This window comes from Curcuma longa, chromosome 10 (genome assembly GCF_044706935.1).
Source record: "Curcuma longa cultivar G26 ecotype Majalengka, Jawa Barat chromosome 10, ITB_CL_G26_1.1, whole genome shotgun sequence".
NCBI lineage: Eukaryota > Viridiplantae > Streptophyta > Magnoliopsida > Zingiberales > Zingiberaceae > Curcuma > Curcuma longa.
This window is the reverse complement of record NC_133870.1, coordinates 880,690-932,105: the sequence shown is the minus strand read 5'-3', so window position 1 is coordinate 932,105 and position 51,416 is coordinate 880,690. Positions and strand designations below refer to the sequence as shown.

Here is a 51,416-nt window from a genome sequence, read left to right as displayed (position 1 = left end):
TTGTCTTCCTACTAGAGAAATGTAGACAACCTCTTTAGGTTTGTATCCTATTCCGACCTTATTGTAAATCGTTCTTTGACTATTAAGGATCATATCAAGATTTTTAGATCCATTTAAAAAATTTTCTAAGCATTTCCTTAGATTAATGGCTTCATCCTTCAACTTGGCATTTTCCTTATTAATTACACTTGAATCGCTAGATTCACATGCATTGTCCCTAATGGTCCTAAGTTCCTCTTTTAATGTCTTAACCTTAGACTTCGACTTAACCAAAGCATTTTTAAGATATGCAATAGTTTTATAAAAAAAAAATTTCTTTAGCAGAATTCATTACCTCATCTTCACTTGATAAAGATTCATTACTACTTGATGCTTCCTCCTCACTTAAAGTCTCTTGGTCACTTTCACGTGTCATAAGTGTCATGTGTCTAGTGATGTTGCATAGCTCTTCTTTGTCTTCCAATGAATTGCTACTTGATGTATCCCATATGGCTTGGGCCACTATAACTTTCTTCTTTTTCTCCTTCTTTTTCCTTTCCTTCTCCTCTTGCTTCTTCAACTTCGAATAATTTGTCTTGATGTGCCCCTTCTTGTTGCACTCATCATCGTGACATTAGGATTAAAATTTAAACTTTGACTATTTTTACCTCTTGATGATGTAAACATCTTCTTTACATTCCTTCTTGTAAATTTTCTTGTTCTTTCCATCATTTTTTTGACATAATGAGCAACCTCCTTTGCCGACATTTCCGCATCGCTATCCGAAGATTCTTGGTCGGACTAAGATGAAGACTCATCCTTTTTTTCCTTCTTCTTCTTCTTCTCCTTCTTTTCTACAACCAAAGCTATACCTTTCTCTTTGGAAAAATATTAGCTTGTTCATGTAGCTTAAACTTACAAAACAACTCATCAAGTTTTATAATTGAAAGATCCCTAAAGACTTTATACGCATCAACCATTGATGCCCATAAGGTGGTTCTAGGAAAAGCTTGAAGAACATACCTCATTAAATCTCGGTTGTCTATCTTCTCACCTATCACATGAAGTCCATTTACTATTTTTTTTTAACCTTCCATGCATTTGGCTTACGGTCTCATTTACTTCATGTTGAAGGTTTTAAGTTGTCCAACCAAGAGATCCCTCTTGGCTCTTCTAAATTCACTTGACCCTTCATCTAATTCAATGAGCTTCTCCCAAAGTTCTTTGGCTGAATTGAAGGGTCCAACCTTACTCAATTGCTCTTTAGAGAGTCTATAATGCAAGGTGGTTGTGGCTTTGACATTTGCTTGAGCCTTCTTACAAATTTCCTTTGACCAATCCTTGGTAGGAAGAGGTGCTTTGATGGAACTCCGTAAGTATACGGAATGTCATCAAGTAATAAAAGATATCGAACCACAGGGACCGAGGAATCTATCACTAAACAATGACAAGAAAAGTGGAGAGATCACGTAAATTTTGTTAAGATTGGGGAAAGTGAGAGTGTAGTTGAGCACCTAAACCTCAATCGAAGTAAATCAACTAGTGACATGATTTGGAAAAACGATCCTAGGATTTTGGATTCCTCGAGGTTATGTTTGATTGACTATGGACTCCTTACCATTCCTCAAAATTCATACATTTGTAGAGATTCTAACCAAAATATCCAATTAGACCTCGTCAGGTTTCCTCGGAATAAATCAATAATCCTCTAACATTACGATTGTTAGTTTGAGATGACCCCAGATAGCCTGAGTTATAGCTCTTCCGCTGTTACCGGGCACTCCAACATACTACTAGTGTCCTACCCCCTGTCACCGGGTATCCAATTAAGGACCTCTCCCTAACAATCAATAACCATTAGCTATCTCTCACAAAGATTCATTACAATTTAAGAATTTCCTCAGAAAGTCCGGTTAAAGGTTCACCTTCTGTTACAAGGCACCCCGGTCATACGATTCTAAGATTTTCTTAAACCACAACTCATCCTCATCCTCATAGATTCACACCATTATGGGAAAGTCTTGAAAAACCGTTCCGGTAGATTCTTGCAGAACAAAAATTTTCCCGAAAACGATCTCAAGTTGCCCTAATAGTCGATCAAACGAAGTTTGATCGACTCATTTAGATCATTGGGCTATTGTGTTTGGTTTACAGGATCCAATATAAAAGGAATAATTTAACTTATGCGGAAACATTAAATTATACCTTATGAAGTTTGTACCCGAAGATCTCTTGATCTTCTGCTGTATTCCTCTCCTTTTCTCGAACGTTGTGTGGGCAACGATCCTTCAAGAATTTCTCCACCAGAATTCTCCTCCGATGGCCAGCAAACTATCCTTCTTTCTCTTTGTGAGAAGAGAAGAAGAAAGAAGAGGGATTGGCTGCCGAGAGTCTCGGCTACCAAAGGATTAACTTCGTGTGTTCTCAACCCTTGGCAACCCCCTTCTTTTATAGCATAGCCATCACATAAATTTGGTATGATTTGAATCACAAACTTGGTATGACAATCAATCGGAGAATTTGGTATGATTTCGGAAGTTTCCAATTCGAACCAAGGAACTTAATCGATTAGGGAATCGATTAAACATCGTAACTTTTCCTCATTAAGCCTGGTAATCGATCAGGTGATCGATTACCAGCATGGTAATCGATCAAGCGATCGATTACCAGTCGATCTCCCACGGAGATTGGTAATCAACTATCAATCGATCAACTGATCGATTACACCTCCTAGTATGAGTTCGAATGCCTGGTTTCTTCACGAATTCTTCCAAGGTGTGTTTGAGGGTTTCTAGAGGCTACAGCAGGGACCTAGAGGAGGAATTGGTTTTGGTCTCCCGATAGGTTTAAGCTTCCCATGCTCTTCACCGAACACACAGCTTAAGTCTATCAATAATAACTCATTCCACTAGAGAGTTATTATTGCACTACCGCACCAATCCCATATTATAATATGAGCTCCTTCTTACTACAAGCACATTAGTCTCCCTGTGTTTAAGATATCGTATGTCCGTCAATTAAATGAGTTACTGACAACTCGAATTTAATCAACATCTAATCCAAGAGTAGTACCACTCAACCTTATTATCATGCGGACAAGGTCCACCTGCAGGGTTTACATGATAATCTTTATGAGCTCCTCAAGGGGACATCATCAGCCTAGATTATAGGACACAGTTTCCTTCTATAATCAACAACACACCATGTACATAATACTACTTCCCAACTCATCGGGCCTATTGATCTAAATCTCACCCTTTGATGAATTAAAGAAGTACATACTAAGCACATGTGTTTGTTATTATATCGGGATTAAGAGCATGTACATCTATAGTAACAGAGGTTTAGTTCGATTATATAGTCAGTATAAATCGAATAATCCTCAGATGATCTTGTTCAATACACACTTAGTGTACTAGTGTAATTCTATAGTCAAGACAGACTAAGACCAAATTACACTACAACCAATCCAATGGTTTGTCCAATCCATCTTGGTTGTGAACACTGTTTATAATCTATAAGGAACTGACAACATGGTCTTCTGTGTGTGACTCCGCACACCATGTTTATCTACAATATAGATTAATTGGACACTTGCATAAAAACTAAATGCAAATATTGACCAAATGTGATTCTTATTTCAGAATGTTTATTTACATAGCTATGATTCTGGTATACATCCCAACACGTGTTTAAGATATCGTATGTCCGTCAATTATCTGAGTTCACTGACAACTCAATAATCGACATCTAGGACCTTGAATAGTACCACTCAACCTTATTGTCAGTCGGACCAAGTCCACTTGCAAGATTTGACTTGACAATCCTTATGAGCTCTCCAAGGGGACATCATCAACCCTACTGGGACACGGATTCCTTCTGTAATTAATGGCACACCGTATAGATAGCAACATCACCCAACTTATCGAGAATATTTGATCTGACGCAAAGATCTTACCCTTTGGTAAATCAAAGCAATAATTACTAATTATAGGTGCCCATTTATTACATCGGGATTAAGAGTGCATAATTATAATAACAAAGGTCTTGTTCAATTTGTGAGTCAGAGTAAATCGAACAACCTCAATGGTCCTACTCAATACACACAAAGTGCACTAGTGTAATTCTACAGTCAAGACAGACAGTCACCGAATTACACTACAACCGTCCCGATGGGTTGTCCAAAACCATCTTGGTTGTGAGCCTTAGTTTATAATTCACAGGGGACCGATAATCATGATCTTCTGTGTCTCACAGACACCAAGTTATCTACAGTGTGAACTAAGAGGACTTTATTGCAAATTTACCTATTGCAATCATTTGACCAAAACATGATTTCTTTATTTCAAAATGTTTATTACAAAAGACAAGTCTTTTCAGTATACTTCCTAACATACTTCTCCGCATCCATCCACCGTCAACGAGGAGATTGCAAGACCAAGAAGACCATACTTATTGATAAGTCTTATTCCCTTTTTATCTCAGATTTAGTGTAGGATCGAAAGAACACGCTAGAGGGGGTGAATAGCGTGTTTCGCTTTTTCAATCGATTTTCGATATAACGATAAAGAAATAATGCGGAAGCGATTACAAGTATAAAAAAGTAAAGCGAAAGTAAAAAGCATATAGACACAGGCGTTTTATTTGATTCACAACCCAAGGCTGTTATTCTAAGGCCCACGATTGTTGACTATTTCCGACGGGCAATCCACTAATAGGACTTATTCCTTACGGATTCAAGTCGGTTGATTACAAAAGCTGATAATAATAACTTGATTAAACTTTACAAGAAATACTTGTTACCAAAAACACCGAAGCTTGCTTGATGGTCATTTCCTTGTGAATTCGACGTAGCGGCGGCCTTAGGGTTGCACGAATATGCTTAGGGCACTGTCGTCTCGACAGAGTGCTCGTGTAGATCATTAGAATTGATGTTTTGAACCTCTGGTTGAAGGGCTCTCTTTTATATAGTGCTCAAGTCGACTCAAGCAGATCTCAAGTCGACTGCAGCTCAGCTTGATCCTCCATCTTCGCGACGACTTCGTCCTCAGGTCGACTTGAGTCCACTCTCAAGTCGACTCTAGTTCGACGTGGCACCTCCCGATAACCTTCTCTCTCTACATCGTTATCTGATGCTCAAGTCGACTCTAGTCCTTGCTCCAGTCGACTTGAGTCCGACGTGGAAGAACAGAACACGCAGACTTTCGTTTGCAGGTGACAAGACTTCAGGTCGACTTGAATTTCACTCAAGTCGACTCCAACACTGAAAAATCCAATTTTTTCACCCGGAGTCTACTTGTTCATTCTCTCCAACCCTGCATAACAAGTTAGCCAAATAACATGCAAAATAAAGGTATTGGAGAGTCAGTTCCTAGAACTATCTCTTGGTCTTAACTTCAGGTCTCTAGTGAGACCCTGGATTAGACCGACGCCTACTGTTCTCCTTGGAAACGCGTCCTGATCCACTCCACTCAGGAGAATTTTACCTTTGTCAACCAAGTTCTCTTGACTCGTTGGACTTTTGCTCAGCTCTGTCCTCAACCCCAAGGATTTGTGCTGCGGCTCGATCCTCTCTGACCAAACTAGACTTCTGCTACGACTCGATCCTCTAGATCAGCCCAGACTTCTGCTGCGATTCAGTCCTCCATACCAGCCCAGACTTCTGCTGCGACTCGGTCCTCTAGACCAGCCCAGACTTCACCTGGTGCTTCGACTCTGCCAAGGCTTCCACTTGATCCTCTGGATCATGGCTTGCTCGTGCCTAGCCGCAACTAAGGCTTAGTCTTTTGCCTAGCCTCAACTAGGACTTTGCTCAAACCTATGCTTCCTGCACACTTGGATTAACAACATTAGCTCACCAACACACTTAACTTGAACCTAGTGCCATTATCAAAACTAAGGTTCGATCGTCTGGTGCTCCCTGCACTAACAATCTCCCCTTTTTGATTATGACAACTAAAGTTTCAAGTTAAGTTAAACGCATATAACTTAAAACAGTAAGTTGAGTACATAAACAAAATATGTATGATGCGTATCACTGACAACTCCTCCTCCGTTTTTAGTTCTCCCCTGATTTTATGCTTTAATTAAAAAATAAGCAGGTTTTGTAAATTTTAGTTCTCTCCCCCTGAACTTGATACTACTTGGTTTGTACAATCTTAGCAAAAGTTTCAAGTTCTTTAAAAAATTGTAAAAAAAAATTTTATCTTGAAAATAACTTGAATTTTGACTTGAAAATAACTTGAAAACTCATAAACTCTCCTCCTTTGACATAATCAAAATAATCCTAAGGGATTGAGTCCAAGCCTAATATTAAGTAACATAGTTAGACAAAAAAATTTATCCATGGGACAAGTGTCCAATTTGAGTTTTAGTTAATTACTAGAAAGTAGTAGCTTGACTCCCTTAGGGGCCTAAGCTGAAAACTCACTTTTCCAGCTTCTTCTTCATCCCTTAGCCTTGACACAAGTCTTCAAATGCCTTCCACAAGCCTCGTGCACTTCCTTGCACTTGCTTGAGACGTTTCCCTCAACTTTGTCGTGCTAAGACTTCTCTTGCCAAGAGGCCTCGCCTCCGGGACTTCACCTTTGCCAAGAGGCCGCGCCTCCGGGACTTCACCAAGTGCCAAGACTTCATTCTTGGACTTTCCTGTGAACTCAAGTCACACATGTTAGATCAACAAACATTGCCTAACTTAACCTGATTTAGCCAAACATTAAAATTCAAATCGCTTAGGGCAAAATTACCTCAACATATAGCAATTAAACTAAATATTGCATTTCTTAAAGGAACAAACAGTTCTAACTTGATAAACTCGAAAATAAAGAAGCTAAACTTGCTGAATTGAACTTCAATGATACTTGCTTCGTTAGTTCAAATACGTATAGTTTAATATTTCAAAATAATAATAATCTTCTCTTGGGCCCAAGCTTAGTACCAAAGCGCGCTCCCTAATAGAAACTGAGGTAGCTAGCCACCAGTCCTACGAGGGTAAAGACCTTTGTATCCACTACAACAAAAAAAGGATTTCCCGGCGGTTTTAAAATCGTTTAGCGGCGGTTTGGAACCGCCGCAAAATCATTTCCCGGCGGTTTGGTAAATCGCCGCTGATATCGGTGTCGTTAAACCATTTAGCGGCGGTTTTAGAGAACCGCTGGTATAACCGCCACTAAAGTAGATTTCCCGGCGGTTGTTTTTGCGGCGGTTCGAAATATTTCCCGGCGGTTTGTTTAGTGGCGGTTAGAAATGATTTTTCGGCGGTTGTTTTTGCGGCGGTTCGAGATAATTTCCTGGCGGTTCTTTTAACGGCGGTTAGAAATGATTTCCCGGCGGTTTATTTTTTACGGCGGTTCGAATTGATTTCCCGGCGGTTTGCTAAAACTGCCGCAAAATGGTTTCCCGGCGGTTTGCTAAAACTGCCGCAAAATGGTTTTCCCGGCGGTTTGCTAAAACTGCCGCAAAATAGTTTCCCCGACAGTTTTAGCTTTTAGTGTGCAATTACATAATTTTCAACCTGCGATAGTTTTTACAATAGAAAAATTAAACCAAAAATTATAAAAAATTAAAAATTTTACTTGCATTAATTTCTTGCAAAACTAGTGAACAAATATTCATTACACATGGATATCAAATTTGTCAAATATCAAATCACATACAGTTATCATTTATCAATAGGTATAATACATTGTTATCATTTATCAAGTTGCAGCCAACAGAATTACAGTACTGTGGAGTCCTTCCCAGAAATTTGCTATGATGGGATCCTTTGAAGTTGTATGTGGAGTCCTTCCCAGAAATTTGCTATGATGGGATCCTTTGAAGAAATTTGTCTAATTCACCAACAGAAAATAAGTTTACCTCCTCCTTGAAATTGAGATCATAAGTCTTATCATTCTCACTATAGAATTCAGAAGCAGCAACATCCATGCCAATCAGAACCTGCAGCAATTCCCAAACACAATGAGATAATAGAACTTTAAGCACCCTCAATAGATAAATATACAAATGGCAGCAACATACTTTTCCAGTGTAACCAGCTTTAGCTATAGCCGTCTTCAGAAGTTCAAGACCTTCCTTGTTCTCCTGAAATTTCAAAGGAATATCACACTCCATAGGGAGTAAAGAGTAAAGACAAGGTAGTTTAAGGTTTTATTTAAAATCTCCAATATATACCTTAGTTAGACATTGTCCAACTCAAGCAGGCTACAAGTTCCAATATATTCAATGGTAAAAAACTTATATCATGGACTAAAGAAAAACCCAAAGGAAGACCACACAAATGCAGCATGACTGTAGATTTTGATAAGTTTGATGTATATTGATTCTAAGAAAGTGATTGATATAGATACAAAAACCAAAAAAGAAGTAGTTCCAAATTTAAAAAGTGGGGAAATTAGAATCCGTTGTAACCAGATTCCCTCATAAATGCCCAACGTCAAAGCTTGAAATTCAACCTCGGCATTACTTCGAGCAACTATTGTTTGCTTTTTACAACGCTAAGTAACCAAATTTCCCTAAACGAATGTACAATATCTAGAAGTAGATCTTCGCTCACTAGGTGAACCTGCCCCAGTCAACATCAATGTAAACCTCCAAGGTTCGTCCTTTTCCTGGGTCCCTTTTTAGATATCTCAATATTCAAATAACAACATCCATGTGATCAACTAAAGGATTTCCCAGAAATTGGCTAACGTAGCTGACAGCAAAACTTATATCTAGACAAGTGTAAGTTAGGTAGATAAATTTGCCTACCAATCATTGATATCGTCGTTCATCAGCTTCCATTTCATCAGTCCAAGACCTTAACTTGGTATTAGGATTCATAGGTGTATTAACTAGCTTACATCCACTCAACCCAGTTTCTTGTAGTAGGTCAAGAACATACTTTCTTTGAGATACAAAGATTCCTTTGTGACTTCTAGCAACCTCCATTCCCAAGAAGTATATGAGTTGTCCCAGATCCTTGATTTCAAACTCCTTAGATAGAAGGGACTTGAGCCTTTTGATTTCTAATTCATGGTTTCCTGTCAGGACAATATCATCAACATATACAGTTAGTACTGAGATTTTCCCACCTGGAAAATGTTTCACAAATAGCCTATGATCAGCTTGAGACTGGGATTAGCTATCTCTTTTAAGGACTCTAGCAAATATGTCAAACCAAGCTTTGGGTGATTGTTTGAGCCCATACAAGGCTCTCCTTAGTTTGCAAACTTTTCCTTTTGTACTATCTGTCTAAAATCTTATAGGGACATCTATGTAAACTTCTTCCACTAGATCTCCATTTAAAAAGGTGTTCTTCACATCTAGTTGAATCAAAGGTCAATGTAAGTTAGCAACAATAGACAGTAATACCCGGATGGTATTGAGTTTTGCAACCGGTGCAAAGGTCTCCTAATAGTCAATCCCATAAGATTGGGTGTAACCTTTTGCCACCAGTCAAGTCTTGTATCTATTTATGCTTCCATCTGAGTTCTACTTGATTGAAAAAATTCACTTATATCCCATAGTTCTCTTTCCTTGAGGTAGCTCAGATAGTGTCCAAGTCACATTCTTTTCAAGGGTTGTGTATTCCTTTAGGATTGTCTTGCACCATTCAAGAACTTTTAAAGCTTCATATACATAACTAGGAATCCTAATCTTGTCAAGTGATGTCACAAATGCTTGGTATCTTAGAGATACACGAGAGGACATATAATTGTTCATTGGATGAAGAGTACAAGATCTAATACCTTTTCTGTATACAATAGGTTGGTCCAATGTGGGATCTGTCTATGGAACTAGTTCTATTAGATCCTGCTACTTTTCAAATTCAACTTGGCCTAGAGTTGACTTATGATACAACTGAGTTTTGTGCAAAGACGCAAGATGTTTTCTCCTCGCATAGACCTTCACTATGTCATGGGAAGGTGGTGTGTTCTTTTGTGGTTCCGAGATAGATGGCGCATATGATTGTGATGATGATGGAGTTGATGGAGGGTTAAGTGATGATGATGGTAAGATTGAGGAAGGACTCAGTTCAAGAAGGGACTCCCAATCCCAATACTGAAATTCAATTTTGTTCTCCCCTTAATTGTAGTATTGTAGTATGAAATGTGTTCAAAGAAGGTGACATCCATAGAGTGATAAAATTTATAGGTGACAAGAGAGAAGCACTTATAACCCTTTTTGTCGATTGAATATCCCAAGAAAATGCACGTAAGTGTGCATGAGTCAAACTTTCCCTAATACTAAGAGTAGATGTGGACAAATGGAGTACATCCAAAGAGTTTGAGAGGGATGTTGGAGACAAGTCTGAGTGTAGGATACAAGTTTTGTAGAACTTGAAATAGAGTGTTGAACTTACAAACCCTGGAAGGGAGACAATTAATAAGATAGGTAGTAGTTAGGACTGCATCCCCCCAAAATTTGGTTAAAGCGTGAGCTTGGAAGAGTAAGGAACAGGCAACCTCAAGTATATGATGGATTTTTCGTTCAACTATTCCATTTTGTTGGAGTGTATCAACACATGAACTTTGTTGGACTATGCCATTGGATTGGAGATAGGAGCTAAGGATGGAATTAAAGAAGTCTTTGGCATTATCTGTTTTGAGAATCTGTATGCCAGCTTGGAACTGGGTCTTGATCATGGCATGAATATTCTGAAAGATTTGTGTGATCTCAAATTTTTCTTTCATAAGAAAAGTCAAACACAACGTCGTGTGATCATCAACGACAAGTAAGAACCATCTAGAGCCAATAAGACTTGGATTTTTGAATGGTCCCCAAATGCCCCCATGAATGAGAGAAAAGGTTGTGTTGGTTGATATTGATGAGGTGCATAAGTGTGTCTGGTATATTTAACAACTGACATACATCACACTAAAAGAAATTAGGACTTCTATTGATAAATAATGAAGGGAAAAGATGTTTCAAGTACATTAAATTTGGATGTCCTAATCGATAGTGTCACATCATAATTTCACTTTCATTATTAGATAGACTACTAGACCTAAAATTTTGGATTAGCTGACAGTTGGGTTTAACAGACTGGAAGAGGCTTCAAGAAGGTAAAGTCTTGCACAAAGTTTAGCACTGTCAATCATCTTCTCGGTGCTAAAGTCCTAAAAACACAACAATCACCAAAGAACTTAGTTTCACAGTTAAGGTCTAAGTTAAGTCTACCAACCGACACAAGATTCCAAGCAAATCTAAGCACATAAAGCACAGAATTGAGATTGATATTGCTAGAAATTTTAATTGTTCCCGTTCCAACCACTTCGATATAGGTGTCATTTGCTATACGCACCATTAGATGTTTGTCACATAATGTAAATGTTGAGAATAACATTCTGTCACTTGTCATATGTCCAAATGCTACTGAATTGATGATCCAAAAGGACTTGCTTGTGTGCATTGCTATAGGTTTGCTCATCGACGAGTTGGAATTTGAACTCTTAAACAGATTGTTCTGCTGAAATAACTTTTGGAGCATATGCAGCTTGCTCTTTAGAGAAAGGAGAACTCATAGATTTTCAATTTTCAACAGACACATGATGTGCTTTTGCCTCTCGGCTAGGAAGCTTCCAATTGACTGACTTTCCATGGAGTTGTCACCATTGTTCTTTGAGATGGCTTGGCTTTCGATAGTGATTGGCCCAAGGCCTGTTCTTACATGGTCAACTGTCATATGCATTTCGAGGCTCACTAGCGCTGCAGTTTTTGGACTAACTTCGAGCTACTAATGCACTGAAATTAGCAGCAGAGTCCTTGCCCAGATTCGGGACCACGTCTACCCATTATTATTTGCTTGCGACTCTCCTCTCAGCGCACTTCTACAAATGCTTCCCTAAGGCTAGGTAGCAACTTAGTGCCATGAATTCTGTCCCGCACTTCGTCAAGTGACTTATTAAACCCACTTAAGAACTTGAAGACACGCTTGTCTCCACAATCTTCCGATAGCAATTTATGTCCTCTGTACACTTCCATTCTGGAGTTTTGAACATGTCTAGTTGTTGCCAATACCGATTGAGCATAGTAAGCTATCACTGTGGACTCCCCTTGTTGAATACTTTACAGAGTGCTCTCCACATGAAATAACTCTATAATGTTGTCACAGCTTGAGTAAGTTTCCTGGATAGCCTCCCAAATATCGATGGCAGAGGTTGATGTTGTTGTTACTGGAAGAACTAGCAATCATGCGGCTTTGTCTTACGGCTGGAGGAAGAACCAACTGCTAGGGGTTTTTTCCCAGCTAGGGTTTCTGCTCTGATACCATAAAGTTCATCAGAAAATTATAGTGGAAAATTATTTTTTTCATTGATAGGATATTCTTCTTATATACAAATATAAATATCTTAAAATCAGGGATGCGATAAGTATAAGCTAATTATAATCCATCTGGGAAATATATTACAAAAATAAATCCCTACAAAATAGGGATAAAATTAAGTTGCCTAGTTTGAATTTCAACAGATTATACTTAAAGCTATCAATTACAGTAATTCATCATCTTCTATTTTAACAATTATCTTACTACGTCTAATATTATTAAATTTAAATTTTATATATTATATCTTTACTTTACTAAGCTTAAAATCTTTTACTTTTAGTGTTTCCCGTCAAGATTCGAGCTTTGCATTTACTCCTCCACGTGTCTCATTATCAAAACAATATCATTTGCAAATAACATGTACACCATAGTAATATGTCTTAGATGTATCTAATGAGTTCATCCAAGATTAGTGTAAAAAGATAGAGTTTTAATGTTGATCCTTGATGTAATATTATCTTTATAGGAAACGCTTTGATTAATCCGTTGGAGTCTTCACTCTCATCATTACATTCTCATATATATATCCTTAATTATTTCAATATACACTATGCTAACACCTTTCTTTTCTAGAATTCTTCACATAATTTCCCTCTGAACTCTGTCATAAGTTTTTTCTAAGTTAATGAATATCACATAATAATTTTCAATCAAATGTCTGAGAAGATGTATAGATTCAATCATTGATCTTTTAAGTATAAATCCAAATTGGCTTTCAATCACCTTAATCTACTCTCTTAATCTTTTTTGAATCACTTTATCCTAAAGTTTCATAGTAAGGTTCATTAGCTTAATGCCCCTATAATTCACACAATTTTATACCTCTCTTTTATTTTTATACAAGAGACTAAAGTACTTATCCTCCATTAATTAGATATTTTCTTCGTTTTCAATATTAGACTGAATAACTTCGTAAGTCATTCAATATCCTACTTACCTAGGCACTTCCATAATTGAAATATCATCTGAACCAATAGCTTTGCCATTTTGCATCCCATTTAACACCTATTCACTTCTGAAAAAAAAAAATTCTTTGATAAAAATTTAAATTTCTATACTCCTCTCACCTACTTAAATTTTCTAAGCTAAGTTGGTACCTAAATTTTTATTAAAAAGTTGATAAAAATGTCTCTTTCATTACTCCTTTATTTTCTCATTCTTCACTAATACCCTATTAAATTCATCTTTAATACATATTATTTGGATAAAATCTCTTATTTTCCTCTCTCTCGCTTTAGCTATTCTATAGATGTCTCTTTCTCCTTTTATATCAAATTGTCGAATAAGTGTCCAAAAGCTTAATTCTTGACTTCACTCACTGCTTTCTTAGCATTTTTCTTGGCTACTAGTTTTCTTCATTTTTACAACTCTACAATAACTTATAGATGGTTTGTTTTTCCGTCACTTTCTCTTATTCTTCCTCATTCCACCACCAAGATTTTTTACAATGGAATATGAAAAAAATGGATTTTACATTCATACATTCCATGAAGATAAATGAAGATATAAAAGATGGGGGAAAACACCTAAATAGATTCCTTAAAAGCTTTATCTGGGGAGGACCATTGAACAAATGAGGATGCAACAAACTCTACATGGTTTGTAATATAGTGCACGCCAACTCTCCATTAGTTGTTGACGGACAAGGGGGGATTTCAATGAGGGTTTTTAAGTCAAGGGTAAAATGGTAACTTTGAAAGTGTGAGGGGCAAATAAAATTTCCTCCAACAAGAATTTACTAATTGACAAGATTTCATTACAAGATGGAACTTTGTTACATGGTTAGCCTTAAATTTCCTAAGTTGGTACATAAACTTTCATTTAAAAGTTAATAAAAATGTCTCTTTTATCGCTCCTTTATTTTCTCATTCTTCACTAATACTCTATTGAATTCATCTTTAATACATCTTATCTGAGTAAAATCTCTTATTTTCCTTTCTCGCTTTAGCTATTCTATAGATATCTCTTTCCCCTTCTTTTATATCAAGTTGTCAATACAAGTGTCCGAAACCTTCATTCTTGGCTTCACTCACTGCTTTCTTTTTTCTTGGCTACTAGTTTTCTTCATTTTTACAACTCTTGTAAACTTATAGATCGTTTGTTTTTCAATCACTTTCTCTTTTCTTCCTCATTCCATCATCAAGATTTTTTACAATGGAATATGAAAAAAAAATGGGTTTTACATTCATACATACCATGAAGATAAATGAAGATATAAAAGAAGATGGGGACAAACACCTAAATAGATTTATTAGAAGCTTTATATGGGGAGGACCATTGGCAAAACTTCACTGTCAACAAATGAGGATGCAACGAACTCTACGTGGTTTGTTTCCAACAACAAAAATAAACTTGATCCCTGAAAAGGGCTTTCTCACCCACCTATTTACCTCCCTATTGTATACGGTGCACGCCAACTCTCCGTTAGTTGTTGATGAACAAGGGGCATTTCAATGAGGGTTTTAAAGTTAAGGGTAAAATGGTTACTTTGAAAGTGTGAGGGGCAAATGAAATTTCCTCTAACAAGAATTTACTAATTGACAAGATTTCATCACAAGATGGAACTTTATTGACATGGTTAGCCTTAAATTTAACCATCTATCTCAACTTTCAAGAAAGTGCAACCATCTAGAGAGCACCCAAGGTAAGCTATTTTTTTATGGTTGCCAGAGTTAAGGACAAAAGGAGCAAGGTCAGGAATAGGCGAAATTTACTTACATAATTTGCATTGTTCCCACAATTGACTAATGAAATAACAAGGCATGTAATTGCATATAAGAGAACTTGAAATTAAACTACTCTTGCTGGATAACAACAGGCAGTTAGTGCATGAAATGACACACCTAGAAAACGTAGGAACCTAGGCATATTCAATAGGCCCAGTAGCTCATTGACAATATCATTAGTATTGAAGCTATCCGCCTCCCTCACAAATCACCACATGTAGTCTAAACCTCCTCTACCCATCTCACAAATCACTACACAAACCATCACATGACACATTCCTCAATTTGGTTGATTTTTTTTTATTTATTAATGTACATTGACATTTCACCATAGTAAACTTGATTACTCAAGATTTGATGAAATTTCACCATAGTAAATTGATGGATTCTTTAAAGGATATTTGTGAAATCACTAGGAATCATATTGGTTGACATTGCCTAGATACGACTTGAACAATTCACATTAGAGTTTTGATCTTTGACTGGAATGATATTGTGCCATTCCAACATGTAGTGTCGATGGAAATTGGAGATGAAAAAGGGAAAAAAATGAAAAGAACAAAAAAAAGAAATAATTATATACCTAAATTTGAACTTTGTGTTTCATCTAAAATAACAAAGTTTTGACATTGTGTTCGAATTAAAAAATAATACATAATTTTCAATTCATTTTGACATGTGTAGCATGCCAAGGGGTGTCACATGTACTATGACACAATATTCATCAACATAATTAACATAGCAACATAGGACACATTCCTTGTGCCAAAGTTTATGTAATTTATTAGAACAATATATATCGACAATGCTGTATAGCATGGTATGAGATTTCAAACCAACATCAAGATCGTCCAAATTTGCCAATCATGGAATAAATGACGGCAGCACTTACTGGGCTAATAGCATGTGAGTGAACTGCAAAAGAATGTGTTGACCTTTTGAGATATACATTTGACTGTTCATGAACTGATTCCTCAAAGGCAGTCAAATAACGAACTGTGGATGAGGAAATACAAGCATGTGGTATGCATTCCACTTAGAAATCTTAACATGCATTATCCAGCTTAGTAATCTTGATCATCAATCAAAATAGGAGATATAGTTGCAAAGATAAAGTATTCTTAAAGGTACAGATATTAGATAATTCACATACCGTCATGCGCTTTATCAGCTGTATCCAGAACTTTTCCAGTCTCAGCACATAACCATTGCAAAGTAGATCCACTTGTCGTTGCCAAAATTATTCCATCAGGTGAGACACTGATATGGTCATAGTTAGAAACTAATCCTTTAGAATCATGAAGTGGAATTGGAAACACCGTCAGGGTCTTTGGATCCTCATCAAGATGATAACGGACTGAAGAATGTACCCATCAGATGCAAAAGACAGTTAGAAGAATAAATCCATGTAAATCATTAAACCATGACAAATGAAACCCAAGATACGTACATACAGCCTATCCAAGGAATACAACAAACAGAAGTATATGAGCTAATCTAAGCCCAATGATACATGTTTGCATAAGGAGTACCACCTAAGCTTCTAGTTTAGCTGATAAAAAAATAACTAAATTTTGCATGAGGATGTTAAGTACAATGACATGGATGTTCTCAAGAAAAACAAATATCCAAAATTGAAAAACAAAGAAAATTAAGAAAATTAAGTGTCTAGAACAAAACAAAAAGGTTTTCTTATTTTTTAAAAAAACTACAGAGTAGGGAGATCAGATGTAACAATGCTTCAGAATAGAAAGCGAAGGTATTGAGCAATTTGTTAAGACACAATGTTGTTGTGAATCCATTTTTTGAATGAAAATTTACAAAAAAGAATCTTTGATACACATACCATTAATATTCCAAATTCGTATGGAACCGTCTTTAGAAGCTGTAATTATCTTCTCCGAATCAGGTGTGAAACACAAGCAAGTTACTGCACTCTGGAAATGAGTTATGACAATTAATGTAGAATACATGAAGAATATCATATATTGTCAACTTAGATTGCCATAGCAAAGAAGCCCATCTATATTTTTTTTAAACAAGCTAGACATGGAATTGAAAATTGAATAACGCCAAAGAACAGTGATTGTCCTAAGAAACCATCAATTTCAAGCGAAAATGTGCTTGGATGGCTGATGAATATATAGTGCACCAGAAAACTGAAATCCCATTGCCATCAATTAAACAGTTAATATTAAGAGCTGAGTATATTGAAATAAACAAAGCAAATACGATAAGTATAGTTTGCAGATCGAACATGAAAATTTTCAATTGTAAATTTGAAAGAACTTGAGTTTAAGCAGCAAACAAAAATATTGAGAAGAAGATAGTATTACAGAGGAAAAGAGATGTGAACAAAGAGGAAAGAATTAATTAACATAGAAAAGAGTAGTTCCTTGTCCAACTATTCTCCCTGAAAAGAATGTTCATCTAAATTAGTTAGAGAACATAGAAGCATTGCAGATGCAACATTAAAAGATCAAGCACAACACCATGAACCATGGACTAAATTTCATACAGGTGCCAAATATGTATTATTCTGATCAGGGACAAAACCTGAACCTAGGTCGACATGAACAAGCTAAACCTGTACTGTATGTCATCCAAAACCATCATCTCACACACAAAACAACCAACTATCCTCGGTCCATATTGGCAAGACCACTCCAATGGCTAGCTGCTATTGGAAAAATTGATGATCGACCATTAATATTCTATCAGATGTGCAAGCTTTCTACCAAAATTGTAAAACACTTAGATAATCACATCAAAGCAAGAAAGTCCACAATTGATCCTCCCAAATTAAGTTACATTGCAAGGTTGTGATACTGTGCTAATACTATTTTGAAATTTTAATTTAATTAATTAATAATAATTAACTTTTATTATAATTAATTATTTTACTTAATAATTAATTAGATTGCTAATATATATTTATTCTTCTATTTATATTTGATAATTAATTTAAGCACCTATGTTTACAACCAATTATTTTAATTTTTAACTTACACATTTATGCATTTATAAATTGTATATTTCTTTCTTTTCATAATGATTTACACATAACATAGAATGTTGCAATGAGAAGTGAGAGAAAATAAGTCTTTCCCTAGTCCTTTATAAACTGAGGGCCATATTTTTCTTTGAAATTCTACAATATTGGAGTTTGGCAACGCAAGAGACTTTCATTATTAAAGATGTAAATGTTGATGCAATCTGCCCTTAGGTGACTAGAATTGACCATAGGTTTTGAATTTAAGTTAAGTTGATATGTATATTTGAGTCATGCAAGACATAGAGAAATATACATAGAAATGGCTTGGTGCGGCCAAGGTCGATGGATTCGTGATGGCTTAAGGTCCGTGGAGATTAGCAAAGGATCACATGGGGCATCCAAAGGACCGCCGGATGAAAGTATCAGAGTGCATCTATGCTTGGGAGGTGAACTATGTAGATGAAGCATGAAGGATGACACGTGAAACCGAAGGCTCGGGTGCATCCGAAGGATAAGAAATCTAATGGGAGATGACCTTGTGGTGGAGAAGTTGCATAGGTAAACTCTTTGTATATTGAATGTTGAGAGACTTGTACTCAAGAGAAGAAGGTAGATCTCAACCTAGGCGGAATGAAAATGATATAGTCGACTGAGACTGGAGGGGTTCTTTAGTCAATTTATAAAACTTGAAACCCCAAAAGGCAATTCAAGGAAGCTCGAGGTTTATGGTTTGGTTTAGCCAACTAATAATTGACATCTGATGTCAACTAATGGTGGCTAAGTTAACTGGGCAGCCAACTCAGGCTGATTAATCCTACAATATAAAAGCAAGAGTAATTGAACTACACGTTTACGGTAAGATTTGATAACTACATAACATCAGTCAACTAACAACACAATATAATAGTAAAGTCTAGCAGCTTAGATTGGATGGCTATAAGAAGGGTGAAGAGGATTTGTAAACTAATGGTTACAGATATACTCTTGTAATCAACTAAGCTCATTGAAATTCTCTCTCTTCTTCATTTGTAAGTCTCCTTGTACTCCATTGAAGTTCTCCACCTCCATAATTTGACCGAGGAGGAAATATAAATGGCTTTCAAGAGTGATCTACCAAAGAATCATAAGTTGTGGAGTAGGAGCCTTGGGGGTTGTTAAACAACGTAAATGCACGTGTTAGCTTGGTAATTTTTTTTAGCTTTCATTTTCATTGCATATTTAGTTTGCAAGCTAACCTCATAGAGAAAAGGTATCCACCCCTACCTTCCTGCCATCTCACCCGCATCAAATCTTAATAGTTGGTATCAAAGCCAGGTCTCTCTTCTACAAACTAACCGCCGAGAAAGCATGATGAGACGATGACCGGCTCAAGCATCCATCCACTGAAATTTGAAAGCAAATTCTATGTGGAAGCGAAGAATGGAGGTATTCTTTAAATTTGATTTTGATATGATGCTTATTATAAAAAATGACTTTGAGATACCTAGGGGTGCAGAAGGAAAAGAATTGGAGAGTAAATTGGATGAAAAAACAAAAGACTCAATGCATTTTATATGAGCTAGGGGCAATTTGTATAAACTGGGTTATACTTTGTATAAATTGGAAGCAGTTTGCATGAACTATGAACACTTCATATGAGCAAGCAAAGGTGACATTACTTCTTGATGTTACTAACTAAAATGAAACTTGAATTCAGGTGAGGCTTATAAGATGAAAGTGTGAAGACAATTCATAGAATAAAAGGTGGATATGAGTTCCTTAAATGTTCTTCCTTATAAGGAGAAGAGACCTTCCTTATAAGTTGAGTAGGTTCGCTTATAAGGTGAAGAGACCTTCCTTATAAGTTGAGTAGGTTCCCTTAAGGTGAGAAGGTTCCTTATAGGTGAAGGTGTCTCCCCTAGGAGTTGAAAGTTTTCCTCATAGAGGGAGTCTGTCCTTACAGTGTATGTCACCCTTATAAGGTAAATTTCCCTTATGAGATGAGGAGGCTTTATTTATGAGGTGAAGAAGTCTTTAATTTTTTCACTTAGGAGATTGGTTTCCCTCATAATTATAAGTAAAAGAGGTTTTCTTAATTGGATTAGGGAAAATCCCTTTGAAGGTGAAGAGGTAGAGATGTGCTTGGCTGATATCAATTTTACGGACAAGTTGAGATTTATAAATGAGGTAGTCATAAGGATGAGGTTAGTTTCAAGAACTCAAAAGTCATGACGGAGAGGAAGAATTAAGGTTCTCTTTGCTAGACAAATCACCTCTTAAAGTGGCACACAAACTTATTTGTGGGCATATAACGTTCACACTTGAGGCAGAATTATTAGTGTTTAGTGTGGGACTAGCTGTTGCATGGGAATGGTGAAGTAAGAGCTTATAGTAGCCACAAACTGCATGCAAGTCTGGGAATTCTAAACAATGATGACCGTGTGACCATTTATGTAGCAAAGTGGTAGCTGAAATAAAGAACTAAAGTAAGGACCTGGGAACTGCAGTTTGTTCGGACCAAAGGAGAGATGTATGTCAAAGCAGACAGGTTAGCCAAGGAAGCATGAAGAACCTGGTGTAGCATTATGGAGCACAGCCACCCACTCATGGGTACAAGACTGTCAGAATGTGAATGAGAGCATGAACACTGATGTACTAGATATGAGAAATAAAATTCTTTGCCTTTTATCAAAAACAAAATTAAGAACTTATTTACAAGCTTTTACAACAGGTAATGGTTATTTGTCAGATTGTAATGCCTACTATACTATAGTATGGCACATGCCATGGTATGGTTAGATATGTGAATGGGTTAGTTACAAATTACTCCTAATGCCCAATCTTTTACCTTGTTCAGGAGATATGTCAGATTCTTGTTGGTGGATATACCTAGTAAATATTTAGTTCTTAATAAATGCATGAGGTCACTATGTAGGGCATAGGTAGCCTAATGTGCAAATGATAGAAATTCATTAATACAATGATAAAATGTTGCTTCCAGAAAAGAGGAGATACATTAAAAGAGTTAAATATCCCAAATTAGCACTTTGGACAAAAAATACAGGGATATGCCTAGAGAAGTAGAAAATACAGTAGATCAGCAGAGTCGAAATTGTGCCAACCTATATTAAGCATTGATATAAGTCATAGATAGAGTTTCATTCTAGCCTAAGATCAAAATAAGGACAGAAATCTCTTCCATTATAACAAACATAGAAGTGCAAATTTCATAAAATATGAAAATTTAGGTTTGGATTGATATATAATTGAATTGCTCTAATTTTTGTAGCTATTGCTAGGCTGGCATTAGAGAAGCTGAAATAATGTTACTTGAGTTCTTAATGACACTACGCTATGTGATTAGAAGAATATATGACAAAAGAAAACTATGCAATTACATTCATGAAGCTGCTATATAGGACGGGCATAGGTGATTGAACGTGTGAATGAGAGAAATTAATTATATAGCAATGACGAAATGTTGCTGTGGTTTTACAAAATATAACTAAGCAGTTAAACGCTGTGAGTAAATGATAGGCTAGACAGACCCTAGAAAAATAGGGGAAACATCTAGAGAAGTAATACGATAGGTTGGCATAATCTATCATGCATCAACCTATCTCCTGAGTAAAGATACACTACATCAGGACCAATACCAAAAAATTAAATCCTTTCTCTGAACCATCTAATACATTTTTAGGAGCCTGCTAAAAATAAACTCATTAGTCATAATCAGTGATCTTATATTTCAGAAGATAAGTGTAAATTGCAAAAGAATATCTGACCACAGAGAATTTTTGCCTGGCTCATACTACAAGTTGGAGGCTGCCATAAAATTAGCTAAATTTGAAGGCTTAAACAACTCGACAGCTAGTGCAGTTTTGAATGATTCAAACTAATATCTCTTACCTTATGACCCTTGAGCTGCATAACTTTGGAAACTTCCTTCACTGAAGCATCTTTAGAGTAAACAATCTCCCAAACCTAAAATAAATTTACAGCATAAAAAATAGAAAAATCTAAATTTCCAGTGTTATTGATGTGACTACAATGCATATACTCTTTACTGATTCGAATCTTCATCAAAAGCATTTGAAGTTCTGAGAACATTTAAGCAACTATTTTTTTTATTAGTTTATATAAACTTCCATGTATATATTAGCTCAACTATTTCAAACGAAAGAGAAATAATTAAGACAAACAAACCTTCACATCAGCGGTAAAAGCTGCAGCAGCTAGAAACCGTCCATTTGGTGATAATGCAGCCATGTTGTTTTTAAGTTGGTTTGTATCTGCAGCTCCCAGCTCCTTCCCACTTTTCCCATGCCAAAGTTTGATGCTAGTATCTAAAATTAAATAAACAGAACACTATTTAACATAGTTTCTTCAAATAATAAAGGATGGTATCATATATCATGAACAATACTTTCATATAGGTTCTATTTCACCCAATAGTTAAAGATACTTTATAATCAACCCTGGAATGTTGTAAAACCAAAACAATCCCTTGAAAACTGTCACTCCCCTGCTAAGGATATTTCTTTATGAAAGATCATTGTGTAGGCACAATGACTTAGGAATTAAATCTTCAAAATGGGTCCCACTTCAAATACTAAATAATACTACTCCACCTTCAATGCCAAGCTTATCCCCATTTCAAATTTATCCTTGTCAAGCAAGCAGGAACATCATAACCAACATGTCCCACGATTATACCATGTTAGTTGTATTGGTCCCAATTATTTGGGTAAACTGCAAGTTAGATGGAGCTTCTCTCCATTGAACTCAACATAAGACTACATCACCATGGTTTAAAATTTCAACCCATGCGGGAGTTTCGGTCCAAGACCGGAACAATATGGTTTCGGTATCATATCGTGCCTGTCGATACAATTTCAGCACTTTTTTAATTTTTAAATACAAGTGTATATTAATTTTATTAATATTTGATTATTAAATATGCTCATTGAAGTTATATTTTGAAGTGTTGAGTTCATATTTCAATATTTTCTCATAAGATAATGCCTATTATTTTTTAAAAAAAATATTAAAATTAGTAATTCTCAAAATTCAAAATTAAATTTAAAATTAAAAAATTATTTGAAAGGCTCAAAGATAATTATAAAATTATTTAAAAGTCTTAAATTATTTTTTGAATGTATATATAAATTTTTAATTTTTTTAAATTTATTTGTAATGTTTAAGAATTATATTTTGAAAAAATTAAATTATTTTAAATTCAAATTTAATTTTCAATATATATTAAAATTTTTAAATTATTTTATTAATTTTTAAAATTATTTAAAATAATTCTTAATATTTTATAACTATTATTAATAATATATTATAATTATATATATAAGTAAAAATTATATAATAATTACTACTTATTTAAAAAAATCGCAATTGAATTGCAGCAATAGCCGCGAGTGTCACAACCCCGCAAAAGCTGCACGGAGAGCCACAACACCCTCCGTGCCCCCCATAGGGCCACCGTGAGGAGGTGGCACCTCGATACAAGTATGTTTATATAGTTTATATTATACACATCTCATTTTCTATACTTGTGCTTGCACTTAATCTTGTAAACGGTTTCTCCATCTCCAAAAGGTTTCTGGAAAAGAGAAAAATATAGTGGGCTCACGCCGAGTACACAAGCCTTGGAGTAATACTTTAGGGGTGTGAACTAAGTAAAACCCTATTGTGTTCCTTACCTTTAGTTTTTATTATATTCCATTTTGCATACTAACTCTGATATATAAGAAAGCAAAGAAGCGACGAATGCTATTCACCCCCCCCCCCCTCGACTCTAGTGCACTTTCTGGACCTATACCTTAAACATGGAATTCACAAAGAAAAGCATGGTTTGGTTGTGCTGATCAACACGACCTATCCATGTTCTTCTCTGGTGACATCTACTCTCATCACGGGACTCACAAAATGGGGCATAGTCTGGCCGTTGTGTTCAACACAGTCTGGTGGTGGTGTTCAACACGACTTGCCCGTGTTCCCTGATAACCAATAATTTGACATATTTTTTTGCCTCTATCACTTAACGTTTTAATCCTTTCGTATGGTTAATTTCGCACTTCATATAATGTTTTACGAGTAAAGAATTATTTTGAGTTTTAATTCAAATACCTTCTAATAGATAACCTTCTCACTAAAATTAGAACATATCTTGTTTTGTAGGGCCTCAAGAGAGAATCAACTAAGCTCCAAAAATGATGTACATCACTGATAATATTCAACACTTAAATCACTTTTTATTTATTAGCTAGAGTGGTCTTCGATCTCCCTCCATCGCACCTTCAACTCTAATTGATTTGCCTAACTAAAGAATCAATTTGGCATTTTTGAACACATAGATATCATCTTAAGTCTTAACATAGTTCTTTTCTTCCTTTTTATTATTTGTTGAAGCTACACTAAATTGCTTTGAGATAACTTTTTAAAATATTTTTAGCATTTCCACACATCCATCTTAAGCTTCTCATCTTTGCTATATTGACTTTTTTGGTTGTCTTCTAATTGCTCAACAGCTTGATTTACAAAATAGAGCAAGACCTGCCAATCTTATGAAATTTTGTTTACAATTTAAGGGGCACATGATTATCACACAAGATTCCACTAACATCTCTCCATTTCAACTAACACATCTCATAAGTGGCACAAGTGGGAGGAAAACTACACTGATCTATTTCCAGAATGAGAGCTTAAATTAGTTCCCAATGCACTAAAAGATGTTGAACTAGCAATCAGCCTAGACTACTAATCTCTAGTGTAGATTAAACGAACCTTAAGAGATTGCATCATGTCAATGATGTTTATTATGAATCCTTATGGACCTAAGGTATCTCAAACGTAACATAATGTTACGGATTATAAATATACATATCCAAATTAAATGCATATTCATAGTCAAAAATATATACATATATGCATGTTGACCATACATATCCACGTGAGTGCATGAACTATAATCATATATGTGCAAACGCATGCTGACTACACATATCTACTATATACACATGCTAAGTGCACCAGTAAAAAGGTTCAAGTTTCAAATCCATGGAACTTAGCACTATAAGGATCCATGTACAAGCTCTTTTGCATGCAACTTAGCACTACACACATGCAGTATATTGTAAAATTTGATTTGCTAGCCCAGAAGAACTTTAGAAGTCATTGTACATGGTATGTAATGTTATGGAATTGTAATTGAGGGGATAGCCACAAATTCCATCTGAAAACTATTTAGTAAACAACTTAAATGTTGCCATTTCCTGGTAGACTGTCTATTGCTTTTAATTTCTTGTTGACGCTCTTGTTCTTTAATTTAGTTTGCCTCACTTTCAATAAACAATAAATTTATAATGAGTTAATTGCTATATACCTTCAAGAACATGATAATAATATTCATCAACTTTTAGAAAATGTAACAAATATTAGCCGATGTCAAAATTTGTAATACTTTTATGCATCAACAATTAGAAATGAAGCAATTATATCAAAAACTTTTAGAAATATAACAAATATACTAAAATCAATATTAGCAATCGTAGACATCAACTTTTAGAAAACAATTATATTCATCAGTTAGTGTGTTGTCCAGAGTAGAAATTAATTTATTTTATTTAATTACATGTCCATGTCAATGTTTTAAAAAGTGTATAGAGATAATAACCAGTCAACCACACATGCAGTATGTGGGCACATATGAAATCAATAATAAAACACATTATATTAACAAAAGTTTGCAACACTATGAATAATTAAGATAAGCAATGCATATAAAAGAAAAAATTTAGAACTAAGAGACGTATAAGAGATCTATAGAAGAGAATACTCAACCTAGTGATCTATAGAAGAGAATACTTTACTATCTGCCGCGTTAGAACACAAAATGTTTAATGCTTAGAATTATGCAAGCTTAACAATTAACCAATATATAAATTGCTTATACAAAAAGCTTCACAAGAATGTTTCCTAAGAGACTTATAAGAGATTATCTAACAAAAATTTATAATTATACACATCCTTAATGTCCTTGTAAACACCCTCACTCTTTTCTCATTATTTCTCAATTATATTAGGTTTGTAGACTAGTTCAAACAACCCATTTTTTTAATCAATTTGATCAATTTATTTGGACTTATCTAAGGACTCAGCTACATAAGCAACTCAAATAATGGCTTGCACAAATTGCATATTGAACTGTTTGGCCCTAAATCACCTCTTGGCCATATAAACCATATATCTGTATTTGGACAGAATATATGTGATATGTGATGTGGTCCTTTTGACATAACTCAAGCAGACTTACGTAACTCAATTGGCAACCTCACAAGAGAATGTATTATGATATCAGCCTGGGTTTGGGATTTAGTTACGTGTTTGATGTTGTATTTGCTGCTAATAATCGCACTCTTCAGTTGGGGAATCAGGGGTGTGATGTTTCTTCCTGCCTATGATGCAGGCCAGAAGGTATGCTCATTGATGGGGCAAGAGAGCTCACAAAATATCCACTAAAGAATTATATAATTCCGTTATGTTTTCAACACCCATTGTAGTTGATTCTAGTAATCACATATGTGCCTCATGCCCCACCATCGCTGCTGCTTGAATGCTGCAGGCATAGTAATGAAAATCGGTTTTGAGATCAGGATTAGGACTGCATACTTAAAGAATCCAAATATCAGTTGCATCGAATTGATCATAATGGACAAAGATTTTAAAAAAAAAAATGAGAAAGAATAAAATTATTCACATATCTACAGATATTCTAAATCTTAAGAAAAATATCTATTATATATCATTATATAGTAAATTATTAAATAACCCAATATAAAAATAATATAGCAATTATTAATATAAGATTAATGAATAATAAAAATAGAATATAACCAATAATAAAATTATATTTTTAGTATACTTTACTCAATAACACTAGATTGTTAATATATTTTTTTTAGTAATAAATAACACTAGTGGTTAATATTAATAACCTTATTTTAATAACCTTGATCAATCAAGAGCAAAAGATAGATGGCGAGGCATTGAATCAATCAAGTCATAATAAAATTGAATAAGTGATCTTTGATCTTGTGGTGAATCTCAAACTATGAAATGTTAATGACTAATTTCGATGGATTGTATCAATTTGCTAATGTTATCTAATTAATTTCTAACTAATTTATTTGAATCTTCACTATTTTCTAAACTTCTAAATTCTGGAGGATTTAAGCCTCTAAATCTAGTCAATTGTCAATATTGATCTAAAAAATCAAATCAAGTCATTGTTGATACTGATCTAACACGATTTTGTATCGATATTGGTCGATTTGCCAAATATGGCTGAGACACAATATCACATCAATGCATTACAACTACATATACATTACATGATCACATCAATGCATTACAACTACACATACATTACATGATTCCTGTACTGTGAATGCTCTTTCACTTCTACCGCTATGAACTAGTTACATGCTAGACTCTATAATAATCACAGCTGAAGATTTTTTAGGAGAATGATCTTATTTCTCATTGCTTCAATTGGAGAATAATACCTCCTAATAAATGCATGGCTAAACATAGTAATAAATTCCCTAAAAACAAGGAAGAAAATTACCATTAATTATCATTCTAAGCTTATGGTATCCCATATCGGAAGATCTAGATTATAAGATAAAATCCAGATTATCCAATATAGAAAAATCCAAATTATTCCATATAGGAGAGTTCAGATTATAGGATAAAATCCAAATCCTAAAAAAAAATCCAGATTTAATTCTAAACAGGCTAACTTTGAGGGAAATTCAACATCCCCCCCCCCCCCCCCCCAAACAAAAGTTGGGTTGTATGTACACACCCAACTTGTTACATAGTTCCCCAAAGTTAGGCCCTAGCAGCACCTTTGTTAAGATGTCAACAAGTTGCTCTCATGTATGAGTGTAGATCAATTGCACTTCTGAGTTCTCAATCTTCTCAAATATGAAATGTTGATCAATCTCCATATGTTTTGTTCTTTCGTGATGAACTGGATCTTTTGTGATGCTAATAGTAGCCGATTATCACACTTCAGCTTTGCCGGCTTCTTAAACTCTATCCCCAACTCAGTCATAACTTGCCTAATCCATATCCCTTCACAAATTGCTGCAGCTAAGGCTCTTAATTCAGCTTCAACACTGCTTCTGAAAACCACAGAATGTTTCATACTTCTCCATTTTATAAGGTTACTCCAAATGAATGAGCAATACCCTCTAGTTGACCTCCTATCTACCTACCCAATCTACATCGGAGTAAAAAACTATATCTCTACATTCCTTCTTCTTGAATAGTAACCCTTTTCTAGGTGTCATTTTTAGATACTTAGGAATTTGGTACACAGCTTCCATGTGTTCCTTCGTTGAATTGTTCATAAACCGACTTACGACACTCGCTACAAAACCAATGTTTGGTCGAGTATGGGAGAGATAAATGAGCCTTCCCACTAGGCATTGATATCTTCCTTTGTCTACTAGAACTCCTTCCTCTTCACACCCTAACTTCCTTTAGGTTTCATAGGGGTGCTTGCAGGTTTATATCCTAGCATACCAGTCTCTTTAGTAAATTTAGGGTGAATATTCCCCTTGTTTATCAAGTCACTTCCAAACCCAGAAAGTATTGTAGAGGACCAAGGTCTTTTACTTTAAATTCTTCTACCAAGGATCGTTTAATCTTTAGTAACTCTTTCTTCATGATCTCCTGTTAGAATGATGTCGTCTACATATACAATAAGGATGACTAGTTTATTCCTAGGAGAGCGCTTCACAAAGAGAGTATAATTACATTGAACAAATCCATGTTCTTATACTGACCGTGAGAACCTGCCGAACCACGCATGTGGAGATTGTTTAAGTCCATACAAAGACTTTAATTACTTGCACACCTTGCTGTGGTAGTTGCTTATTTGTAGAACCGAAGGAATTTTCATGTAGACTTTCTCTTCAAGATCTCCATTAAGAAAAGTATTCTTTATATCAAGCTGATGAAGTGATCGATCCAAGTTTGTTACTAATGAGAGGAGTATTCAAACGGTTTTGAGCTTCGCAACAGGAGCAAAGTTCTCTTCATAATCAACACCATAGGATTAAAGCCCTTACTACTAGTCAACCCTTGAGCCTATCAATTCTCCCATCTGCCTTAATTTACAACTCATAGTTTTCTTTCCTAGTGGGAGTTCAATAATAATCCATGTTCCATTTTCTCCAAAGCCATAATCTCCTCTTGAACAGCTTGTTTCCAACTCGGGTGGCTTAGAGCCTCTTGAATATTTGTTGGAATTTGAACATTATCCAGCCTTGCCATAAATTCTCGATAGGACTGAGAAAGACTTGCATATGATATAAAATTCTTGATTGGATGTACCTTTCCTCAAGGCAATAGGTAGTTCCAAATCATCTTCGACTTGAATCTCCTCTAATCCATTTTGTTCTGGCATTCTCACCTCCTGTGCTAGTTTCCACTGCAATTGGGTCCGATTTTAATTCTTGGACTGGTGTGAGATGCATCAAATTCTCAATCTCCTCCTGAGTTGCTTTTTTCTCCTGATAATTACCTAAGTTCCTAGATTAGATAGACTTGATGGAGGAATATTGGTCGAGAACTAGTGAGGTTTAGATAAATGTTTAAATGAAGTAAGATTAAGTTCACAAACCAGACTTAGTGACAAATTTTCTGGCTCTTTATTTGGGTTGATTGCTGGTTGCTCTAGAAGTAAGGAATCCCAATTCCAAAGCTGAATTTCTCTCTAATTCTCCACTTGAATTTCAAGTTTGGAGAAATAAGGATTTTGTTCAAAGAATGTCACACCATTATTTCAATTATTTTCCGTGTGTCAGGATAAAAACACTTGTATCCTTTTTTTATTTGTGGAGTAACCTATGAAGATGCATTTTTGTGGATCTTGGATCAAGTTTACTACATGAACAAATGCAGAACACCTAAAAATTTTAAAAGAAAATTCAAAGGAAAGAACATGAGCACGAGGACAAACTTTAATGAGGACTTGATGTGGTGTTTCTAATTTTAAGACATGAGATGGCATCCGATTTATGAGATATGTAGAAGTAAGAATAGCTTCCCCCCAAAGATATTTTGGAACACCAGTAAAAAACATAAGAGATCGAGTTACTTCCAACAAATGACGAGTTTTCCTCTTAGTCACTCCATTTTGTTGGGATGTATTGACACGTGAACTTACTTGGACAATTCCCTATCTAGACAAGCATTCACCTAGAATTGAATCAAAATACTCCCTAACATTGTCAGACTTCAAAATTTGGATTTTGGTATTGAATTGTGTTTGGACCATGGAATTGAATGTTTACCTCTAACTTTTCTTTCATACAAAAAACCCAAGTGAGTCTTGTATGATCATCCACAAATGTCACAAACCACTGAGCCCCATTAATATTTTTTATCTGAGAGGGTCCCCAAATATCACTATGAATCAATGTGAATGGTTTTGATGGACAGTAGGCACATTTGGATAGATAGAATGTGTGTTTAGCAAGTTGACAAATCTCACATTTAAACAATTTTGAACTTTTATTGATGAATAAGTGAGGGAACAACCTTTCAAGATACATAAAGTTTAGATGACCTAACCGATAATGTCATAACATAATTTCACTATCTTTATAGGTACTTGAATTAAAGGCAAACTTAGAATTGTAATAACAAACTTACTTACCCTTAGAAAAATCACTACTCACCACTAAGGCTTCCCTAGGTTGAGGTGTCTTGAAGAGATAAAGTCCAGAGCACATCTCTGCATTGTCAATCCTCTTCTTCAACCCAATTCTTGAAAAACACACATTTGGAAGAAATTTAGTAGAACAGTTGTAATCGCGAGTCAACTTACTCATGGGCATTAAGTTGCACTTAAGTTTAGGGACATGAAGCATGGATTGGAGAGTAATCTCAGGTGAGAGTTGAATAGATCTGGTCCCAACCACCTTGGAGAGAAAACCAAAGGCAATGTGTAAAGTAAGATTAATGTGATGATTGATAATCATGAAAGAAAGACTTATCCCCCGTTATATGGTATGATGCCTCTGAATCAATAATCCAATGTTTTGAACTTTTAACCCACATTGAGAATGCAAAACATGAGTTACCTACTTGTCCATACATGCTGGTGGATGGGTTAGAAGTAGCATGCTGAGAAAGTGTGCTATTTAGAATCTTCTGGAGCACTTCAAGTTGTTTCTTGGTGAACGGATTTGACTCAGTGGTGGCCGGTGGTTCCTCAACTGTGTTGGCTGAGTTAGGATGGCTATCTCTGTCAAAATTTGACTTTGATGATTTCCACTCACTTGGATTATATTGTATCTTCCAGCATGTGTCCTTGGTGTGACCATTGTTTAGTGCAATGATCACACCAGGGTCTTCCCTTCTTTTGTTGATGAGTATCTTGCTGATTTAAAGGACAGGAACCACGAGCAGCAAGTGCAAATCGTTCCGATGTTAGAGAAGGATGTTGACTACTCATCATGACCTTTTTCCTACTTTCCTCATGACAAACTTCAGAAAAAGCTTCTTGAAGGCTTGGAATAGACTTAGTTCCCATTACTCAACATCTAAATGCATCTAAATTTTTGTATAATCCCAGTAGGAACTTAAATGTCCTTTTCTGCTCCACTATTTTGTGATACAAAGCATTGTCTTCGAGGCACTTCCATCAGTGGCTCTCAAACATGTCTAGCTATTGCCAGTGTCAGGTAAGTGTGTTGAAATATTGTGTCATTGTGAGGTCTCCCCGTCGTAAATCATGAAGGATTGACTCAACTGCAAACAGCTCTGATGAATTCTCAGAATTGGAAAAGTCTCGCACAGCTTCCCAAATTTCTTGTGTAGTCTCATAGAGAAGAAAATTCTCATCAATATCAACATTTATTGAATTTATAAGCCATGACATGATCAAATGATTTTGGCCTTCCACTTGTAATTTGGATCCTTCTTCAGAATTGGAATCTCCCCTGTTAAATAATCTTTCATGCCTCTGTTGCAAATGAACATCCTGACGGATTGAGACCATTAGAGAAAGGTTTGCCCATTGAGTTTATGGTTGGTCGCAAGAAGAGAGATTTTCAGAGTTTTTAGAATTTGAGAGTAGATATTTAATGGGAATGAAAAGATACTTCAGAGGTAGAGCTAGAGTTTTCAATTGTCATGTCATACTTGGCCATGGAGAATGGCTAGGAATGGAGGCTAGGGTTTTTTGAAGAACCTAGCTCAGATACTATGAATATTTTTGAATAAGAATGATGTTATTTCTCATTGCTTCAATTTGAGTAATACCTCCTAATATATGCATAATTTACATGGCTGAACATAGTAACAAATTCCTAAAAACAAAGAAAGGAAATTACCATAAATTATCATTCTACACTTATGGTATCCCATATAGGAAGAACCAAATTATAGGATAAAATCCAGACTATCCAATACAGGAAAATCCAAAATATTTCATATAGGAAAGTTCAGATTATAGGATAAAATCCAGATTATAAGAAAAAATTTAGATTTAGGAAACTCCCTATTTAATTCTAAATAGGTTAACTTTGAGGGAAATTCAACAACCTACTTTGACATTCACTTATATGTGTGTTGAACAAAAAGATAATCAAACCAATTTCAATTGCTCCAATTCTTGTTAGGATGGCGCCATCTCCAATTTGTCCTTTAATACATCTTTGTAGCTTCACTGATCGATTCCTCCATGACTACAAGTCATATCCCCATTTGTTGTTGTGCTTGTTCACAAGCATAAAGCATAGTACCATATCAATATCACCTACAACACTTATGAAACTTCTACGGGGAAGTCCATGTCCACTGGATTAAGCACTCTCATCATGTAGAGGTTGTGTATGAATTTAGCACAATTTGCCAAACAAAATCATTGTCTTCTTCAATTAATTTTGGAGGCAAGTAAATTTTTAGTATATATAAGTTCATGAAAGAGCTTAACAAAAAAAAAGATCAATATATTCTTAAGTATGTGATAATCAAACTTATATGTCACTTTCCCAATAACTCTTAGGATACAAGGAATTTATGATATTTAGGTGGCACCATTTTCAATGTGTCCTTTAATACATTCTTGTAGCCTCGCCAATAGATCCCTCTATGACTGCATATCATATCCCCATTTGTTGTGCTTGTTCACAAGCACAAAGCAAATTACCATACCAATGCCACCTACAACACTTATGAAACTTCCACAAGGAAGTCCATGTCCAATGGATTAAGAACTCTCATCACGTGCAAGTTGTGTAGTAATCTAGCACAACTTGCCAAAACAAATCATTGTCTTCAATTAATTTTGGATGCAAGTGAATTTTTGGTATCTACAAGTTCATGAAAGAGCTTGACAAATAGAAGATCAATAAATCCTCGAAGTCTGTGGTAATCAAATTTATGTCACTTTCCTTAGAACTCTTGGGATATAAAGAGTTTATGATATTTAGGTGCCAACTACATAACTATATCTTTTGACAAATTTATTGTTAAGGATGGTGATGAACTAGGGGACTTTGATGCAACTCGAGAAGATAACTATCCCACAATAGAAGAAAACTTTATAAGAAATTTATTAAAATTGAAGAATATTTTATATAATGGTTTAAGAGCCTTTTATAGAACCAAAAAACACAAGGCTTATTTTTCTCTAATTATTGATTATATTGTTAAATTGTCTTAGTTGCAAATAAAATATTTGCTTTCTCTTACTCAAGTTAGTGCAACAGTAGAGTTGTTATCGTGTGACCTGGTGATCACGGATTCGAGTACTGAAAACAACCTCTTGCAATACAGAATAAGGATACATACAATAAACCCTTCCCCAAGACCTCGCATTGGTGGGAGTTTCGTGTATCGAGTAGCCCTTTTTTTGTTTAAGTTAGTCAAGGCCAATGCACAAGCTAGTTGTTCTAAATCATGATTAGAGTGTTGCAATCGTGAAGTATGAGATGGTCGGATACTAGAAGGGAGTGAATAACGATTATACCTACAATGATTCTAATTACTCTTGCTACAATCTTTAGCACTTCTCTCTAAAGGCAAAATATGATGAAACATCTTCATTGGAAGAAAAAGAACAAAGGTTAACAAAGAACTATTAGGCCCTAATGGCACTCAATCAAGTGATAGTTACAAGTCTTTAAGAAGAATAAGAAACTAAGCGCAAGCGATATTAAAAGATCAAGGATGAAAAAGGAGCAAAGAAAAGAAGAGAGTTGTAACTTGCTAAACTTGAAATGAAAAAGGTATATCAAAAATAGGTATCCAAAATTAAAAAAAGAGAAACGATAAGGTAGAGAAGAAAAATAAGAATGAACACATCTCTAAGGGCCACTTGTAATGATACATCCTCTATTGAAGAAAAAAACAAAGGCCAAAGAAGAACTACTTGGCCTTAATGATGCTAGACGACATCATCATCATCATCAAGGAAATCCGCCAAGAAGAATAAGAAGTTAAGTGACATCAAGATTACTAAAACGATAGAAAATGAGAAAAAGAAATGAAGAGAGTTGTAACTTGCTACAATTGCAATGAAAAAGCTATATCAAAAGTGAGTGTCCAAAATTAACGAAGAGAGAGGATAAGGTAGAGAAGAAGAAGAATGAACACATCTCTAAGGGCCACATGGGATGGTACATCTCTTTCAAAGAAAAGAACAAGGCCAAAGAAGAACTCTTTAGTGCTAATGGTGCTAGACCAAGAGTCGGCAATGAAGTAGTAGTGAAGTTTTGAAACCACGTTATGTTTCAGTGCAAAAATGTCTTGTTTATTTACTTTATTCCACTGTTAGGTTTTCAAACCACATTTCTAACAATTTATTGTTTTTGTTGTTTGTACGAGGAACAATCAATTTGTTTTAAGTCAATTCATGGTTGCACCACCTTCCACTCACTATGCAACTATGGTACATATTTTTTGATACATTTAAGGGGCACATATCAAGGATTATAATATCTAGCTACTTTTGATTTGCAAGCATCCTTGGCTCACAATGGGTAGACAAGATTAATGACCATATATCCTTGACTCCTATTGTAATAACAAAAGTGTAATTCAAATTTCTCATAACAATGTCTCATGAGAGGACCAAGTATATTGAAATTAAATGCCATGTTGATTATTGATCTTTCTTTTTGTCACAACTACATAATAGATTGACTTACTTACTAAGACACAAGCAAACCATGTGTAGAGGATTCACATCCTTGTTCGAGGATCACGCTATTGTGTATGCATGGGTGTGTAGATTCATCAAACATCAGCATACAACAATTTTCTGATTTTCTCTCCACAGTTAACAGTAATCCTTTCATTATAAATGTATTGAAATTTTCTAGGATATCCAACCTTGATGCATTCTATTTGTCTATACCCTCATCCTGACACAAATTTGTAGCTGTAATTTCTACCTTATAGAAAGAAACTGCAATCACTAAGCATTGAACAATAGTCTACCTTCTGAGCATGACGCAATGATGGTGCTCCCATCTGCACTACCATATGTTGCAGAAGCTGCAGAAAGATTTATCACGGAGCTCTGATCATGTATCTTCCGGTGCTCCCACTTGATCTCAGGAAGAGGAAGCTTTGCCTGCTGGTTGCCATCACCAGAGGGCTTGGCACCTACATCCGCGTACAAGAAAAGAGATGAACCCAACAGCATCTGAGCTGCCACAACAACAGAAGAAGAGCCGTCAGAGAATGCAACCGCGGTCGGGTGAGCTCCGGCTGGCAAGTTGATCCTCAGAGACCTATGGTGCAGGATCACCAAATAGATTAAAATAAATGATAGAAAGCATTGGCAGATCTGCTTCATTTGAGGACTCAACCGAGATATTCGTACTTGAAACTTTTACTCGAGGCGTCATCAATCCTGAAAACCCTAATAGCACCATCGGAGCATGCTGCAAATAGTAATATCTAATCATAAAATATTTTGATTAGTGGCAAGAACGAATTGAAATTATACCGAACTCACAGGTGGCTAGGTTACGACCGTCGGAGGAGAAGCTGACGGCAGTGACCGAGTCTCCGTGGCCTTTCAAAGTGTTGAGGTCGAGATGATGGTGCTTTCGAGTGTGACTCTGCATGGCCAGGAAAAACAATTATAACTAGTTCAAAAGTGGATCGGTGCCAGCTGTGGTGGAGGGAAGGAACCTTATCAACGACGGAATGGGAATGAGGCTTGTGTTGATGTCCTTTCTTGGAGGCAGCAACAGAGGCGGAGGAAGAGGGAGGCGGTTTAGTGGCGTCGGAGCGCTGCTGTGTGGCGGAGGCGGCGAGGGTGGAGATTTCGACTCTCCTGCGGCGGAAGTAATCGGCGAAGAAGAGGAGTACGAGCAGGCCGCCGACGATGGAGGAGATGAGGGGGATGGAGAAGAAGGAAAAGTCTGCAGTCTCCATCGATGAAGCGATCGATGTGAGGGGAGGAGGGGAATGTGTTTTTTCCGGAATGCGTGTGGAGCTCGGCGAAGTCAGGGTAAACGGCGATCAGAACAGGAATGGGGTTAGTTTTGGCATTTTCGGGCTCTAACTACGTGTTCATTTGGACGGATGAGTCATCACGAGACTACGAGTAGACCCGCACCCAGTTAGGAATTTACGATTTGACGACTCAAAAAAAAAAATTTGACACAAGTGGAATATATCATTTTAACAGTCCCATGATTATTTTTAAAAAAAATAAATTAAAAAATTATAATTAACCATAACGGGTATTAAAAAAAAATTGACACTCAATACTAGTTGTCACAGACAATTACAGTTCACAATTTAAAAGTTACAGTTCAAATTATAATTCATCGTCCATTACTATTGTTATTATTATTAAACCTTTATATTTTGATTTTTTTAATACATTTAAATTTTGAAAAGTAAAAAATTAAATAAAAAATGATTTAAAATTATATAAATTATTTACGTAGAAAAATTAAATCCAGTTCGTTAATCTTTTATCTTTATTATTTTAGGAAGTAGTATTAATTCACTTTTATCTCCTACTTCAGTAATGATAGTTTTTTCGATATTAAAATCTTTCAACTTATTATAAAAAAATTTTATTTTCTCATGTAATTTCTAAATAACTATTGAACTTCCAAAAGTTGGCTGAAATCTTCTTTTGCTATGTCAAAAGAATGGGAAAATGATAATTTACTAACCACCCTGTTGTCAAAATTTAAAAATATTTAAATCACATATGGAAAAGGGCAAGGATTCGAATCTTGACGAAACCGAGCAATATCTTCCTCCGTCATGACCAACTGTAGTTTCTCGATTTACCTCTTCTTCACAGATGGTCGTGGGGTCGATCGTATGGGACCGCTAGGGTGGCAGATTCCACCTTTTGCAGAAGAAAATGACAAAATCACATACACTCTCTTTTACCTCTCATCCTCATCGCATGCTCGTTCGAATCAAAATCTCGATCCGAACTACTTTTATAATTTCTTATAAAAGTCCACACTCCTTGACGTTATGGGAGTCATTCCCGCTTCACCACTTATTTCTAAAACTCCTAATATCTTTGATCCCAACAAGTTTCAGTCATTGTCATCCATTTTGGTACTTATTCGTAACATTATCGATCAGTCAAAGCTCCTACATCATTGAGCAAGCTTCTATATCATTTAGAAAGCTTCTATATCACTGAGCAAGCTCCTACATCATCGGCTTCACCACCTTCACCGCCTTCTCTGTTCCTAGGCAACCTTGAGATTCGATTTCGCAACGTATTTTCTTTGAGCACAAAGTAGTAGAAGTAGTAGAAGATTGGTATTGATCTCTATTCCCGAGGCCTTTGTTTATAAGGTTTTTTCGGTCTACCAATCAACCCTGATCGATATACTGATTCTGGAAAAACTTGATCCTCATGACTGAGTTCATCGTGATATGTGATATCGTCTTATCAAGTTTATCGATCTACCGATCCTTGGGATTGGTCTACCAAACTCAAGTGTCACCTCATCAATCTGGGTCTGAACCCGAGCTCAATCAGTTGAATCTCAATCGATCTACTGATCCTGCTTGGATTCGATTCGACCCAAGTTAAGTCTGGATCACTCTAGACTTGGTCTGCTGTGTCAAGTTTGCTTCTGCTTGCTCCTCAATCTTGCTTCCATCTTCGAGTTCCTGCAAGATAAGCATATAACAACAAACAAACAACCTAGCCTAATCCTGTAAGTCTACCCGACCTACTAAGCTTACCATCTAAGGGTTACCCCTTTAGGATCAAACCACTCCTATAAGTCTACCTGACATATTAGACTTCTTGCTTGGAGTTCCTTTAAGATTTTCACTACCTAGAGCTCACTCCCTAGGATTTTCTTTTGCCAAGTATCCGATCATGCTTAATTTGCTTAAACTTACCCTTGCCTAATCGCTAGTTAAGACTAGTCACTCAGTAGACTTCTCACCCTTGCCAAGCCTCTGATCACTTTGACCCACTTGGACTTCCTCTTGTTTAATCTTCAGTTAGGACTAGTCACTCGGTAGACTTCTCACCCTTGCCTAATCTTCAGTCAGAATTCCCCTTGCTAGTTATCTGGTCCTGACCAAATTTCTCCTTACTAATTATTTGATCAACTTTGACCTGACTAGACTTTACTCACTTCCAAACTCAAGTCTTGTTTGGATCAACTCTTGATCAAATTGATCAAACATTGAAACTTTAGAGGTTGATTGCATCAACAATCTTCTCCTTTTTAATATTTGACATATTTTTTAAGTTAGATTTAGGTTATAAGGTTTTATAAGACTTAGAAAGGTTCACTAGATTTTATTAACTTAAGCTTTCCTCTCCCCCTTTATCATTCATAATAAAAAAAGATTTACCTAAGGTTCTCTTTAGGTTTTGTACCAACAATTTAAGGATTTTTCTATTATCAAAACTCATACTCTATCTTTGTTTTTTGAAAAACCATTTTTAAGTTTTAATCAAATTCTTTTGAAAAATCTTTCAAAATATTTAAAATTTTCTCTGAAGGTGTTTCAAAGTTTTGCATTAAAATTTTCAAAAGGAATTTTTAGGTATTTCTTCAAAAGACTTGTCAAACAATTTTAAAGAATTTTAAAAAATATTTTTGATTTTTTGAAAAACTCAAAGGTTAAAAATTTTTTAAAAGGAATTTTTAAAAAGATTTTAAAGAATTTTAGAAAATATTTTTGATTTTTCAACTATAACTTCCCCTTAATGATCTACTTATATGTCTTAGGGGTCTAGAAATTTAGTATTGACCTAGGGATTCTGTGTCTAAATATTGGTCAACTAATTTTTAAAGATATATAAATTTTTTAAAAATATGTATAATACACCCAAACATTCATGAATTTCAATTAAAAATTAAGTTTTTAAAAATATTTTTAAGAGAATATTTATATTAATTTATAATTTTTTGAAAATATTTTTAAAAACTTTTCAATTTAACGGTCTTTATCATCTCACTTTTTTCTAAATGTCTTAATACATAACATACAAGGTAACTTATTTATTTTTGTGAGATGAGCTGTTAATTTTATCTGATTAATTAAGTTTGAATTGGAAGATTATTTGATCTTGTATTATATTTAGATTTAACTATCAATTAATTAAGTATACATTTCAAAAATTGACTTTCAGATCGTAGCAAGGAAACGACCTTCTTGGATATCAGAATAACGACGAGAAAGCTTTTTACAGAAATTATACACTTAAACCTTCTTTTTAAAAAATTCTAGTCTAACTAGTTTAGGATATGATGAGATAACTTCAGTTAGTTCTTTTTAGTTGAGTGAAGCAAGCTGGGTACTCCTTAGTTAACCCAAATACTTAGACTATGTCTCCCTAACGTACTATCATCTTACCCTATCCTAATACTATATGAGCAAGTGTTAAACAATCCTTTTCCTATCTAGTCATTCTAAATTAAGCATATAATAAAAGACTAGCACGAATGACAAAATTCAAATATTGATATGTTAGATAATTCAAAAAAAAATTTAATTAATAAAAATCTTAATTTGAAAAATTCATATCTAGTCAATAGTGAGAATAAATATAATCTAGATAATTTAAATTTAATTAATTTTAATAATCCAAATTTAACTAATTCAAAATTTATCATTAATAAGTCAATTAATAAAAATATAAATATTAATAATTCAAATTTAATAAATTTAGATAATAAAATTGATCAAGATCAAATTCATCTAGATATTAATCAAATTAATGAAAATATAGATAAAATATTTAACTTATTCAACCAAGAAAAATCTAATTTAATACATTCAAATTTAACTAATTTAATAAATTATAAAGTAATTAATAATCAAAATAGTTCTAATTTGAACAACTTAAATCTAATTAATTAAAAATTTAGAATTAAATAATAAATTAATTTCTAAAGACAATCTTAAAGATAATATCTTTATTAAAACTTAAAAAATTAAAATTTATAGTGGATTAACACATTTGATTCACACAAAATGTATCAAATTTAAAAATTTGATACATTATTTGAAATCAATTATTAATTATTTGACTTATTTGACACCTACATAATTGTCATACACATGAATATTTTAATATTTTTATTAATTAAATTTATTTTTAAATTATTTAATTTATCAATATTTTAATTTTTAAATTAATATTTTTATTAATTAAATTATTATTTAATTCTAAATTTTTAATTAAAATTGAACTTTTCAAATTTAACTTAACATGCGAATTATCTAATTTCATGTAAGAATTTAAAAAACCTAGTTTAACATGCGAATTAGCTAAAGCTTTTTTTTTGTAAATAATCTTACTAACCAGAATCCCAATCCATAATTCTAACTTTTTCTCCGTCTTCTTCTTCTTTCCCGGGCATTGATTCTGCTAGTGTCTGAATCTCTAACACTTGAACTACATAATGTACTCTTTGTTTCTCCTAACTTCCCGCATTGATTGCTCCTTTACCACCAATGGTGTTGTTTGAATTTTATGAGTATGACATTTATTTTTAGAATATCCTCTCTCCCTACACTTATAATATATTATATAAAATTTAAAAATTAAAATTAAATTAATACTTTACTCCCCTCAATTCCTAGCCTCTTTGCTCTTGTGACAGTTAGTCCTATCAAGAGTCGATCGACTCTGATACCAATTGTAAGACCTGTGTGGTCAAGAGAGGAGGCGTCAATCTCGATCTTGCGCTTCATGCTTTTTTTGTTCATTATTTCTTTTCTATTAAAGTTAGTACACAGTGGAATATGAAATAAACTTAATGAAAGACAAGATAAGGAACACATGGGATTTACTTGGTTCCCAACTCCCAAGGTTGGTACTTCAAGGCTTATGTACAAGAGACACTCATCCATTAGTGGTCTCCTTTCTAAAACTTTTTCGGAGGCGGAGAAACTCATCTTATAGTTTAAGTACAAGAACACAAATATAAAGTAAAGCATAATTGTAAATTAAATACAAACAAAACTATTATCGGCCTATCCAAAAGTTTTGAGTGTAGCACACCCCTCTTGGAACTTCCCTGGTAGTAGAGCTTCACAACATATTTTCTTTGAGCACAAAGTAGGAGTAGTAGTAGAAGATTAGTGTTGATCTCTATTCTTGAGACCTTCTTTTATAAGACTTTTTTGGTCTACCGATCAACCCTGATTGGTATATCTATCTTGGGTAAACTTAATCCCCACGATCAAGTTCATCATCATATGTAATCTCGTCATTATCAAGTTTATCGATCTACTGATCCTTGGGATCGGTCCACTGAACCCAATGCCACCTCATCGATCAGGGTTCGGACCTGAGCCTAGTCAGTTGTCGAACCTCGATAAGTCTACTGATCCTGCTTGGATTTGATTTGACTCAAGTTAAGTCTGGTTCACTGCAGCCTTGGTCTGACTGCATCTGGTTTGCATCTGTCTGCTTCCTCAATCTTGCTTTCAATTCCAAATTCCTACAAAACAAGTATACAATAACAAATAAATAATCTAGCCTAATCCTGTAAGCTACCTGACTACTAGGTTTACCACCTAAGGGTTACCCCCTTAGGATCAAACCCACTCCTGTAAGTCTATTTGACCTACTTGGCTTCTTGCTTAGAGTTCCTCCAAGACTTTCACCACCTAGGGCTCACTCCCTAGGATTTTCCTTTGTAAAACATCTAGTTACCCTTGACTTATTTGGACTTATCCTTGCCTAACCTCTAGTTAGGACTAGTCACTTGATAGACTTCTCACCCTTGCCAAGCCTCTAGTCACCTTGATCCACTTTGACTTTTTTTTTACCTAATATATAGTTAGGATTAGTCACTCGATAAACTTCTCACCCTTGCCTAACCTTCAGTTAGGACTTCCCTTGTTAGTCATCTAGTCCTAACTCGATTTTTCCTTGTTAATCATCTAATCAATTTTGACCTGATTAAACTTGACTCACTTCTAAACATCAAATCCTATTTAGGTCAACCATTGGTCAAACTGATCAGACAAAGAAATATTATCAAATATCAAAACCCTGGAGGTTGATTGCACCAACGTCTTCCACATGCACCAAAAGCTCAAAAACAACGTTGGAATTTATTATCACCATTTGTTTTCAATACAACATATATATCTAGGTCTTTTTATCTTAACTCACGTAAAAGTCTTAATTAGAAGATCACCATAATCCTTATCGAAATGACTTACCAACTTATTTAGAGCTTTCTAACGTGCATAATATGCCTTTCGATATGATATATATATATGTTGGTTTTAGCCTCTTAAGGTGGGCTTAATTGTAATTTGTATATATTGATACAACCCGAATCTATTTAAGTAGTCTAATTAAGGTTTATTGGATTTCAGATTATCGGATGTGCATTAAATATGTAAAACTCGTTAGCTCGATCCGTTATTATCTATGGGTTGATAATGGATCGGATTTCTATATATAGGGTTGGCCCTTAAGGATTTAGGATTTCTTGAATTTTTGCTTTCTTTCACCATTTATGAAGGTTTTGTAACACCTTCACCCTAATACCCTTGGAAGATCATCATCTTGCTTCCGCTTCATCTTCTTCCATAGGGATTCAAAGTTGACACTGCAGGATAAGGACAATGACTCTCCAATCAGGTTCTTTATTGTTGTTTTTAGTATTTTTATTTTGTTATGTTATGTTTCATTAAACTAGATCTTCATGCTTTATGATTGGTTTGTTTTCTCTCTCTGCATGAATTTTTTTGGTTCCTTGAATTCATGTGGTTAGGGAATTTAAAATTCTTTCAAATGGTATCAGAGCTTAGGTTCTATTTCATCATATTTCATGGTTTACAAGGTTTACAAAATATCAGTCTCAGGAAAATCCCTGGGTCATCCATCGCAGAGATGCAACCACGCAATTGCGGTCCATTAAATCTCATCAGTATCCCATTCATATGGATTCATGAATCTATACAATCTCTACATGTCAAAAAGCATTTTTTTTAATGGAAAAGCCAAAAGAAAGAGAAAAATGACATTTTTTTTCTTCTTACAGAGGAATGTGGAACATGGGAAAGCAAAAAGAATAAAAAATAAAAAAATAGTGATTTTTTATTTTTATTTTTCTTACAACGGAACGTGGGAACAGTTCAAGTTTTTTTAACAGTTCAAGTTTTTTTTCTTTCTTTTGGCTAAGTTGATCACCACCATTATTAGCAAGTTTGTAGTAGATGAGCATTGATTCAAGGTGACCAAGTGATCAAGTGATTGACAATCCTAAAATGATGACAAAATCAATTATCTAATTTGATTACTTTTAGTAAACAATTTAAGTGATCGATTAGTGACTACATTAATTGACATGAATCAATAATCGATTGATGAGTTAGATATCGAACACATAAGCCGTGATAGATTAGCGAGATCGATTGGTTAACACCAATCGATTAGCACTCATCATCAATCAATTGATGATCTTGAAGTCGTATACAGTAGGCTTTTAATCAATTGAGGTAATTGATTGAGTGACACCAATCAATTGCTATATGATATCAATCGATTGATAAGTTTAATATTTTGAGCTATTAAGGTTGATCAAGTGTTTATCTGTTCAATTAAAGTTCCTAGGGTCTTTTTGGATCTATTTATACATGTATTACTAAATTAAACTATTATGTCATCCCAAAGGAAGACACATTAGATATGTTTAGTGCATTTTGTATTGGTAGATGTATATTTATGCTAAAAGTAATTAGCCCAAAGAAAAATTACTTTTATACCAGATATACATTCAAGGTAACTTATGACTATAGAATAAATTTATTTTATTTAGATCATACACAAAATATGTCAGCCCCATAGGAAGACATATTGCATGGTTGGTTAAGGTTGATGCAAGTTATTGATCAATATATAATTCATATAAAGTGTAAAATTATGCACATAATGGGTCGGCCCAAAGAAAGATTCATTATATGACTAACTAAAGTTTGAGTTATATTAGCGAGTATCACTAACAAATTACATTTTAATCCACAGAATAAAATATAATATTGTACTTGGTATCTCATAAATAGCCCATTTATATGCTTTATTTGTATGTTTTATTATCTATACTTATATATATGTTCTTGCTATTAATTAAATCGTGGGCTTACATTATTTTATCTCTTTTATTATTTCAGTGCAATCAGTAATTTCTAGTCTTAATAACATCTCCACTCTAACTGGTTATAATTTTGCTGAATAGAAAAAGTATGTTATCATAGTTTTGGGTTGTATGGACTTGGACTATGCATTGAGATATGATTGCCCTGTACCCCTGACTAGTGCTAGCACCATAGAGCAAAAGGTTGAATTTGAAAGTAGGAGCAATTAAATCGTATATGTCTAAGTATCATAAGGCTTTCTATATTGACACCAATTAAGGGCTCTATTACTGAAGGAGAAGATGCTAGAAGTTTTCTTAGCTAATTAGCATATTATTTTATTGCAAACAAAAAAGTTAAGACTACCACACTTCTTTCAAAGTTGGTAACTATGCGGTATAACGGCAAAGGAAATATCAGGGAGTACATTATGAAGATGTTTAATATCGCCACAAGTCTGAAAGCACTAAAACTCAAAATGTTTGAGTCTATGTTAGTGCATTTCATCTTGACGTCTTTGCCTGCACAGTTCACTATTTTTAAGATTTTATATAATACTCAAAAGGATAAGTGGACATTAAATGAGTTTATAACTCAATGCATGTAAGAAGAGGAGAGACTAAGACATAAAACACTTGAAAGTATTCACTTAGCATTTGGTTCCCAAGATTCGAGCAAGAAGTGCAAAGGATCAATAACAAAGGATAAAGGGAAAGTAAACTATAGATTTTGGAAGTTTTGGTCATAAGGAACACAAGAAATAAGACAAGGAGTCCACTTGTTACTTTTACAAAAAGAAAGGTCATATGAAGAAAGACTACCCCAAATATGTCAACTAGCATGTAAAGAAAGGTAAACTTCTCAACTTTGTTAATTCAGAAGTCAATTTGATTATTGTACCCTCTGACGCTTGATGGATAGATACCGATGCTACTATTTATTTAAGTATCACTATGTAGGATTGTCTTAGGAGTCGTTTTCCGCTTGATGGTGAAAGATACATCTATAAAGAAAATGAAAAAAAAAGGTTAAAGCCGAGTCGATTAGTGTTTTTAGACTTTGTTTAGAAACTAATATCCTTTTGAATTTAGAAAATATATTTATTATACAATTTTTTCGATGGAATTTAAATTTAATTTCTTATTTGGATAAATCAGGTTATTCTTGTTCATTTGAAAATGAAATTTTCAATATTTTATATAATTCAGCATTGGTAGGCAATGATTCCTTGGTTGATAAGTTTTATAAATTAAATATCATAACTCTTATGGTTGACAACATGCATAACATAAGCATAAAACGTAAATTGACTAATGGAAATTCATCCATGTTATGACATAGGTGTTTAGGACATATATTCAGATAATTTCTAGAAAGGTTAATGTTATATAGAATTCTCGATTCCATCGACATGTCAGATTTTGATGCCTGCATTGAGTGTGTTAAGAAGACAACTAACAAAAAACATAAGGGGGCAAGTCGTTGTAGTGATATTTTAGAGCTAATACATACAGACATTTATAGATCATTTTCTAAGGTATCTTGGAATGGACACACATATTTTATTAGTTTCATAGATGATTACTCTTGATTCGGCTATCTGTACCTCATTCATGAGAAGTCGCAATCTTTAGACATGTTCAAAATTTTCAAAGTTGAAGTTGAAAATCAACTAGGTAAGAAAATTAAAATCGTCTGATCTAATCATGGAGGTAAATATTACGGTCAATATAATGGATCATGTGAATAATATCCAAGACCTTTTGCGAATTATCTTATAGAGTGTGAGATTGTGCTTTAGTATACCATGTCTGGTACTCTTAGTTAGAATGGTATAGCTGAGCGATTAAATTGTACTTTAAAAGATATGGTAAGAAGTATGATGACTTTTACTTCTTTACCTGATGCACTCAAGACTACTGTTACCTACTTAATAGAGTACCAAGTAAGACAATAACTAAAATCTTATTCGAGATGTGGACGAGTAGGAAATCTAGTATTAGGCATTTACACGTTTAGGGTTATCTAGCTGAGGTTAGGCCTTACAAGCCTAATGAAAAGAAATTGGACTCAAGAACTGTGGGCTGTAATTTTATGGGTTACTCTGAAAAGTCTAAGGGGTATAAATTTTATGATCCCTTTAACAAATCCTTCTTCGAAATAGGAAATGTCAAATTCATTAAGAATAATGAGAGTGATAAAGTTATGAAAATATTATTTGAGGAAAGCGTAAACAATCCTCCTATAATTACTACTGGTACATTTGGTAGCGGTATGGTGATAAGCCCACAACTAGTGTCACAATTGAGCATCAAATTAAAATTTATAATCGAAAACCCTTAGTTCACAAACAAATGAAGTATAGGGCCACGAGTCATATTTTTCCAAGGACTAGTAGGGAATTTGTATGAACCAAGCTAGGATGTCGTTCTTTTTGGGTTTTTAATATGAAATGGAGGTTTTGGCATTTTTCGAATGAAATGTAAATTCAAAATAAGGAAATGAAATAAAATGCAAACATAAATGCAATTCATGAAACAAATGACTTTAAACCTAAGTGCAAGCATAAAAATTTAACAAGGACATGAAATCAACAGTTAAAGGAAATGCAAATGAAATTATGCTAAGGCAATGTAATCAAACTAGCTAATGTATTTAACTAAAGATCTACTGATCACCTATTCTAATTAAGCGCAATTCCTAATTCTGAATTATTATTGTCTCCTAATCACAAATAACTTAAAATGCCCAAAACTCTAAACAAGAATTTAAGCTGCAAGACCTAGAACAGAAATTTAAAACAGAACTCCAAAATCACATGATCATTCAAATTCCGAATAAGAAATGGAATGTTCTTATGCTAAGACAAACTAAGTAGCAAAGGTTCTGTGAAACAAATCTAGATCTAGGTTAAGAAAATGCTGGAAATCATTCACAAACTCCAGATCAGAATCAACTTCCTTCTCTTCACAGATTTGTGAAGAAACCGCAGGGAACGCCCTTGTGGTTCTCAACAGCTTATTCCGAATCCTTCAGCCGATGATCCAAGACCTTCCAGCTTCAGGGAACGCCCGTGTAACCGGAGCTCTTGTCGCATGCTAAACAAAGGATGCACTGTAATCGGATCTGGAAATCGAGACTATAATGAATCTGAAAATGAAATGTTGCAGAATCTCTTTGGAAACTCCAGAAAATCTCGACGATCGAATAAAAATCACAGATCTAAGGAACGCCCTGGATTTGTGATTCGTCGGAATGCAGATGAAAATATAGCGCAATCTGGAGTATTCCCTTGTCGTGTGCTGCTCAACACCCTTGAAGATAGCTAAAGAATTCGAAAACTGCTGTTGAAGGAGGAATCTGATTGAGATCTGAGATGCGAATGGAGCTCGGTGTCGCGCGCGCGGAGAAGAAGCACGATCCAAAATTGCCCGAAGCTACTGTTCTCTTCTCCAGCCGCAGGTTTTCTCTCCAGTGAACCGGGTTCACATGAATTGGTCCGGTTCAGCAATTTGGTTCAATTCCTGGCTCAATTTCTGGTTTGATTCAACTGATTTGATCAGTCAAGTTCAACAGTGACTTGACTCGGCTAAACTCGAGCTCATCTGAATTTTCAATAATCCCGGTCTTAACCTAGAACAAAAATTAAAAAGGATTAAGCAAATTTGAATTAACTCTAATTAAAATCATGAATATCAATTTTAACACCAAAACACATTATTTAACCAAAATAAACTCAAATGTTTATTAATTCAAAGTAAAATACCATGCCAATTAAACCAATCATCAAAATCCCCCACACTTATTCTTGCTTGTCTCAAGCAAGTTAAGAAAATAAAATCCTACTTCAATGGCACTCCCCTAAACACATTTCGAAACATGATTAGTAAATCGAAGAAGCAACCATCTAAAATAATAAATCTCAAAGATCTTAAGCATTCTTGGACACCCATTTTACTTTCGGTTTACTAAATACTAACTTCCACTTTCATGAATGAATTGAGCATGATATCACTCAAACCTCCCAGGATAAACATTATGTGGCTCTCCTTCTAAACTAAAATGTATGCTTTTGGTAGAGGGCACTCAAGCTACACATGTTTCTTGAACTACCATAAGTTTGCTAATCTTCTACTCTCTACCACTATTATGGATATAAATTCTAGTATGAAGGTAGAATGAAAAGCAATAATGGCAAATCAGAAACAATTCAAGATGCAATTTGAAGCAAGAAAAAATACGAATAAGAATTTGTTTTTAATGAGTGGAAGATTTGGGCACAAAAGATGATACATGATTGGATTCCGGTAATTCTTTACTACTTCTCTTCTTCTCTCAATCATCATTTCAGAATTTCCAATTCAGTATCCTTCAAATTCCAGCACCTTATTTCTGAATTCAACTTGTTTTCAGAATTTTCCAGCTTATCTCAGCTATAGTTTCCACTTTGTTTCAGCTTAAATTCCAACTTGCCCACACTGCATTTACACATTTCACTTTTTCACAGCAAGGTAACCTCTTTTTATACCAAAATCAGGCAGAAATAACTCAGAATTCCAATTCTCTGATTCAACCACAATTCTACACTTAATATCTCCATTATAAACTTTAAGTTGCAATTTTTTTTCTTTGCTTTTCTATTTCTGCAATTCTGAACAGCAAGATTGAACATTAACTTGTTTCTGTTATCAGTTCAATCACTAATGCTTACTATTCAGATCAGTAAAACATCTCCAGCTTGTTTTTGTCAAACTCTCCCCCACACTTCAACCATTGTCTGTCTCAGACAAAACCGAACACCGCTCCAGCAAACTCAGTAACTCTGATACTGAGTATTCTGTGTTACTGAAATCCAGCAGTTTCCAACTTCCAGCATTTATCAAACTCAGTAACTCTGATACTACTTGAAAATTGCAAATCAGAACTGATTAAAGCAGCAACTGCAGCTTATAGCTGATCAACATCAGCTTAAACAGGAGGCTAAACAAGTTCAAACCTTTGTACCAAATTCCAGCATTTCCAGATTTCAGCATCTCCAGATTCCAGCATTGAGAAAATATAATCCCATCTGCTGCAACAGCATTAGCTGTAAACTGTTTTTCTGAATTTGTTCATTTTAATCTTACTGTTGTTTCCTCTCTTTCTTACTTGCATTCATCCACAATCTAGAGGAAATTCTCAGTACAACTATTATATATCTCAGACAACCAACATTTTCCAGAATCCAGCATGTTTCAGATTCCAGATTTTGCACTTTTTCAAAATATGATATTATCATTCAACCCCTTTGTGCCAAATCTGCAAAATCTCAAGAATTTAAACAGAATTTTCAGTTCTCTATTTTTCTGTATTTATTTCTTTCTGTTCTCCTTGCTGAAACCTTTCTTTTCCATCATGAAACTTAATAGATATTGCTAATAACCATTCAAAGTTATGTGCCATTCAAATCCGAATTAGTAGCTAAAAAAATTTCAGGAATGAACTGCAAATCTGTTGCATCACAACATTGAAGGTTTAGAATCCGAATCTATTATTTAGGAAGTAACTGACAGGACATGGAATTTAACAGAATTCATCAACTGATCAGATTCATGAAACCTTTATTCATGCATTCACAATATCCCCTTTTTTTCTTTTTTTTTTATGTCTGTTTCTATTTCTGTTTCTTGAAACCTTCAATCTGATCTGATTTGATCCATGGTATCTCGAACCCATTCCAATCCTACTTAATAGCTTCACAGCAATATAACTTCAGTAAGTTGTAGTCACAACAGGTCCCATACGGCTTAAATCTTTCAGAATTGGCACTGAACAGATTTGCCAATTCAGAATCTCAGAATTCCTGCTTGAGCATATTCAAAACCTCAAGAGCAAATGGCAGAAACAAAAGTTAAAACAAAATACTCAGCAGCATCTATTTTCCATATTTGCGATTCACAGCTCTGGAAAACATCAATAAATCTGACTGAACCATTTCCCATTCCAGTACGAATTTGAAACTGCTGGAAACAGCACTGCACAAATTTCATCACATCCACTGCAACAAATTACAGCAGCAAGTAATAAAGCTCTTGATATGACTACATGTCCACTGAGTTTTCCATAAATTCGGCCAGCTGTTGCAACAGATTTCTCGTAGAGTATTCTCAAGTAGTTCCAGCAATAACATTAGCTGAGAAATACAAACTTAGCTGATAAAAATCAAAACAGAATATACAGTTATCAGTTTTTTTCTTTTTCCTGAATTTTTTTTTTCACCATGCTGTTTCCTCTCCTGTTCTTGCTGCTATCAACAAATTTGATTAGACTCTCAACTTGTTATTCAGTAAATGCTTGAAATGAATAAGCTCCACCGAAATTAACCAACTTATCCAAGCTATTGACACTTTACTCTCTTTTGAAACCAATTCTAAAACTCTGTGATGCAATTAGCATCTCACATTCTGAATAAAAACTCAATTTGCTAGCAGAAAACAATTCAACTGATTTACCCCTTCCTGAATCCAAAAGCCATACTACTCCTTTAAACCCATTCTGCACTTGTTTTGCAGCTCACAGCAGAATTGATTTCTCATTCTTTTCAGTTTGCAGCTGGATAACAATCCTAATTCCTCAACATTAACACAGCAAGGAAATTGCTTTCAGCTTAGCATTAACTCCTGAACTCTATAACCTCCCATTATTCCAAAATTTGAAAACACTCAACACCCTTCTAAACAATTCAAACTTTATCATTGCACCATTCCGGTACAAAAGA

General features: G+C 34.7%; 1 protein-coding gene across 1 annotated transcript; it reads right to left on the bottom strand.

The window, feature by feature from the left end:
• Positions 1-15,856: 15,856 nt before the first annotated feature.
• LOC141836032 (uncharacterized) lies at positions 15,857-36,580 on the bottom strand. The gene is made up of 9 exons (XM_074723441.1): positions 36,230-36,580; positions 36,051-36,156; positions 35,916-35,976; positions 35,528-35,823; positions 22,196-22,335; positions 21,899-21,973; positions 16,862-16,952; positions 16,169-16,372; positions 15,857-16,011 (listed from the first exon to the last, which is right to left on the bottom strand). The coding sequence occupies exons 1-9, from the start codon at positions 36,473-36,475 to the stop codon at positions 15,857-15,859; spliced, it is 1,374 nt and encodes a 457-aa protein (XP_074579542.1). The 5' UTR covers positions 36,476-36,580.
• Positions 36,581-51,416: the final 14,836 nt, after the last annotated feature.

Bases quoted from the DNA above. Each gene is read 5' to 3' on its own strand.
- LOC141836032 (XM_074723441.1), bottom strand. From the start codon at position 36,475: ATGGAGACTGCAGACTTTTCCTTCTTCTCCATCCCCCTCATCTCCTCC. The intron at 16,953-21,898 runs GTAAGAGATATT...ACTCATTTCCAG, and splicing joins TGCAGCTCAAGGGTCATAAG to AGTGCAGTAACTTGCTTGTG. The intron at 16,373-16,861 runs GTATGTGTATCA...TACATTCTTCAG, and splicing joins ACGAATTTGGAATATTAATG to TCCGTTATCATCTTGATGAG.